The 70,984-nt window shown below is 48.5% G+C and overlaps 1 protein-coding gene across 6 annotated transcripts; it reads right to left on the reverse strand.

Moving 5' to 3' along the window:
- Positions 1–10,456: 10,456 nt before the first annotated feature.
- On the reverse strand, positions 10,457–28,266 carry AMOTL2 (angiomotin like 2). Of its 6 annotated transcripts, none has more exons than XM_077752316.1 (10): positions 28,128–28,266; positions 24,922–25,701; positions 21,853–22,159; positions 20,745–20,889; positions 20,281–20,373; positions 16,129–16,424; positions 15,062–15,369; positions 14,086–14,303; positions 13,340–13,519; positions 10,457–12,282 (listed from the first exon to the last, which is right to left on the reverse strand). In XM_077752316.1, exons 2-10 carry the CDS (start codon positions 25,653–25,655, stop codon positions 12,224–12,226), a joined length of 2,340 nt encoding a protein of 779 aa, XP_077608442.1. In that variant the 5' UTR covers positions 25,656–25,701; positions 28,128–28,266; the 3' UTR covers positions 10,457–12,223. The 6 variants fall into 6 exon arrangements, with proteins under 6 accessions (XP_077608442.1, XP_077608445.1, XP_077608440.1 ...); XM_077752319.1 differs by having other exon boundaries at positions 13,340–13,516; positions 24,922–25,716; XM_077752314.1 differs by having other exon boundaries at positions 24,922–25,716.
- Positions 28,267–70,984: the final 42,718 nt, after the last annotated feature.

Consider the following 70,984-nt stretch of genomic DNA (forward strand, 5'->3'; position numbering starts at 1 on the left):
ACACCTACAAATCAATGTAATTCTCCATTTTAATAAATTTAATGACCAAAACCACATGATCATTCTGATGTTCACAGAAAAAGCATTTGATAAAGTCCAGTACTCTTTCATGATGTGAAAACAACCAACAAACCAGGGGTAGAAGAGAACTTCCTCAGCTTGATTAGGGGTATCTCCAAAAATCCCACAGCTAACCTCACACTTAATGGTGAAAACCTCAGTGCTTTCCCTGTAAGATCAGGACCAAGGCAAGGATATCTGCTCTTACCACTTCCACTCAACATATGTACTTGAGTTGCAGTCAGAGCAGTTAGGCAAGAAAATGAAACACAAGGCATCCAGATTGGAAAGGAGGAGTGAAACTCTATTTGTAGATGGCAAAGTCTCATATACAGGAAATCCTAAGGAACCCGCTAAAAAATCATTAGGACTAACGAACAAGTTCAACAAAGTGGCAAGACATGACATCAACCTATAACAATCAATTTTGTTTCTGTACAGTAACAATAAACAGCCCTAAAATAAAATCGAGAAAACAATTACATTTACAATAGTATCAAACGAATAAGATGCCTACAAATACATTTAACCAAAGAAGTGCAAGGTGTACACCTCAAAAGCTATATTCCAAGGGGAACAGTTGAGAAGATGGGGACATGGGCTTGGCCAGGCCACACTGCAAGCAGGGTGCAGGCAGACCCAGGAAGGCCTCCCTGTGATTTGTGCCAGTTTGCAGAGCCCCAGAGCTCTGTGCCGTTCTGCCCCGCTCTACCTGCCTGCAGTGCCCTTTTGTCCCATTTAGGAAGGGGATCCAGGTGGCCTTGGCCAGAACAGCCCTGTAATTAATGTATGTATTTCTGGTGGTGCAGGTGATGGGAACTCAGTCGTACAAAGTCCAACATGGCCTTTTACTGGAAAGAGAGACAAGGGGATGAAACACTTTCCAGAGGCCCTGCTTCTTTAGGCCTTGAGTACAGGCTGCACGTTGGAGGGTAAGTTACCTGTGGCCTCCTTTTTCTGGCAAGTAAAAAAATTTTTTTTCTTTTGTAGTCAACTTTGTATTTTAGAACAGTTTTAGATTTGTGCAATTATTATAAGCAAAATACAAAAAATTCCTATGTACTTGCACTCAGTTTTGTCTGTTTTTTGACATCTCAATTATCAGGGTACGTTTGTTACAATTGATTAACCAATATTGTCATATCATCATGAACTAAAGTCCATGCTTTATTCATAGAGCCTCAGTTTTTCCCTGGAGTCCTTTTTCTGTTCCAGGTTCCTGTATAAGATACTGTAGTACATTTAGTTATCATGTCTCCTGAGGTTCTTTTTGCTTGTGACTGTTTAAAGTGGAAATCTTGGCTTCACCATGGAATGTATAAAGAGTCTGAGCTCTGGAGTCAGACCTGGACTCAAATCTAAGTTCTGCCCTTACTGGCTGGGGATCCAGTCATTTATTTATTTATTTATTTTTAACCTTTTTATTTATTTCTAGGAGAAAGAGAGACAGCGTGAGCAGGGGAGGGTCAGAGAGAGAGGGAGATACAGACTCTGAAATAGGCTGCAGGCTCTGAGCTGGCAGTCAGCACAGAGCCTGACGCGGGGCTCAAACCCACGAACCACGAGATCATGACCTAAGCGAAAGTCGGACGCTTAACCGACTAAGCCACCCAGGTGCCCCTCCAGTCGTTTATTTAAGCCCTCTGAGCCTTAGTGTCCTCATCTGTGAAATGGAGGCAGTGATATCCAATGTGCAGGTCTGTATCCTGCAAGATAATCCATGGGAACACCCACACAGTGCCTTGCACACAGTAGCAGTCAATATAACAACATCAGGGACATGTCCACCTGCCTCTTCCGTTCATCCCATACTGCAGCCATTGTCCGCTTCCCCTCAGTAGATGCTGCCCCCAGCAAGAGCACTTGCCCTGGGCATCTGTTCCCCGGTGCTGCATACACCTAACTGAAGGGCTGCAATGGAAGGCAGCACCCATTTAACACCTGCTGCCTCACAAGGGCTGGGTTTTCCCCAAGCCTTTTCCAGTTGACCTTAGGTCTGACATGTAGGCCAGCACTTCTCGTCATGGTGACCTACTTGTCGGGAATGCACAGGGCTGTCTGCTCTCGGCCTTGAGTCAGCAGCTAGGAGCTCTGCCATTCTCCTGCCCAAACCTGACCCCACCCCAGCCTTGCCCTCCTAGCGGTGAGGGGACAGGCCTGCTGCTGGTTCCTTCATGGCTGCGTTGGCAGGACCACCTGGATGTGTAAGTGAACTTTGTCCCGTCTGTCTGCTACTCACTGTGGATGCTGTGTGCTTGTTCCAAGTAGAAACTCACCTGGAGGGGGTGTCTTCATGTGTGGGGAGCACGTGCAAATTTCTGGGGTTATGTGTTTGCTGGTTGTGGGTGTGGGCCCACAGGAATATGTGAGTGTATGTGTGTGTGTGCACATGTGTGTGTAAGTGTTCGTGGCAACTTTAGTGTATCTGAAGGTTTATGATGGATGTTTGTAGGAGGGCGTCATGTGGCCAAGCCCGTGAGTATATTTTGAATCTGGGTGTGTGTTTGATACGATAATGTGTATATATGACTGGGTATACATTTGAGGGTGTGAAAGTGTGTTCACCAAGAGAAAGGAATCTCTACAGGTCCGGTGTGCCACATGCCTTGGGATGAGATGCAGAAACAAATCAGATGGATGGAACTTTCCCTACAGTCATGGCCCTGTTCTTATTATGTGGACACAAGCACAGGGCTCAAACCCCTCCTGGGCTAGACGCACCTCTTCTGTTCGAAGGTGGAGGTAGATGCATGGCAAAAGCATGGCAAAAAATGCCTTTTTTAAATGCCCCGTGTCTGGTATTCTGGGTGACCCTCATATCAGGCATTGAGAACTGACTCATGAAGGAAGAAGGTTCTGAAAGGAGGGAGGAGACCAGGCTCAGGGAAACTGTGTGCCCATTCAGATCACTGTGGCTCCACGGACGCCCTGCGTGGGCCTGAGAGGCCCTGTGGATCTCTGTGGGTTTGTGGATCACTCAAGGCGCACCCTGGGCACGGGAGCAGCCTCGGGGAGCTTCAGTCTCTGCAGAATTCAGGGAGGTTGTCCTTGGGGCCTCCCCTGCCCAGAGATCCCCATTTAATCCCCCCACCCCTTACAGTGCTCCTTCACTTCCTGCCCCTTGCCTTTCAACAAGGCTTCAACTCGTCAAAAATCCACACTTCGAAGACTCGACTTTTTATTAACCCTTGGAATGCGACTTCTTCAGACTCACATGAGGCATTCTCCCTTATCTTCAGATCTTTTGCTCAAACGTCACCTTCTCTCTCTTTTTTTTTTAATTTTTTAAATGTTTTATTTATTTCTGAGAGAGAGAGAGAGGCAGCGTGAGCAGGGGAGGGTCAGAGAGAGAGGGAGACCCAGTCTCCGAAACAGGCTCCAGGCTCTGAGCTAGCTGTCAGCACAGAGCCCGACGCGGGGCTCAAACCCATGAACCATGAGATCATGACCTGAGCTGAAGTCGGACGCTTAACCAAGTGAGCCACCAAGGCGCCCCGAACATCAGCTTCTCAATAACCTCCCCTTAAAATTGCAACTCTCCTCCTAGCCCTTCCACCTTGCTTTAAACTCCTCATCTCCCTTGCCCCCTCTGCTATGCCCCAAAGCTCTTTTTTTTATTTTTAAAAAAATTTTTTTAATTTTATTTTTGAGACAGAGAGAGACAAAGCATGAGTGGGGGAGGGGCAGAGAGAGAGGAGACACAGAGTCCAAAGCAGGCTCCAGGCTCTGAGCTGTTAGCACAGAGCCCGATGTGGGGCTCGAACCCACAGACTGTGAGATCATGACCTGAGCTGGAGTCAGAAGCTTAACTGACTGAGCCACACAGGTGCCCCTATGCCCCAAAGCTCTTGTCACCTCACACAGCGGGCACCAGCAGGGCAGGGGGACATGAGCGCAGACATTAGCAGCAAGCATTCAGAACTTCTGTAGTGTGGCATCTAGAGATACTATAGAATCTAGCAATTTGTACTGCCCAGAAATCCAAATGTAGATTAGAAAAAAAAACTGTCCTTTGTGTCACAATGGGTTTAAGAACCACTGTTCTCACATAGTCTGTAAAACGTATTCGGTTTCCTGGTTGCCTTCCCCCCATCCCCCACCACCGCTTGAATGCAGGTTCCAAAGAGCAGGGATTGTCTGCTTTATGATCACCTTAGCACCTTGAACAATGTCCGTTGCACAGTGGATGCTTAATGGACATTTGTTAAATTGGTGAATGTGGAAGAGATAGCCTGAGAAGATGAACATCATCCGCTGGACATGGGGTGGGAAGGTAGCGAATGCTCCCTGTTCCCCATCCTAACCGGGCTGTGAGTACAGTGCTCTTGGTTTGAACCCTGGGACTCAAGTGCCATGGAGCATGCCTGGGAACGGTGTCCTGGTAAAAAGTGTTCCATTCTGCCTCTACCTCTGCCCCTGGCCTCTTCCCAGAGGGAGCCCAGAGCCGGCAGAGCCGGGCAGGAGCAGCTCTCTTGGAAGTGAAGGGAGGGAGTTTGGTTCCACCAGCCATTCCCACGGCCGGGGCTGCCTGGGGCCCACGTGGTTGGCAGCACCAGGGCCTGCCTCATGAGCCAGCCATCCTGCAGGGCCGGTTTTGGGCTCACACACCCACAGCTGCCTGCTCAGCCCCTCCTTTCCATCTTGGCCCAAGCCCTCAGGCTCAGCTTCTCCTTCCCTGACCCCAAGACTCCACCCACAGAGGCCTTTTCCCTACCTCCAATGAATGGTGGAGATTTGGCTGAGGAGGGGAGTGGGCTCTCCAGCCAAAACATATTAAGGGGCTACTTTCCAGGCAATGTTCAGGGTCACTTGTGATCCTGGCACAGGGACAAGGGGTAACCTCTATATAATCAAAAAGGTCAGTTACATCTACTCACCTGCTCCCTTTCAGGCAAGCAGAGCCACAGACTAATGTCTGCTCAAGTCTTCCCCTCCCCGCCCCCTGGTCCTGGGGAACATAAAGGAATTCGGGAGGGGAGGCTGCCAGGAGGAAGTGATACTCAAGCTGGATTTTAATGGATGAGTTTTAAATTAAACAGACCAAGAGAGGGGACAAGAGCTGAGAAAGGCTCTCCAGAGAAAAGGGGTGTAATGGGCAAAGGCCTGGAGGTAAGACAGACAACATTGCACCCAGAGCCATTTTTCCATCGTTTGCATGGCTGAGTGCACACAGGCTGGTGATGGAATCAGTGCCAGAAAAGTAGACGGTTCTTGTCCAGAATGTTCTTCTAGCCAGTGCTTATAGAACACCCCTGTGCATGGCTCACATGGAGTGAAAAGATAAAACACACGGCAGGAGCATAAAGATGTTTGGACACACAATTTGCTTTAATCAACTCCATACCACCGTTTCCACCACAGTGCTGAGAACATGGTGGGCACTCAGTAAACATCTGTGACAGCAAAGAACAGATGAATGAGTGAATGGATGAATGAAGCCATGGCACCTATTTACAGAGAGAGTAGTTGGAGTAAAAAGGAGTCACTCTTAGAGCACCTGGGTGGCTCAGTTGGTTAAGAGTCGAACTTCAGGTCAGGTCATGATCTTGCAGTTTGTGAGTTCAAGCCCCAGGTCAGGCTCTGTGCCGATAGCCCAGAGCCTGGAGCCTGCATCCAATTCTGTGTCTCCGTCTCTACCCACTCCCTGCTCACACTCTATCTCACTCTCTCTAAAAAATAATGAATATTTTAAAAAGCTAAAAAAAAAAAAAAAAAAAAAAANCAAACTTAGACACAAGCCTCTGGGAAGGAGGGCTGTTTTTCCTTCATGTTCAATGAAAGAAAGTTGCTGTAATTTTCAAGGCAAACTTCAGCTGTGCCTTGTGCAGTTAGTCATTCTCTGGTTGAGATTTTGGCATTTTTGCCACTGATGCAACATGCTGAGATGATTTCCACAGCACATTTTGTTGAGCAAGTAAGGGCTGCCGAGTTGAGACTGGGCAGGGCCTCCTGGAGCTAGAGAGGAAGCCGAATTAATGCAAGAAGAGGCAAACCTGTGCAGGGTGGTGTCCACATGGTTGCCCAACCACCTGGAATGCGGCCCCAGATAGGAACCTTTGGATCTGCAAGAGGCATTTCTCTGAGGACAGTTTGTGACATTTGGCAGGTCAGCATCGAAAGCTGACAGGCCCTCAGAATAGAGAATGTGTAGAAAATGTCAGCGCCGCCATTGAGTGGCATGGCTCCACAGGCACCCAGAATGCTGACTGACAGGTATCTCCACCCTGCCAAACTCTGGCTGGGGGCTGGAGATGGTTTGGCTGGCGAGAGCAGGGGTCGGACACAGCCAGCCACAGCTCTGGCCCCTGGCAGGCTGATTGGCCCTATTTTCCAGCCTCTGTGGTGATATCTCCCTGCTGGACTCCAGGCCCCCCTGTGGGGGCACTGCTGCCCCTGGGAAGGGGGTTAGGTTACGAAGGTACTTAGAAGCACCACTGCATCTGTCCTGGGTGGGGAAAAACTGCAGCTTCATTGATCTGCAGCCCCGAGCTTCACCAGTGAGAACAAGGTTGAGCCTGTCACGGGTGCCTTGCAGAGAATCTTTCCTCTGGGGAGACACGATGCCCATGCTGGATGCAGATGTACTGTGAAGTTCATGGAGCTTAAGTCTCGAGATGCTCACTTGAAAAAGCTCCTCCCACGACCCTAGACCTAATTTTGCATTTGCTATTTTGCATGCATTGTCTTAAAAAGGGCTCCCAGATCATATAAGGTCCCGGTCTCATAAAACCAAACCTATCCTTGCCTATGCTACTTGACTCTGGAAAATATTGAGTAAACAGTGAGTGTCTGAGGGGTCAGGGCTCAAGGACTCACAGGCCTCCTTCCCAAATTTCTATCCAGGACCTCCAGCCTGGCAGCCCGGTAAGATGGTGGAGGGCTCTAGCACAGAGCAGACAGCGTCCTCTCTGCGGCCCAGAGGGGTGAACTGGAGCAGCTGAGCTGAGCCAGGTGGGAGCAGATTGTCAGCTCTAGAAAGGTCAAAGTGTCATCCTGAGAAACAGGAGACGACAAGTGTGAGTGTGCCAGATCAAATAGCACTTCTAATTCTGTCCATATGGCCCGTGGTGGAGCATTTGCTGATGACCCATGTTTGACTGCTGGCTTAAAATGAATGCTGTGACATAAAATACCACAGAATTGTACACTTTAAAAGGGTGGATTTTAGGGGCGCCTGGGTGGCTCAGTCAGTTGAATGTCTGACTCTTTAAAAAATTTTTTTAATGTTTATTTACTTGGGGTGCCTGGGTGGCTCAGTCAGTTAAGCATCTGACTTCATTCAGCTCAGGTCACAATCTCAGGGTTTGTGAGTTCAATACCTGCATCAGACAAGCACGTTGAGCCCTGCTTTGGACTCTTTGTTTGGGATTCTCTCTTTCTTTCCCTCTCTCTCTGCTCCTTGCTCACTTGCACCCTCTCTCTGTCTCTCAAAAAACATTTATTTATTTTTTAGGGAGAGAGAGAGAGAGAGAGAGAGAGAAAGAGAGAGAGAGAAGAGAATCCCAAGCAGGCTCCACGCTGTCACTGCAGAGCCTGACTTGGTGCTCAAACCCACGAACTGTGAGAGCATGACCTGAGTCAAAATCAAGAGTTGGACACTTAACCGACTAAGCCACCCAGGTGCCCCCAGAGTCTGACTCTTGACTTCAACTCAGGTCATGATCTTAACAGTTCATGGGGCTGACCCCTGTGTTGGTTCTGTGCTGACAGCTTGGAGTCTGCTTAGGATTTTCTCTCCCTCTCCCTCTGCCCCTCCCCCAATCAAGGACATGTGTGCTATCTCAAAATAAACTTAAACAAATAAAAGGGTGGATTTTATGATATGTGAATTGTATCCCAAAATAAGATAGATAGATGATAGATAGATAGATAGATAGATAGATAGATAGATAGATAGATAAGGATCCGGAGAGCCTGTTTACCCCTTGTTGCTGTGGTGCTTTTCTCAGACATTGGATCCAGGCATGGTGGGTGCGTCAAGGTACTACTTGGTGCCAGGGTTTTGGGCTGTCTCCTGAGATGTCAGTCACACACAGCAAGGGCTGTTCAGGGACTGTGGCTATGTCTTGACTGCATCCTTGCCACAAAACAAAATGGTGGCACTGCAAACAAGTTTCCTGTCCAGCTGGAGTCCTTGGGGGTAGTGGAGTGGCTTCCGCCATTTCTGGGTGACTGGGCCCCAATTTACAGCACCTATCTTGGCACATTTTTCCAAGCCCTCTGAGCCTGATACATGCCCGGGCCAGGGGAAGAGTTAATGATTAACCAGGAGGTAAGAGATGGCTGAGACAGGTGGCCTTCTAGCCCTCAAGAGCAGGCAGTGTGGGGCCCCGCTGAGCCACACCCTCAGCCCTGTTAGTGGAGGCACTGACAGGACAGGCAGAGCACAGGAACTTCTTCTGTCCCTCATATTGTCCCTCTTGGTTTCCAAAGAGCCCAGGAAAGCTCAGTCCCTGTGGGACTGAAGCCCCCTCATCGCAGGTGTCTGGGCACATGGGCAAATACTCCTATTCCCAGGGGCCTGCCCAATCCCAGCATAGCCTGCAGCTCTACCAGTTCCAGAACTTTATTAGGCTGAATTTCAAAGTGCACTGAGAAGCTTACTCAACCTTTTTCCTGAGAGGAAATGGCTCCCTAGACCCACTGGTGACCCTGTGGCTAGAGGGCCCGAATTGCCCTGCAAATGTACCAGCCAGAAGATATTGGTGCCCTTCACATCTTCTTCTGTAACACATGCACAGGCACACATGTGCACAAGCACATACACAAATACACATGCATGCACATGTGCTAGGCATCAGGGATGGTTTCTTCAACCCCCCTGGTTTGTGCCAGGAAAATATTAAAATGACTGTTACCAGACTACCTCCCTCAAAAAGCACAGATACTTTGGGAGTCCCTGGCCAAAGTTGCTGGGGATGGCATGGCACTCTTGTCGGGTTATCGTCCCCAGGTCTGACCTGCCCTCCCAGAGCTATTTTGGGGGCAGGTGGAGGTGTATAGTAATGTCTTCATCAAGGGTATTCTTTGGAATGCTCTTATCAAAGGCATCACCATTTTGTTTGGACACCACATCTTAGCAAATGTAGCTGTGGGCTGATGTGGTTGAGGGAAGAGTTGTGGAAGTAGGAGCTCTGGGGTCTGCATCCTCAGAGAGCAACCTATCCACACAGCAAACATAAGCCAGGGCCTGGTAGGAGGAAGACAGGCATCCATGCTGCCCAGGTGATGGGAGGCAGGCTGGAGAGGGCTGAGGTGGAGGTGTGGCCACAGGGTGGGGACTGTTGCATGGGCATTGTGTTGGGTGGGGTATCCTGCATGGAGCGCTCCCCCTCTGCTGGGGCCCATCAGAGCTGGGGATGCAAGTTGCTGGAAAAAGACCTTGGATATTCCCAGTCCTTCCACTTGTTTGACTCCCTTTCTTAGAGGCAGGCAGGCTGGCTCAGGAAGACATGTTCTCTAATATACTACTGGGTTACTCATCAACATGGCTACAGAGTCCCTACACCTGCCCTGAAAATACTTCACCCACAGCTGTGGTAGCTAACTGTTTCCTTCAAGTGCCCACAGCCTGTATGGCTGCCTGCTGCCTCGTGGTCAGCCCCACTGCTTGCCCACATCCTGACTGGGGCCTGATGTGCTGACTGGCCCGTGGAGACAGACACTTTGTTTCTGATACATCTGGGACTGGAGATGGTTTTCTGTTTTATGGATTGCAGTGATAAGGCTTCTTGGGCACAGGGAAAGAGTGGTGATACCACCACAGTAGGGGAGGGAGGCAGGGCCCTAGAATGTGCCACACACACAAATACCCTCTGATTGTGCCCAGGCGGAGGGCAGCATGGTGCCTCGTCTCTTGGACTTCTTGTGCTGGATGGAGCTGGCGGAAGGATACAGCCACCTTTGGACACCTAATCCTCATGTGGCTCAACAAAACAAGCTAAGACAAAGCTACCCACGGGGAGGATGCCCACCTACCAGACTCTCCTAGCCTGAAACTTTCTCTGTACAAGTGGAAAGGAAACCAACCATGTCTTTATTCCAACTTTCTCCTTAAAGCAGCCTCACAGAATTCCCAGGACTTCTCATGGATCCTTGAACAGATATTATGGATTATCCTGGCTTTGCAAAGGATGCACCTGCCTCGGCCACCTGGTATCTCAGTCTGAAAATGCAAACTACCCTTCATTCCTGTGTTCGAGAAACAGCAGCAAGCCTGAGCTGCCATTTGCGTATATGGTCAAATATTTAAGAACCAAGACACTGAAGAATATGGGGAGGAGGGTGTGGGGGTTCCATTCATTGCCAAGAGTGCATGGTGGCCCACTAAATCTTCACCCCTTTCCTTTCCCTCTTCCCATCCCACTGTAGCCTCTCACCTGGGCACAGACACCACTTTTAATTATTATTATTTTTTTATTAAAATACTGTTATACCCAGTGGAATGCAGCAGCAATCCCGGTATAGGGTGGCATAACAAAACAGCCATGTTTACATTTTAAATATTTACGATAACTTAAACATACAGACACACATCATGGTCTTTGGCAGAAAATGTTCACAGCACAAAAAATACTTTAAAAGAAATACCAAATATTAATCCAAAATATATTAAGTTGTTTTTTTTCTTTCGCAATATTTTTTTGCCTTTTTTTTTTCTTTTTTCCTTTTTGCTTTGTAAACAATGCACATGAACCAAATGTAATTTTCAGCTTTAAAGGGTAGGGGGATGTAAAAAAATATGCAATTGTCCAGCAAATGCAAATGTTTAAAAAGGAAACTTGAGGAATCACGGGAATAAAAGAACACATACCGAACCTAAAAACAGTAAAGGAAAAAAACAAAGATTCAAGGAAACTAAAAACAGTCAAGACAAACTACTAAAACCCACTGAGGGGTCCTGGGGCTGAGCTGGGGGATTCTGTAAGACCAGAGGTCAAAGTCACTGCTGCCAGCAGGCTGTCATGTGGATGCTTCACTCTAATTCCAAAGCACTAGCCCTACTTTTCAGGGCGCTGCTCGCTGGTAGCTTGAGGAGCCAGCCTCACGGGTGCCATTTTGTGATGGGGACTCCATTCAGAAGACCATCTGAGTCACATCTTGTAGCACACAGACTCGTTTGCACCAGCATACTCCCACTTCCACTCCCTCCAGGAGGGAACAAAGACTGATGAGAACAAGGCAGCTTCTCCAGTTCCCTTCAAGAGAATTGGAGCTGGGAAGCCCCCCATGGCAGATGTCTGTGTGTGTGTGTGGTGGCTCATCTCATCTGGCTCAGGGCTCATAACCAAACTGATAAGACGTCCTAGGGACAGGAGCGGTGGAGCCGTTTCAGGAGGCTGGTGATAGGAGTCCATGGGCATTTAAAACAGGGCTCAAGGTGGAAAAAAAGACAGCCAATGTCATGTGGATCAACCAGTATCAAAATCCGTGGGCCAAGAACTTGAGAATGGGAGAGAGCTGGGAGGCCGGTTGGCAGTTACAAGAACCATGGCAGCAGGGACAGGGGAACAGAGAGGGGACAAATCTGAAGTGGCACGCTTCAGTCTTCTGTTCCACAAGAAAGGGGATTATATACAAACTGCACAGCTTATCCCAGTCCACTTAAATGGCCCCTACCCACTCCAACTGAGGGGGCAAGGCTGTGGCTTCTGCAGGACTAACACCCTCAACAGTCCCCAAAAGATGCCAAGTCTCGGTGATCTCAAGGAGGCAGCGAGGAGCTGATGAGCCGAGGAGGTTGGCAGGGGCCACACCTAGCTGCAGGGGGACAGCACAGCTGACTTCTTACTGGTGTCCAGGGCAACCATCCTTGGAAATCAGCCCTTCAGACCAAGAGATGTCTTCCCTCCTGCCTCAGTGCCAAGGTCCAAAGAGGGCTCAGCTCCCTTCTGGGCTTCCAGTTGCTACCCCAACAGTAAGCCTGGGAATCCTCATTCTGCGTGGGCCCAGGAGGGAAGTGGGGCTGAGAGAAGCAGGGTCTTCTGGGTGCAGGTGCTCCCCTCACCCCTGCAGCTTCCTTCCTAAGCCCCCGGCACCAGACAGTCAATGGGAATGAGTGCCTGGTTGGGGAAAGTGGGGCAGCAGCAGTTGGAGGGGCTGCTGGAATGGCCGAGAGGGCAGGAGACAGGGATTGGTTTGGAGTCCCCAAGCACGACCTCCTTCAGATCAGTATCTCCACCATGTCTGACAAGTCCTGGACTCTGGAGGTAGCAACAGAGTCTGAAGAGAGATAAGAGCACAGGCAAATGCCAGCAAACGTTACAAGATTGTTCTTTTAAATCCTGAACCATTTTTACATTATTTACTTACTTACTTATTTATTTTAATTTAATTTAATTTATTTTATTTTATTTTATTTTATTTTGAGAGAGAGAGGGAGAGTGAGCAAGCCAAGGAGGGACAAAGAGAGAGGGAGACAGAGAATCACAAGCAGGCTCCACCTGTTAGCACAGAGCCTAGTATGGGGCTCAAACTCACGAACTGTGAGATCATGACCTGAGCCAAAACCAAGAGTCAAATGCTTAACCAACTGAGCCACCCAGGTGCCCCTAAATCCTGACCCATTTTTTAGATAGGATCTTTCTTCACCAACTCCCCCTGCCTCCCCCCCCCAATGCCAACTGCCCAGGTGACTTGGCCAAACAAGCACAAGGCTCTGCCCCCTTTCCACTCCCCGCTCAGCTCTCCATCCAAACCATCAGTGTCCAATGTGGAAGAATACATTTGTTTCTAACTTTAAACTGCCTGGAGGCTCAGAGGGAGAGGGGCCCAGGGAAGGAGGCTGCAGCATTCTTTCTGTGCCTGTGGTTTTCTGAGATGGCAAGGCAAAGGCAAGCATGCAGGGGCTAATGTGAAAGGGAAGCAAAAAATTGAAAAGGCATCCTCTCAAATGTCTCTCTCTTGGACTCTTTTTAAACAAACTCTTCTACCCTGAGATTGCTGTCAGGTAACTCGCCAAGCTCCATGACCTTAGATATTTAGATTGGTAATGAAATATGTAAGAAAGACTACAGAAGAGGAGACAAAGTGGCCCCCATACAGGCACTTTCTTTCTGAACTCAGGATCTGTCTGTGATCAGGGTTTTTTTGGTTCCTCTATTCACTCATCCAACCAGCCCTCACATTCACCCTGCTGGCCTATGTCTGTGCACTGCTCCCCCTGGAAAGCAGGCCATGAGCCGGAGGGATCTGGGAAATAAGGGCCTGGTGCTCCGGTTCACACCCCAGCATGCCCTCAGCCCTGCCGGGCACAGAAGCCCCAGAAAGAGGGACTTACCCAGTGAGGCTGTCCTCTGGCCACCGCTGTACCCCAGGAGGCTGTCGGGCTCCAGTCCCAAGCAAGCGGCAGTGCTGTCGGGGGGCGCATCGGTCTGGGTGCTCCCATCTCTGCTCCCGTGTTTGGCATGGGCAGGGAGGGGAGCTGCGGCCACTGGCTCCTCCTCAGGGACCCTGTCTGCTGGAGAGGAAGGAAGCTGACAGTTACTGCCTCGCCCACGAGTTGTAGCCCCATGAAGAACACCTCAAGTTAACTGTACCAACTGGTGGCACGAGGTGGTATGGGTTGCTCTTGATTTGCAAGAACTTAGATTAAGGTTAAATGCTACCGTTTCCAAATGGGGATAACTATCAGCTTGGAATGGCTTCCAAATGTTTTAAGTGGCAGACCCCTTCTTTGCAGATGTAATCTTAGAACCAGCAGGGACTCCTGAATTTCTGTGGCACCCGCTCAGACGGAGTGGAAGAGCTTGCCTGGAAGGTACATCTACACAGGAAGCTCTATTTTTGCTTAGACGGCAAGTGGCCAGGATCCAGGGTGGTGGAATTTATGGGGAGGGGGACTACAGCATGCCTCCTCACACCAGCAGGATCGCTGAGGCTATATGGTCCCTGGAGCCAGATGGTAAGCTGGCTCCCCTGGCCAAGGGGTCAGGAAACCCCGGTTCCTCTGAGCCTCAGTTCTGGGAGCAAAGGCCCCAAAACAACCTACTCCTCTACCTGTGCTTCCCTCCTGCTTCATCTCACCTGCAGCCAGCCGGGCAGGGGCATCCACCTGCCGCTCACTAGAAGAGGGACCTTGCCAGCCCTGGTTCCCTGCCGCTGCAGCCACGAAGACAGATGGCACGGACTTGGCGGGCCTCAGGGAGCCCTGGGTGGCCTTTCCAGGGTCTTTCCTGGAGCGCTGCTGAAGGACCTTGATCACTGCATCCTTCTCCAGGATCTGGGCATGGAGCACCTTCAGCCTGAGGGATGAGAGGCCACACTCACATGGTCAGACCTATAGACCCAGTGGCCTCCACCCTTCCCACCTCGGAAAAGGACAAAAAGCTCTCCTCCACTGAGGAACCAGGCTGTATTCTCTTGTCCTTGTAACAGGAGTAGGGGGCTTTAGAAATGGTTCTGAAATCTGAAGACTGAAAACCTCCAGCACGAGACACTGAGCCCTTCCTACACCAGCAAAGGCAGGTCAAGGGGTGGGTTGCATTCCTCTGATGATAGCAATGGCACAACCCCTCTCCCATGGGGCAGTACCCCAGAGCTGCTGCCCATCAAATGTGCTCAGTTGATGTGCTGGTGCTTTCAAGTCAGACATAGGTTGAATAGAAATCTTATAGGACCTCTGAGATCGTTTTTGGAGGGAAAATACTAGTCATCCCCAAGGCAGGGACCTAGTCCACATTCCTTCTGGGGTGGTATATGGTGTGGACTCACTTGGAAAAGTCTTATTCTCTGGCTTACTGGGGGTGGGGGGAGTAGGTAGAGGCCAGGGCCTTGGACAGCATCCAATACCTCCACAGCCAAGGTCTCCTGGGCAGACCAAGGAGTCTCTGGGAAAAAACGTGTGTGATGCCAGGTGTGCCAAACACACAGGAATCAGCCCAGAAGCACGAGGGACTTCTAAGCCTTGTAGGGAGAGGGGTGTTTATCAGGGATTAAGGGCATGGCAGGGGTTGGACGGGGCCACCCCCACCCCCACCTCAGGTGGCCTGCAGTGCCCAACCTGCTTTCCATCTCCTGATGCCGGTGGCCACCGGTGAGCAGGCCCTCATTGAAGCTGCTGCTGGGCGAAGGCTGGGGGGAGTGCCGGATGAGAGTGGTGTCGCGCTGGGCGGCAGCCGTGGCGGCAGCATCCATGGCAAACTGCCTCATGGCACGCTCCTCCAAATACTTCTGCTCCCACTTGGTCATATCAGCCTCCAGTGCCAGGATCTGCTCCTCTTTCTCCCGCAGTTGTTCTGACAGCCGCAGGGCACTGAGCTCCGGGGACCCACTACTGCCACTGCCACCAGTGGGGGTGCCTGCCTGTCTCTGCGGAGAAGGGAGCACTGTGGTCAAGGGTGGAGGCTGGGATGTGGCAGCCACTGGTCCTCACCCCACACCATGACTCTCACCTATGCACGGGTTCGCTCTGCCCTTCCTGACACACCCACCCTGGCACCCTGCTGCCACCAAAGATGAAGTAGGTGCTACAGTTCACACCCCTGTGGCCAAGGGTATAGGAAAGATCAGGAGTGCTCTTGCATAGGGGACCATGGAAAGTATCCTCCAAACTGGGAAAGGGGTACTCTTGATAATTACACTGTGACAACTGATGTAAACTAGGACCCACCTGGGCAGTCTGGGACATTTGGTCACCCACCTCTGTGGGAGGGGTAAGGTTGGGAGTGGAGACAGAACTCTACCTGGTTTGTAAACACCAGGGTTAGTAACACAGCCCAAAGTGAGCATAAAGACTCAGGATGTGGGTTACCATCGGCCTTCTTCATCTTGGGGAGACACGGAAGAGCTGGCTAGTCTTCTGCATCAAGGCTCCTAAGCTACTTTCTCTAGAGAACAAAGGTGCCAACCCCAGCCGCTGTGGAGCACGGAAGCCCAGGTCTTGAGTCCTTCAGGTCGCCAGCCAGCCAAGAGGCAAAGCCTCTGCTAAGGTGGCTGGGAGGAATGGGGCAAGGCTGGAACCCAGATCACCCATTTTCCAAGGGGGGGCCTCCACCTGGACGTTGGCAGGGGCTCCTGAGACTTCAGAACTGGCCTCCCTCTGCTGCCACCGCAGGTCTCTGAGCTCACCTGCTGTGCACGCAGGGCCTTAAGTTCCTGCTCTAGGCGTGTCCGCAGACGTAGCTCCAGCAGCTCCCGCTTCTCACAGGCGGCTTGCAGCTGCCCGAGGGCCTGCTGCAGCCGCTCCACCTTCTCCACGTAGGCCTGCTTCTTGCGCAGCTCCTCCTCGGCTCGTGCAGCCCGGCCCTGCGCATTGCTCAGAGCCTGCTCCAGCAGCTCCGCCCGCCGCCGCTGGTCCTCGATGGCGCCGCGCAGCAGGGCCGTCTCCCGCTCCAGCTTCTCCTGCTCCTGCTGCTGCTCATAGCCTGCAGGGAGATGCGGGGCTCAGTCCGTGATGGCAACCACCCTAGCTCGTCCCACTGGACACCTACCAGATGCTGGGCCTCTCCACAACCCTCGGAGTTAGGTGCTAGTATTTCCATTACCATTTTATGGAGGAGGAGCAGGTTAAGTCACAAATAAATAGCCGCACAAATAAATTCCGCCTTTGCAGGAATAACTGGGCTATGCTGCCTCTTTGCTGGGACATGGGCAGCCCCAAACACTGTCCACTTGTGCCAGGTGTCACAATTTCCAAACCACCTTCACAGTTTCTCACAGTGATGCTAGAGACTGGCCAGATGGGAACTGTGATGCCCTTCCAGATGAGAAGGCTCAGGTGGACTATGACATAACCATCGTTCAAGCGATAGAATGAAGGAATGGGGAAGAGAAGTATCACTGGCTGCACCATGAGCCAGGCACTTATGCATCTTACTCTCGTGAAGCCTCTGATAATGGCCCCTCGAGGCAGGATGTGTGACCCCCCCCAACATACTGGGGAAGAAACAAAGGTGAATGGTGCTGTTCAAGTGGAGACCCAAGGCAGCCTGGTCCTTTAGAGACTGTGGTGGGGTGCCCCTCAGACCCACAGGCCTCCCAGAGTGAGCTCTGGGATGCATTCTGTGGACCCAGGGCTCCCCAGAATAGGGCTACGTTTCCTTCTCTGGTCTGGGGAACCACTGAGAGGTAGGCAACCAGGCTTATAAAGAAATGCAAACTTTGAGGCACAATAAAAATGACTATGATCCAAAGATTTTTGCCTGAAGTCCTAGCTAAGCTGACTTTTAAATCATCTTTGTTCCTTGCCCAGAAGAACTCGGCTCAGAGACCTACTCTGCCAAGCAAAGCCTCAGCCAGACTGCACACAGTCTTCCAGGTGGTGCTCTAGGCTTAAATCTACCTCCCATGCACTTGCCCGTTGGGAGTCCAGGCTAGCCCCCCAAAGAGTGGGTGGGCTGCCTGCCTTACTGCAGGGGAGAAGGGGGCGGGCTCCAGGGCCTGCCTGATGAACTCAAAGGCACTGTCCCCAGAGCTGCACCATCACTGTACAGTTGCAAGAAAACTGTTCTATACTGTGCCAACCTGTACAATCACTACTAGGCACTCATGGCTATTGAGCACTTAAAATGTGACTAATATGGGGAAGGAACTGAAATTTTTGTTTTTATTTAATTTTAATTAACTCTAATCTTTGGGCCACATGTGGCTAAGTTCCTATCACATAGGATAATATCACATAGGATAGGATAATTCCAGGTTCTGGAATATTAGAGTGAAGCCTAGGGGCCTGGGTAGGCAGAGGGAGAATTGATTTACTCAGGGCCCTGGGGCAAGAGAAGGGCACAAGCAACTGAGGTCAGCTCTGACTTCCTCCGGAGTTTTGAAGACTGGGCCCAGACTGGCCTCACTCTTTGGTGTGGAGGGAAAAGATGAGGAAGCTCAACAATACTGAAGTTGAGGCATCCACAGTGGGTTGACTTGGCATCTACTGAGCGTGGTGCAGAGGCTGGCAGAGAGAGTAGACTGGGGACTTGGGACTAGAGACAATGACCCCCTCTTGCATGTGCTCAGAGCGCACAGTTTACGGAGCTTGCAGGCAGCAGCCACTCATCCCAGTCTGACCATGGCCGCCCCATCTTATAACCCCAGAACCTGAGTCCAGCAAGGAGAAAATGTCCAACAGGGACAGAGCTTGGAAAGCGAGGAGGCCTCAGGACTCAAGGCCAGATCCCCAGGGAGAGACAGACCAGAGCAGCCGGAGCTGTCTGCATGAAAAGCAGGTGGCATTGGTGAAAATAATCACACTTTCCTCCTAGTTGTTGACTGACCCCAGAAAAAAAAGTGAAGTCAACTAGAGACCTTTTCCCTGGGAGTTTTGTGTTTTCTCCATAGGTATTAAGGAACAAGGAAAAGCTGCTTGGCTTTCCTCAGCCCTTGGGGAGAAGTGGAGGGACCTAGTCTGTTTCTCGAAGCTTCCTGCTGCCTTGCACAACCTGGAAGGCCCAGACAGGGGCTGGGAGGCCTCAGCCTTGGCCATGCTCAGCCACCAGGATTAAACTGTTGGGGAAGAGAGAGGAGCCAGGAGAACGGGAGGGTGCCAAGTGTACACAGGAAGGCAGAGCAAGCTGCACAGGGGGAAGGGGGATGCACCTCCCCCCCAACCCCCCACCGCAGAAAGCGACAGGCTTGGGGGCCCCATGAGTTCGGCCCTTCTCCCTTTCCCTTTGTCCCAGTCTGTCCAGCCGCACCGGGAGGGAGCGGCGGGGGGCGGGTCCAGAGCGGAACAGCCCAGAGGCTCTGGAATGCCAAGCATCCAGGTCACCCGCGGCTGCGAGATTAATGGCTCCAGCGAGGAGCCAAGAACAGCCTGGCGCTTGCTCCCCGGGGAGCGGAAACGCCTCCAGGCCGGCCTCCCCCCTCGCCCCTCCTCTACTGGCTCCCAGAAACCAGCCTTGCTACTTCCTTTATGAGGCGCCACGCCCCCGAGGCCTGCCCCCCTACAGGAGGCCCCCTACAGCCAGCGACCCCTCTGCCCAGGCTCCTAAGGGCTATTACACCAAAGGTTGCCCCCTTTTCGCCCTCCCCCAGCATCAACACCTCCATTGCCACCTCAATCTGCTCAGTACAGCCTAGCCTACCTCCTGCCCAACCCCCCAGCCGCAATCCCGTCAGTGTCTTGTTCCCCCATTCGCTGTCCAGGGCAGCCCCAGGAGGGCTCTGAGCCTTCCTCGAGAAGGGAGGTGCTGCCAGCCAGAGCTCAGTCTTCAAGTCCCCACTTCTGGACACCCCCTACTATCCCAGCCATTCACACACAGTAGGCTTATCAAAGCCATCCTTGCCAGGACACCAACCACCCCCATTCCATTTCTCTGCAAATGCCCAAACACCACAATAGCACAATAGGAACTTCTGATTGCTGGAGCTTCTTTCTGGGGCTACCCTCAGGGCTTCCTTTGTCTCTCCCACTCCACGCACCTTCACTTGAGCCATCCTCCTGCCATTCCCACAGAGCCTCTCAGGCCAGTGGAGACTTCTTAATCACTAATCTCCAGGGCCAGGGACACCCTTGTTCCTTGAATCCGTGGTTAGAAGACCCTGCTCCTTTCACAAGCTTAACCTCTCTGCCTTGACTTCCCTGCCAATGAGCCTTCAAGGCCTGCTCCCACCCTCTGCCAGATACATGATAGGTGCTTAGTATGGTTCTCCTAACCAACAAATAAATGACTGATTGCATAGGGCTAGTCAATGGTGAACTCCTCCACTTTCTTCAAGAAGCCTTCCAACACCCGTTAGAGTAGCTTCCCAAACCTCTTCTTTAGACTGCATCCCTTGGTTAAGGTTCCAGGAACCCATTTTTGGTCATCTGCAGGTACCTCCACTTGGCTACCTTGCTGTGGCCCAGTTGCCACCATGCACCCCAGCTTCTCACATTCCAACCAGGCACCCCCAACCTTTCTTCCTGGAACTCCCTGGGGAACTCACATTCCTTCTCTCTCCTCTCACTTGCCTCCAGGGCTGTCTGTACTCCCCCTCCCCCCGCTCACCACACCTTCAATTCTGAAGGATACTGTACTGACACAGCACCACAGCTCAGCAAATCACTGCACCCCAGCTGTCCCTCTTGGATCCACTGATCTCTCCAATAAATATGGAAACAGATCTTATTCTTTGGAAGCCACCCCTCCCAGCCAGTCCTGGGTGCACAGTAGGCATTCAGTAATCCTGTGCTCAAACCACTGCTTTGATAAGCGGGAGAGCCAATCCTCCCTGTCCACAGTCACTGCCATGGTCTCACCACCCACACATCTGTCCAGGCACCTGTGTGTGACCCCTACTCACTCTGAGCAAGCAGCTTGGCCACCATGTCCTGACTGCCTGCCTGGGCCTCCTGTGTCTTGGTTGCCAGGCGGCGGTTTGCGGATTCCAATCTCTCTGTTTCAAATGAAGGAAAACATGTTTTCAGGAAAGATGTTTGAGTATCAGGTGAAGCTGCCTGCCCGGGTGTCCCTTAGGGTCCTGTCTGCGGGGCTGCACCCTCCAAACTGGGGATGGGCTGATAGGGAAGCCCCAGATGTGCTGAGGGCTTAATGAGGAGGGAGCACTCTGGGCCATATAGGTGAGGGCTCCACCGAGGCTCCAAGGCATAGCACAGAAACAAGCATCCTTCTGTCAAAGTGGCCACTTCTGAGCCAATTTACACTAATTTTTGCAGAGGGCAGAAATTCTGAATTTCTCCCTGGAAGAGAGGGATCAGACCCTCCACAGACACTCTCCACCCCCTCTACCTGGGTGACCTCCCTCACCTCGGAGATCCCTGTTGAAGTCCTGTAGCCTCCTCATTTCACTGTCCATTTTGTTCCGCATGGTCTTCTCCAGGGCCTCCCGCTTGTTAGAGGCTCTCGTCAGGCTCTCATGGGCCTCAGAGAGCCGCTGGATTTCACTTTCCAGCTGCAAGAAAGAGGCAGAAAGAGCTGAAGGAGGAGAGAGATCCCTGCAGGCGAGTAGCAGTCAAGGTCCCCTCCACAGGCCCAGGCTGTTACCCTCCATCAGGAAAGATGAGAGAGAAGAGAATTAAAAGCAACAGCAAAAAATCCAGGTGGCTATAATGGGATGGTCAGAAGCTTGTGGCCTCCAGATATGAATCAGAATACTAGAACCAGCAAGCAAGGGTCCCACCCATTGTGCTAAGGTCCAGATGCTGAGTGACCGAGGGCTTAACCCAGCTTTCCTGCACCCAATGTCCAGAAAGATGCATTTTACTTCTGTCCAGTTTCTACTGAGAATCTGAGCACAGGGGCCAGGAGGGGGCACAAAAAGACTCCAGCCATGTTCCAGGGTTTGAGCTATCTTGGACACCACAGGACAGTCACAGGAGGCCTGAGGCCACCTGTCAAAGCTGAACGCACGGCTGGTAAACCTTCACTAAAGAACGGGGCGCCAGACCCCAGCCTGCGCTGCCTCTGCCTGGAGTAGTTCCTCCTCCAGCCATCACCATCCACTGCAGAGGGCCAGCCTACCCCCGCTGCCCCTCCCACTTGGCTGCTGGCAGGTTCCGCACGTGCTCTGAGCTGGCCTGTGATTCCAATAAGTAGCTCGTTTTTTCCAAGAGGAGGGGCTTTCTCTTCGGCCAGGGCTGGCCTAGAACAGACTTACTGTTGTGTGGGGGACACAAAGGGCTCTCTGTGGGAGGTGTCCGCAGGAGGGGGTGTGTGCAGGGGAAGGGTGTGCAGGGAGCTGGTGAATGGGCTCTTTCTAATCACCACTGGCCAGCAATTGCTCACACTCCGGGCCTGCTCTGCCAGCCTTGCGGCTGCTCCCCAGCTGTCTAGAGTCAGCGAGGGAGGGGATATGAAGCACGAGGGAGTGGGGGCCAGCTCCCCATTGCCCCTCTGAGGCCCCAGCAGGGCCTACCTTCTCAATGCGGCCCGCCTTCTCTGCTGAGCTCTCCAGCTCCCTCTGCAGCCTCTCGTTGTCCCTCTGCAGCCTGGCATTCTCCCTCAGCACGGCCTCCATCTGGGCCAGGTGGGCGCTGCCCGAGGGGGCTGAGGAGGCCTGGCTGCCTGCCGGCCCCTCCACCTCCGGTGGACCGAGGGAGCCTAGGGCGCCATGGCTGAGGGCCGCTGGGTGTGGTGGCAGGGGGTGCTCCTGGGCCTGCTGCAGGTACTGGTACTGCTGTTGCTGCTGGAGGAACACAGGGGGCACCTGGGCCTGCAGGATCCTGGGGAACAGAACAGACTGTGTTCAGAGACTATATAGACCACCATGACTCCCACCCCTGAGCAACCCTGAGATTCCCTCCTGGCATAATGGGGAATCTCCCCACAACATTAGGTAGTGACCAGTGGGGAAGGCCTTTTCAGCAGAGTGTCTACCTAAGACCCTCGAGGACCAAGGGAATGGGGCCTGAGGGGGTTAACATCAGGAAGCATATTTCATGCCCAGCCTCACTGTGGCCGAGGCCCTGGGGGTCAGCCTGAGTAGTCCTGGTCCTTGTAACTAGTACTTAAATAAGGCATCTTAAACAAGGCACACTTGACCGTTCTAATCCACAGAAGATTCTTTCTGGGTTTGGAGGCCGTGTCAGTCATAACTTGAGCACACAGTCTTCCAGGCCTCTGGCCACTTGGGTGGCTGGGCCCCAGCAGCTACCCCTATGTCTGTTATAAGCCTCTTACACTAGCACCTGCCAGTGTAGCACACCCACGTTTTCTCCCTCCTATTTCAGGTCCCATCACCCGTCACAGAAACATTTTTAGAATACTGTGGCTAAGGGCAGAGTAGTGAGATAGATGTCTGGGTAAGAGTCTGAGCTCCAAAGTCTGACCAAATAGGCATTCAAATCCCCAGGGTGCCAGCATGCCTCTGCTAAATCATGAGGGCGAAGATCTCCAGCCTCAAGGGGCTCGCCAGGGCAACACAAAGCCTGGCCAGTGCTGGGCCTACAGCATATGAAGCCACAATGGCGGCCCATCATCTACCTCTCCTACTGGTAACTACAGCCTCTTGTCTTTTTAAAGAGTAAATGTAACCCATGCACTAGATATTCTTGGGCGTTGGGGCCACCTCTAGACTTCTGCAATAGCCTGAGTTTAAGGACAATGTTCTACTGGATCCTAGCAATGGTGGGGTCAGAACCCCGTTACGGGAAGGAGCAAAGAGCAAGAGGCATGGGGGTAGAGGCTGGTCTCAGAGCCTTGCTGGGGCCTTGAGACTCCAGGTATAAAAGAATAGACTTCCTCAGTGACACCAGGAATTTTCCAGGCCCCAGAATCTCCATGAGAGTTGAATTCCACTTCTGGGTTCATCACATCAGCACTCATATCCTCCCTCCCCTGCTCCTCTTAGGACCCTAGGCTAAAAGAAAAGTCCCTGCGCCTAGTTCCTAAGGAATAATCCTTCCCTGATCAGCTGAAAGGAAACGATGCGCAGATCTATTTCTCTTATTGACTAAGGTAGAGCTTCTAGTGAGAGCTGAGCTGAGGGTCTCCAATGGAATGTCCAAACTCTCCCTGCACTGCTAAATGCGGCATTCTCAGGGTTGCTTCATGAACTTTCTCCCCCCTGCACTGGGCCAGGCAGACACAACTGGCATTCTTTGAGGATGACTTAGCTCTGAGGAAGAATGGAGTCTCCCTTCCCTTCACACTTACTCTCTGCCCCCACCTCCAGTTTCCCCCTCCCCCTCCCTCCCTTTTTTGTTCTCCTGCAGTCTACTTCCTTTCCACGATATTATCTTTTCCTGACAGGGCTCAATAAGGCTGCTCCAAAAGAAGAAACCCACGACTCAGCTTCCGAAACTCTCCCTGACCAAGCCCTGAGAAAGGAGATAAGGTGGGGATGCGAGAGGTGGAGGTTGGAGAAAACCCATAGGATTCTGTCTGCTACTTCCCCCACACCAACACTATGGCGTCACTCATTTCTCGAGAGCAAGGAAAGGCATCTATCCCAGGAAAAGACCAAGTGGTGGGAAAGTGAGTGACTAAATGAAGACTCAGCAAGAATGAAGAGAACCAGACTTCGACCTTGAGCCTCCAGATGAAAGGAGTCTGCAAATCAAGGGGTTTCCTGGACCACCATGGGCAGGGGAGATGCAGTGTGTGTGACATGAAGGAGTTGTGTCAGCTTCTCAGAAGGTGCAGGGCCAAGTGAGAAGACTGGGGCAGAACCTCATTTCTAGGAACCAGTATTTCTGCAAGCTGGGCTTTCTGCCTCCTCCTGGTCTCCTGCTTCCATTCTTCCCCCTTAGAACCCATTCTCTACATGCAGCCCGAGGGACCTTCTTAAAGAAGTAAGCCAAATCACATCCTCTAAAGGCTTCATGATCAAGCTCTATATCTGCCAACAGCCTTTTCCAAGGCTCCACAGGAAAGGGGCTTGCCTGGACCCCGTGTCCTCTCCCGCTACAGGCTCCAGCCACCTGAAGCACATGGGAAAACATGAAAGGAAATGAATGGTAGCTGCCCTGGTGTAGGATGGGGAGAGGTCTTTAAGGAGGCCATCTGGTCTTCCTGCCTCCAGCTAGGAATGCCCTCCATTAATCACAGAAAGCAAACGGTCCACTTGGTCTGAAAAGTCTCCAGAGGAGGAGGAGGTCCCACCTTGCCACTTAGCTTGGAAACAGTTTGGCAATGACTCCCAGCCCTTGTCTTTAGCACGTTCTTTTGAAAACCTAACCTTTAACCCCCTGCTGTAACTTGTACCCTCTGGGAACCTTAGTTACTGGACTGCTACAGCTAATTACACAATGGTATTCATCTCCGAATTAACACAAAAGATGCCACTGAGTTCTCATGTGACCTTGGCTAGGTCCTACTTTCCTCCAGGCATTAGCCCCTCCTTCTTGGAGAGGAGGCAGGTATGAACAGCTTTCCTATGGGGCTGGCCTGCCCTCACAAAAGGTGTCGTCTGGAGGCTCTCCACCTTGGGGAGAACTATACTGGAAGAAAGTTGAGAGCTTGAAAGAGCAGGGTGGGCATTTACCTGACTTCAGCATGCTGGAAGTGTGGGCTCCCGCGGGTGCGGTACCGTGGGTCGGTGACAGCAGTGGCAGTCTCATGAGCTAGCACAACGTGTGGGTACTGAGGCGGAGGTCCGCGGGGCTCTGGGCCCTCGGCAGGGGGGCCCCTGGGTGGGGGGCCTAGCTGATTGCGGGCCAGCTGCGGGAAGCTGTGGGAGGAGCTCATGTGGCTGGGAGCCCGGGCACCGTTCCTCTCCAGGGACAGCTGCAGGAGCCGTTCACTCAGGGAGCGTACATGCCCATGCCTCAGCTCCCGCAGCGCCTCATCCTGACTCCGATTGCCGCCTGAGGCCCCTCGGGGATCCCGTTCCCCCGCATGTGGCCGGGGCCCTGCCTGATGGGCTGCATAGTACTGTGAATGGGCTTTAGCTTCTTCATAGGTGGGCAGCTCCTCACCCTTGCTGGGCTGTGGGCACAGCCGGTAGAGGGTGTTCTCTGCCAGGTGGGTCTCACCACCCTGGTGCTCCTGGCCCTGGGGCTCCTGCCTTGTGGCCTGCTGTAGCACCTGAGTGTCCTCGGGTGCCAAGATTTCCACGGAGGCTTGGGGGCTCCCTGTGCTCCCAGCCCCAGCCCCACCCCGCAGGGCTTGCTGCTGGATGGCCAGCAGTGTGCGTGTCTCAGTCAGGTTGCCATAGCGCAGCTGCTCCTGGATGAGGCGGTGCAGGACTGTCCCCGAGGAGTCTTCCAGGGTCCTCATCCTTCCTTGGCTTGCACACCCCTGCCTGAACAGTGGCCAGTGGCACCTGGCCCTAGGGCACCTGGGAGAAGAGAAAGAGCAATCAGTNGACTTTCCATTACACTCTGGTTCAAAGCATAATGGTAAAGAGCAAGACTATAGAGGGTCACGCAAGCCTGGGTTCAACGCCAATGCTGCTGCCTACTGATTAAGGTAAGTTACCTAACCTCTGAGCCTTCGTTTCTCCATCAGAAAAATTAATGAACAATGCTTGCTCATGGAGTTGAAAATCACATGAGGCAATGGCTGTTGAGCTCCTGGGGCACTTTAAGTCCTTAGCAAAGGACTGCCATACCATCACAATCACAGAGACTTAGTACAGAGGCATCTCTGCGGCTTTACTATGTCTAAAGAAAAAGATAGTAACCTAGTAGGTAATCAATCACCCAGGAACCCCAGCCTCCTACAGTCGGCTTCCCATTGAAAAGGCTGAAAAGAGTCTCCAGAGCAGAGGTAGTTCAGCCATAACCACTGAGCAGGCCAGTCTAGGGGTGGACAGGGGCCCAGTTTATTGGCAGGTGCTAAAGAATGAGTCCAGCCTAGTATTACCCTTGGGCATACTGCCCCTAGCTCCCTCTAGAATGCTGCATGCCTGAGCCCTAGCCTTAGCACAGTTAACTTGCCACCCTTTACCATGCTGAGCCCTCCCTGTCATGGGATGACCTTGGCAGTCACTCTGCAAGGTGAACAGGAAGAAGGAAAAAAATGCATCTGGTTTGGTGAATAAGGGAAGAAAGAAGAGAGCTACAATACGACCATGGTTTTGTAAACAGAGGCAAAAAGGTGCCACCCATCCAGTTTTGTGGGTCAGCCACATAGTCTGTGTGCTGACAGCAACTGCATGGGTGCTCCAGGAAAAAGAAAGGGTAGCACCATGTCTTTGATTTTATGAGCCTNGGCTGGAAGCCTAAAGGTGCAGGGAGATCATATCCCCTGAGGAAGGTATTGTCTTCTGAGCTTGGGCTCTCAGTGGCTCATGTCCTGGAAGACTGCCCACCTTACCTGGCTTCCTTCCCACAGCCTCCTCCAACACAAACCTCCAAACTAGATTCAGGGAAAACCAAACAAAACCTACATCTCTTTAGGTCCTTCTGTATGGGAGGAGGGGAGCAGGAAGAATGTGGCCCCTCCTCTGCCACAGAACTAGCCGCAGTACCCTGCTGCTGTTTGGACTTGGCAGGTTGGCAGAGCAGCCATTCCCATCCACTGATTCCTCTTGGCTGCCCAGAAATGAGAAGGAGTAGAGTCTGGAAAGCATCTCTGTACCCATCCTTCTAGGCACCCATCATCCCTTCTCCCTACACCCAGGAGGCTGGAGATGCAAGACTCCAGAGTTACCAGGGGCAAAACAAACTGGAATCAATTCGCCCTAGAGTTTCATCTGCGGGGCATTTCCTAAAGTAATCAGTCTGGGCTGAGCCCTGCTGAAAACACCCGGGGAATGCAGAGCTTTCTGGACAGATTCCTGGCCTCCTCCCCACAGCAGTGTGCCTGGGAGCAGGGAACACCTCCGGGGCCTCTTATCCGAATTTGTCCCTGTCAGCCCCCTCAGATGCATATCCTTTCGGCTGAGCCGTTACTAAAATCTGCGACCACGACCCAAGCCACGCACCTTTACTGCACCAGTGCGCCTTGTTCTTTGAACCCCCACCCCCTTCCTAAGTTAAGCCCCCAACTCTGGCTCTTGCCGGGGCTCACGCTTGCCTAAGGAACCCAAGCGACTGTCCCTAAATCAGACTGCACCCCAGCCAGGGATCCCGCCCTACCCGGCTCCAAGCCGACCACGAACACCTGGAGGCCGCCGGTGCGTCCAGAGCGAGCAGGGGAAGGTAGCCGGTGGCGCACGGAGTTCTTTAAGCGTCGCGGGCCCGCCTCCCTCCCAGCCTCCCGAGCCCTCTTTGTTTTCCAAATGCTCCAACGCTGACGTCACCGGGCTGGACGGCCGGCTGCATTCTTTCTAAGTGAGAGCCAGTCAGTGGCTCCAGAGAGGATTTTCCAAGGAAGACAAAGAGGAATTCTTGGACTAGTTGGGGGCAAAGACACCTGTAATCCCCACCTAACCATATCAGCCCCAGAGCCCTACAACTTGAACCCGAAGAGGCGTCTCCTGCCCAGTTTTGCACCGCTCTCTCCAACCCACGACCCAAAACACTGGACACCGCTCTCGCCAGAGGCTGCTCCCTCCCCCAGCCCCAGGGGACCGGCGCGCCTGCTAGAGCCCCCGACCCAGGCGCACTGCGGGTGGCCCTCAGAGAGGAATTGCCCCTGGCCGCCTTCGCGGCTTCCTGGGAAGGGAGCACTGCATCCCGAGGACGCTTACAGCGCCGGGCTCCCGCTCCCAGAAAAGAGCGGGCTGAGCCGGGGCTCTGGCTTCGGCTGGACGCAGCTCTCCCGACCCGACCGCTCCCCGAAGCGCCGAGCGGCCTTCCTTACCGCTGCGGCCCCCGGGTGCTTGGCGCAGTCGGACCCGACGACCCGGCCCGGCTCGGTTCGCCTCAGCTCAGCTCGGCGGCGGAGGTGTGCACTAGGCGGTGGCGCCGACGCTCTGGCCGCTCGGGCCCCAGCGCGCAGCCCCAGGGTCGGCCCGCGCCGGAGGCGGCTGCTATGCCTGGAATGTGAGAGTTTCAGGTTCCCCCTCGGGATCAAAGCGAACCACAAATAACCTCAGTGCGCCGCCCTCCTCCGCCCTCCGCCTCCTCCGGCTCCCTCCTCCCGGCCCCCGCCTTCCTCCCAGGAGGCGGCGCTGCGGGCCCGGCGCCTGGCCCCAGAGCTCCGCTCCCGGCGTCCCAGGGCCCTCCAGGACGCTCTGCACCTCTCCCGCCTCCCCACGCCACCGCCACCGCCACCGCCACTCTTTGCCTTCGGGGCTGCCGGGGAAGAATTAATCCCCTCGGCCATTACCTCCCCCCCAAGTGCGTCGGGCCTTCCACTCACTCCTTCCCTGTCGGCGGGACGACGCCGGGAGATGGGCAATCGCGTGTCGCTGAGGGGTTCTGGGTGCTGCGGCGGGAGACGGCTGCGGTTGGCGCGCGCGCGCGCGGGCGTGCGTGCGAGCGTGTGTGTGTGTGTGTACACAAGGGAAGGAAGACCGCAAAGATGTCCTTACCGGCTTGGCTGGAATGCTACCATCACCCCTGCCCCGGTGTAGAGAAGACTGCTTCCCCTTGAGCCTCTTCCTTGACCCCCCCCACTGCTTTCACCGCCAGCGGCAACCTTTGAATTGCCCTGTTATTGTTTACAAACACCTTCGCCAGCCCTTTTAGGGCCTGTCTCCACAGGAAGTGTGAATCTGGGTTGAAAATCTTCTGGTTAATTGGATCCACCTAACCAACTGAATCACCCGCCGCCAGGCGCTCTGTCCAACTCTTCCGGAAAAAGGTAGTAATTGGCACCCCTAAATTTACGCAGAGAGCGCGGTATGCCACCACCCGCTTTTCGCCTGGTCATCCTACTAAGCCCTCCCAGTCATCCTCCCGGGGAGTTCTGTTATCATCCCTGAGTTATAAATGAGGAAACCAAGGCTCAGGGAGGTTAATTAGCTTGCCCCAGGGTCACACAGAGCGCGAGTGATGAAGCCAGGCGGCCACTGGGCTGCTCGGGTTTTTTTTCCCCAGAACCTTCCAGTTGCCACCAGAACCCAGGCTCCCTAGAGGTCTGAGACGGACTCTGGGAGCCCTCCTCTCTCCATCTGCTCTGTCTGTTCCAGTCTCCTCTTCATTTCCCCCTAGACCCCTGCCAGTCAGGGGCCCTCTGTGGTGTCCAGAGGGCACCTGCTCCTGCTATTCTTTATCTGGATGAAGTTCTTTCCTCGGCCCCTAGGATACTCACTCCCCCACTTTTCCCCCCCGCTAGGCTGGTCCATCGATGCTGGCATATACCTTTTCTTCAGACACACCCTCCCCACCTGTCCTCACCCTCTCCCCAGCTGCCTTTCTTCTCTACTCCCACAGTTCTGTGTGCCATTCCTGAGCCCTGACCACACTGGGCCTCCCAACATCTGCGTGTTGGGGGCTCAGGCCCCTATCCCCTGGGAGAGTGAAGACTGAGTCCTACCCCTAGTAGGGTCCTCTCCACCCCTCACCATGGAGTTTACAAGCCCCAAATCTGCTGGAGAGACCCGAGACAAGAAAACATTGTTAAGTTCAAAGAGCTATTTACTAGCCATGGACATTGTTAATTTTTAATTAAGTCCTCCCAGAAGATATGTGTATGTGTGTGTGATTTAGTTGGAAGCCAAATATTGCATTACAAATAATGATTGGCTCTGAGACAAATGAGAAAATAAGTCCTTTGTGCCAAGCTAAGGGATATTTGGCCATCCAAGGACCATTTCACAGAGAAGCTAAGGCCAGTATGTCACTGTCCCAACTAGATATACTTGTAAAAAGGAAGAGAGAAGAAGGGGTCCCTAGGTGGCCTTACCCTGTGGACGGAATTCTTCTTGGAGACTCTTGGTGGAGGCAGGAGAGTAGGCATGGGTATGTGCACTCTGGGGTTGCAAAATCAGGGGAAAGGTCATATGGTAGAGTCCTGTCTTTTCAGGGACGTTTGAGGGGCCACCTGACAAAATGCTTGACCAACATTCTCGAGATGGTTACAGAAAGGGGGCCCGCTCAAGGCAGCTAGAGCCAAGAAGTACATCCTGGAGTAGATTAACCTGCTATAGACCTAAATGGGCCCCTGTGACTACTCACCTCTGTGACCCAGAGCAACAGGAGCGGGGAGGGATCCCTAAACCTAGAGGGGGCCGAAATTTACACACATTTCTTCTTTCTTTTCCTCTTCCTCTTCTCCTTCTCCTCTCTCCTCCTCTCTGTAAGAAGGTTGGAGGGCAAGGCCTCCCAGGCAGGGCTGAGCCAGGGGCCTCAGGGAAGCCTGCCTGAGCTGGTTTGCTCACTGGCAGTGCAGGTGGTTGGGTGAAAGATGTACCAGGGGCTGGTGTGCACAGGTGGGCACTAGGTTGGCCAAGCTGCTGGCACATACATCTTCTCATACGGGAGAGGAGGAGAGGCTCGTCTAGTGAGCAACCCGTGCTTTCTTCCTCCCAGCTTGGTCCCTCTCCGCCCATCTCATCCCCTTCTCTCTTACCCCCTCCCCCTGCAGGTAATGATTCTTCCCAGGTGACAGCATGGCTGGCTGGGCCTGGAATCCTGCCCAGGAAAGATGCAGAGATGACCCAGTTCTCAGAGTAAACCAGTTTTGATGCTTTTGCTCTGCAGAGTTCAGCTTCTAGGGGTGTGGCTGCATCATAGGTGTGGACAGGGCTTCGCAAGGGATCCTCCTTAGCCTAGACCTGGACTTGGGGCTGGCTCCATGCCCATGATAGGACCTCAATCTGGCATTGCATCTTGCTGTACCAAATGGGAATATGGAGGGAAGAGAATGGTCACCTCATTTCCCAAATGGTTGATTGGTAGAGGAGGGGCTCCAGGGCCCAGGTGGCAACATCAAAGGAAGACTCTGCTAGTTGTGAAATTCTCCCTTCCAGACTCCCCTGGATACTTCCTTTGATAGCTTAGGGGAAACAGGACACCCACCAGAATCTGGAGCAGATAGTAAATCCACAGGAAGAACCTGGACGTTGGAATGGAAGTTCCAATGCTCCAGTTCCAAGAGCTAAGCGAAGGGCCTTCTCCTTGTTCTGCATTCCCCCTTTTCCGTGCCCTTCCCCATCCAGGTTTTCCCCCAAATCCTCTCCTACCACTCGCTTCCCTTCTGCTCCAGGTCCAGAATCTCCATCAGGCATGGGGTTGCCTCATACAGTCTGTGTCTTTGGGTGGTTAGTTCCTCCAGAGTCAGAGCGTCTTTGAAATTAAGTACCACCGTGGTGGAAGTAAGAGAGTGTTGTCCTAAGAAATGAGGGAGCCCTGGCTTTCCAGACTGCACATACCACTTGGGCCCCTAGCCTTCCTCTGCGCCACTTGACTTCTGAGGTTCATGCAGGCCTAAGGCTGGGATGATTTGTGCAGGTCATAAGGTCCCACTCTGGGGAGGGAGCTATAAACACCTCTCCCATTTCTTCCCTCTGCATTGGGGGCTGTAATCACCCAGAACCTCCATAGTACCCAGTCCTTCAAGGAAAATGTGTCTAATGGATATTGGTGAGTAAACAGATAAATTACAGGAATGTACCCTTCAGTTTATTCTTACCTGGGCAGCTGCCAGGCTGGGGCTGGATCTAAGAAGTGACCCATTCAAGGCAGTAAAGAAAGGAAGGTCAGTCTGAAATATCAATGTGCCCCCAAATCCTCACCTTTTCTGCAAAGCTACCTTGTACTGAGTGGGTACTGATTTGGTGGACGTGCTACTGCTACTTGGAAGGACCCTGTCTGTTATTGGCAAGAGGCTGCAGAGCATGTGAAGAGGCCCCTGGGTCTGCAGGGTCCTTGTAGAAGACCCCAGGATAGGCTTCGGTGCCACTGGGGCAGGGCCAATATGATGAAAGAGTGCCCCCTAATGATCTTCATCCCCAGCTGCTTGAGTTAGCTACTCCCAGGGCTCTGGAGAGGAGTCTTGGATCCCTGAGGAAGGTCAAGGTGGTGATGTTTAGGACAGGGTTTCATACGCGGGGCAGATGTTTCTTGGGTCTCAAATGGATTCATGGCTCCAGATGTGTTTCTGAGCTTTCCTCCTATTTCAGCCTCTCCTGGGCTTTCATGTGATCTTTAAAGAGATACCATCTTTGACACAAACAACCTTAAATTATTGACAATGGGAAAATACTTTGCATTTACTCACCTCTTCACAATCGATGCATTTTTTTGTATCTCATTTCTTCATTCAACAAATATTTCCTGAGCACCTGCTCTGAGCCAGACCCTTGAATGGAGGTGTCCAACCTTGCAAACTCACCAGGTCACTGAGTATAGAGTGAGAAAGAGGGTAGTACACTGGAGAGTGGAGAGTTCCATCTTTATAGAAGGAAGTACACACAGGGAGGATGTCATGGCAGGCATCTTGGAGGAGGTGCCTCTCAAGCTGAAGACCCAGGTAGATTGTGAGGTGTCTTCTCCAGGCTGGCATATGGGGAACCTGTGCTAGAAGCACAGATTCTCTGGTCCACTAAAACAGAACCGGGAAATGCTGAGCCACTGACCTCCAGCCACCCATATGACCTTCTCCAGTAATAATCCTGAGAGGGAGGGATACAAAGGGACACTTCCTGGTATAAAACATCAAATTATGTACTATATATTTTTTTAAGTTTATGCATTTATTTTGAGAGAGAGAGACGTGAGAGGGGCAACAAGAGAGAATCTCAAGCAGACGGCGCTGTCGGTGCAGAGCCTGATGCAGGCTCAAACTCACAAACCATGAGATCATGACCTGAGTGGAAACCAAGTCAGACACTTAACCATCTGAGCCACTCAGGGGTCCCCAAATTGTGTACTTTAAATAAAAATAGTCTGTTATTGCAACTATACCTCAATAAACAGGAAAAAATTAAAAAGTCAGATAGTACTATAATGTAAAAATCAGTGCCCTGTTCCACTTTTTCCTCATGAAGTTCCATTCCCAAGTGACAACCACTTTGAAGTCTTACATGTTCAATCATTTAAACCTATATTTTTAAAAATGGACTTCTTTATTTCATGGCGTTTCTGTTTTAGGTATTATCTACCTATTTCCTACTGCAAAAGGTTAGGATAGAGCCTTCTTACATAACACACACACACATTCTTCCCTCATTCTCTTGATATGTCTACATGCCATGTTTTGGTTAAACTACTATTCAGTGTTTATATTATTATGACTATGTATGTAGTATTAATAGCTGAATCCTATACTATGCCATGTTTCTTATTTAACTTTTGTGTTTACTGCAGTTAAATATCTACCTCATTTTTCATTTTCTAGGTGTGCTGTATATTTAACATTAACTTGTGCCCAGACAAACAGACAGAATCCAAAAATTCCATTCCATGCATGTAGTAGGCCCACTGGTGCTCTCTCAGGTCTAGTTTGATCTAGTGGCATCCCTTCCGGGGAGTTGGGATGGGTTGCCGTCTGGTCACACCAAACAGCTTTCATCTTGAGACCTCTCTTTGGCTCCATCGAGGGCCCTTCCCCCATTTTGCTTCCCTGTTTCCCGGATTCCTTGTCTTTGTCTTCTGGTAGCTTCCTAAGAATGGATCTGTGGGAGGAGAAAAATCTTTCAGGTCTTAATATGTCTTCATTCTATTCTTCTGCAGGATTGATACTTGGCTGGGTATAAAACCCTAGGTTACAAATAATTTGATAATTTCCCTCTGTATTTGAAAGGGTTGCCTCATTGCCTTATTGCTTCCATTGTTGCCATGGAGAACAATGATGTGATTCTGATTGCTGATCTCTGGATTTAAACTGTTTTCTCTCTCTTAAAAGTTTTGAAGATTTTTCTCGGCATGTCTGATGTTCTGAAATTTCCCAGTGTTGTGCCTTGATATGATTTTGTCCTTTGTTTTGGGTGCTTTGTGGGCCCATTGATCTGGCACTTGGTGTTCCTAAGTGCTGAGAAGTTTCCCATATGCTTCTGTTGTTACTCTTCTCCAATTTAACTGTTCTGTTTTTCAAAACTCCAGTTATTTGGATGTTAGAGCTCCCAAAATGATTCTGTAAATTTTAAGCAACTTTTTCCCCCTGTTATCTTTTATTTTCTGGGAAATTTCAACCCTTCTATATTTTTGTTATCATTTTTAATTTTCAAGAGCTGGTTTTAATCCAGTGTTCCCTTTTATAACATCATCTTCTTGTTTCATGAATTAATTATCTTATTGTATCCCTCTGGGAGTGGTAATTACAATGAAAATTGTTTTCGTATTCCAATCTCCACATTATCTCTGTTTCCTTGGAGTTCATTTTTTCTGTTTGTTTGTTTTGGTCTCTGTTTTTCGTAGTTAAGGCTTCCCCAAATGACTTTGATTCTTGGCTGTCTGGTCCTATTTAAGAAGGAGGCATTTAACAGCTGATGGAAGCCCCATTTGTATGCAGAGCTGGGTTTTTGGAGGGTCTCACAGAGAAAGGATTGGGATAAGGTTCTGGCTCTGTTCATGGGGACCCCCAGATAGTAGAATATGCAGATCTTTTCCCTTGGGCCAGTCAGTGTCACAGTGAAGGACCCTCCATATCTCCTGCCTGGAGGCTGAAAGCCTGGCAGCCATTGTTTGGAGAGCAGAACAGGAAGCAGGGGTTGGAAGTAGTGGGCTATGCCAGACTCCTCCCTCCTTCAGTCTCTCCACTTTGGCAGCAGGGGTGGAAGGACAGTGGTAGAGAATGAGGACTGATCTTCTCTTGTGGCAAGAGAGGGGATCTCCTCTTCATAAAGCTGTCAGCCAGCCCACCTGGTTTCAGCCTTACCCTTTCCCCTGTCTTGCATGCCCAGTGGCTTCATTTGCTACGATTGTCTGAGGCTCTGCTGAGGTTTCTTCTTCCCCCTCCCAGACACTCAGCTGTGGGGAGAAAGCTAAAACCTCATCTGACTGCATTCCATTTTCCAGAATTGTGTTGCGATCCCTCTCCTGCTTGCTCTCCTCCCCTAACTTCTTTTGCTGAGGTAACGTTAGGCTTTTTCCTTTCATCTCTTACCTGCCCAGTAGGCAGGTTTGGGGCAGAAACAGGGTGACGGTGCTGCTCTCTCCTCCTCATTTGGTTGGACTCAGCCTCCTCTTGATTTTTCTCACTGAGGTGGCTCATTCCAGACCTTGTCAGGACTGGTGTGGGCACTTGGGGCAGGAAGCTGGAAAGCTTGGGGTTGTTCAGCTGGTTCTACGACTCCAGGGCCTGATTTCCCTGCTTGGAGCTGGGTTCCCAAACATCCGCTAAGGATAAGCCTGGGATAGGGGTGCTTCTGTCACGGTTTAGATGACACATGGGACTCTGCTACCTTGGTACCGCCGGGCTGTCACCAAGACCTAACAAGGGAAGACTTGAGGCTTTTTAAACTCGAGGGGACTTAGAGGCCCAGAGGCTGAGCTGTGGTTTCAGGAGGCATGTGGTACTCCCTGTAGATGCCACCTTGCCTGGGGGTGCCTGGGTGGCTCAGCTGGTTAAGTGTCTGACTCTTGATCTCGGCTCAGGTCATGATCTCACAGTTCGTGAGTTTGAGCCCTGCGTTGGGCTTTGAGCTGTCCGTGCGGAGCCTGCTTGGGATTTTGTCTCTCTCTCTGTCTCTGCCCCTCCCCAGCTCGCTTTCTCTCTCTTTCTCTCTCTCTCAAAATAAATAAAAGAATAAATAAACTTAAAAAAATAGTTGCCACCTTGCCTTCACCAAACCCAGTATCAAGGAGAAGGCTGGCCCAAAGTTGTCCTTGCTTCGACTTAAAAAAAATTTTTTTAATGTTTATTTTTGAGAGAGAAAGAAGACAGAATGTGCATGGGGGAGGGGCAGAGAGAGAGGGAGACACAGAATCCAAAGCAGGCTCCAGACTCCAAGCTGTCAGCACAGAGCCTGATGTAGTGCTCGAAGTCACCGAGTGTGAGATCATGGCCTGAGCCAAAGTCAGACGCTTAACCGACTGAGCCACCCAGGCGCCCCACTTGCTTCCACTCTCTCCGTTTCTTCTTGGTGCATTCATAGGAGAGGGTTGCTGGGAGAACACTGCTGTTCCCAGGTCCACCTTGACTGCCTCCTGAGGGCAGAGCGCTTGGCCTTTCACCATCATTGAACAGTTCTGTGGTTTGACTGGGCAGAACACTGGAGTCACTTGGAAGACATAATGTCTGGCTTATTTTGTGCAGAGGCTCTCAAGGTATGCTGTGTGCTGGCCTTGTGAGGTGTTCCCCAAAACCTGAGGTCAAATATTCGAACATGCTAGAGAGACTCCATAAACAGTGTTCCTCAATTAGAGGTTCATAATGGCATCAACCTATATGAAGAGACTAAAATTCCCTGCAGAAAAGGAACTGTATATTTTGTTTAAGGCACCCACATAAGTGAGGACAGGCTGAAAGAAAGTAGACTGATCTTAGGAGGTATGAAGTAAGGGCAAGTCAGAGTGTAGAGTCTAACATCCTAATGGAAAATCTGAGAGCTCCAGAGTTGGAGACAGAGACAACGCATCCCATCCCACATTTAGGCAAGTCCTTGCCTAAATTCTGTCGGAAGCCCAGTGGGTCTTGGCCACCTGGCCTGCTTTTTCAGATCATGTTTGGCAAACCCTTCCCCAAACCCATCCCAGATCCAAAGCAGCTGGTGCTGGAGGAGACATGAAACTTAGCACTGGAACAAAGGAGTGAGTCTGGAGAGGCACGAGGAGAGTTTCCTCTGAGGTCAGAGGAAACAGTGGTACATTGGCTACAGGGAGGAAAGTGTAGGAAGATGGAGGGACAGAGACCTCCCATAAATTCTCCCTAAGAGAGCTAATGTCGCCTTTTATGTTCCAGAGCCTTCTCTTTGGGTCAGGGTCCTGTAAAAGTGCTGCCAAGAAATCCACTTCATCTCCATGAGGAACAGCTGACCAAAGGGGGAAGGTCCAGGGTAGTGGTAAGGAAGGGGGAGTGAGGTGGAGGGATGATACCTCCCAGTATGGCAGAGGTAAGGGTAGAGCCCCTGGTCTCTGTAGCTGTGAAGCCCTAAGGCTGAGCCCTGGCCAACTGCCCCTTGCACCAATGCTGCCACTGCCCCCAAGAACCCATGAAACCTCTGTCAATGCCACAGTCAGAAGATAAGGGATGGATTCAGCCAGGCCCTCCAAGGTGGAAGTGGGAGGCAGGTCTTCCACACTGTCTCTTTCCTTTCCTTCTACACTATCTTCAGCCCCTGCTCTTCCTGCACATCAGCCTGATGGGCATTTCCGGGAGATGGAAGAGCGGACCTGTGAAGTGCTGATGGCAGCAGCTCAGGAAGCCTCCCTCCATGCTCACTGGCTTTACCACCTTGGGCAGAAAGACAAGCTTCCCTCTCCTTGTGTGTAAAATGAGCATCATAACAGAACCCACTTCACACAGAGCATGAATGGGACCTTACTTCTAATGGCATCCAGGACATGTACAATAATTACCCTCTCCGTCGAGCAGTCTCTAAATTCTCACCTCGCACCACTCGGCAGCGGGACCTCCCACAAGCCAGCTTTCCCCCTCGCTAAGAGGCAGTTCTGCAGCAAGCAACATCCTTAGCCAAAGCCACTCACGAGGACAAGTTATATCCTTCCCAACTTTTTCTTCTTACCTTGGCAAGAGCTGATTGAAACACATTTGCCTTGTCATTTATCCCATACTCACTCCTTTGAGCTCTCTTACCAAATATCATCTTCCAGTATGACCTCCCCTGATCATACTGAATAATCATTATTTAAATTGCAATCTACTCCATTCTCTGTTCTCTTCTTTCCACTTTTTTCCTCCATCAACTTTTTACTATTCTACATGCAATTTATCTCACTTATGTATTTGCTTATTTTTTGTCTCCCTCAATAGGACATAAACTGTGCTAGGCCGGGAGTTCTGTGTTTTGTTCCTTGCTGTCTCCCTGATGGCTAGAGCAATGTTTGGTGCCTATTAGGTGCTGTAACTATTGTTGAATGAATGGAATAAACTCATGGACACTTGGTCTTGCTGTGGAAAGACACACATGGTTTTATAATTGTTGGCTGCCTTCAAGAAATCCCCCTCCCACCTCATTTAAGTTGCTTAGAAAGTATTATAGCAATATCCTTTCGGTTGTGAGATGGGCACTTGGGGTATTTGCGTGACTGGTCTCAATCCATTAAACTCTCCTGAGGTCTAATTGGTGTAAGTAGCCTCTGCTCTTAGAGTGAGTCACACTGTGTTCATTAGAGGTTTTACATGGTACACAACCCAGTGGGCTTAATTGGTTCAAGGTTAGTATCTGACCCTGAGTGAGTTTGGCAGATGTAATGTCCTAAACCTTGTGTATCAGAGGTTGTGCTTAGGCATGAGTATTAGACCCCACACAGAGTGGCTTGAACTTACAAGTCAGGAATTTATTTTATTTTATTTTATTTTTATCTAAGTATAGTTGGAATACAATGTTACACTGATTTCAGGTATATGACATGCACAGTGATTCGACGGTTCTGTGCTCACTGTGGTAAGTGTAGTCACCATCTGTCACCACACATTATTACCATATTATTGATTATATCCCCTATGCTGTACTTTTCATCCCGTGACTTCTTTATTTTATAACTGGAGGTTTGTACCTCTTAATCTCCTTTACCTGTTTCACCTGTCCCCGCAACCCATTCCCCTTTGGCAACCACCAGTCTGTTTTATGATTCTGTTTCTGTTTTTTGCTTATTTGTTTAGATTCCACAGATAAGTGGAATCACATGGTATTTGTATTTCTCTTTCTGGTTTATTTCACTTAGCATAATACCTTCTAGGTCCATTCATGTTGTCACAAATGGCAAGATCTTATTCTTTCTTATGGCTGTTAATATTCCATTGTGCGTGCGTGTGTGTGTGTGTGTGTACTCACATATTCTTTATCCATTCATCTATGGATGGATACTTGGGTTGCTTCTATAACTTGGCTATTATTAACAATGCTGCAGTAAACATAGGGGTGCATATATCTTTTCAAATTAGTGTTTTCATTTTTTTTTAGGGAAATACCCAGTGGTGGAATTATTGGATCCCATGGCACTTTTAATTTTTTGGAGGAACCTCCCTACTGTTTTCCACAGTGACTGTGCCAGTGTACATTCCCACCAACAAACAGTGCATGAGTGTTCCTTTTCCTAGCAGCGAAATAGATACATAGATCAATTGAACAGAATAGAGACCTCAGAAATAAACTCATGCATATATGGTCAGTTAATCTAATGCAAAGGAGGCAAGAATATACAATGGGGAAAAAGACAGTTTTTTCAACACTATTTGTTGGACAGCCACATGCAAAAGAATGATACTAGACCACTATCTTACACCATACACAAAAATAAACTAAAAATGAATTAAACACCTAAATATGAGACCTGAAACTATAAAACTTCTGGAAGAAAACATAGGTAGTAATTTCTTGGACATCGGCCTTAGCAACACTTTTTCTAGGCATGTGTCCTTAGGCAAGGGAAATGAGCAAAAATAAGCTTTGAAGACTACATCCAAGTAAGGAGGTTTGCACAGCAAAGGAAACCATCGACAAAATGCAAAGACAGTATACTGAATGGGAGAAGTTAGGGATTAATTTTTCTTTCACAAAGCATGAAATCTGGAGGTGGGTCACCTAGGGCTGGTATGGTAGCCCCCAGCGTCATCTGTGTCCAGACTCCTTTTAATCCTTCTGCTCCTTCATCCTTTGGCCACAGCTTCTAGACTCAGCCCCATGGTTCCAAGATGACCACTGCAGCTCTGGCTATCAAGTCAGTCTCCCAAATATTAAGAGCGTTAAGATGAAGAGGAGCCAGGCAAGAGGGTGCATGGCCCCTAAATCAATCAACCATCCTTGAAAAAAATCCAGGTTGACAAGCTTTGATTTTAATTGGAGCATTGAGTCTATTTATATTTAATGAAATTACAAACATATTTGGGTTTAAATCTACCATGTCACTGTTTGTCTTTTATTTGTTTCACTTTTTTTATTTCCCCCTTTTCCTTTATTGCCTTATAAGTACTTGTTATTATTCCAGTCCATTTAGCTTATTAGTTGTATAATCTTTTATTATTGTTTTCATTGGTCATCCTACAGGTTACAATATGCCCCCCTGACTTATTAAAGTTTAACATAAATTACCACCTTTACCACTTCCAGGACAGTGCAAAGATTTCAGAACATGCTAACTCCATGACTCCCCTCCCACCTTTATGCTCTTGTTGTTCTGAATTTTAATTCCATGTATATTTTAAACCTCACAAGACATTATTATTATTTTCTTATATGTCATTGATATTCATTTAGTTTTGCCCATAGCTTTATCCTTTTCATTGCTCTGCATTCCTTTCCTCATCTCCATGCATCCATTTGGGATCATTTTCTTCTTGCTCTAGAAGTGTTCCCTGAATGAGGGCTTGCTGGTAACAAAAGCTCCCCATTTTTATTGGTTGGAAATGTCTTTATGCCATCCTTCCTCTGTGTCTGGAGAAGCAGAGCACTCTTGGCTGCCCAGGTAAGGCCTGTGTAGAGTCAGGCTGTCCTGGATAACATGGGCCTGGTGGAAAGTTCACACCCTATTTCTTGGGTGTGTGAGGGATCGAGTAAAGCCAGTGTTTGCAGAAGTCAGAGGCAGTCATTCAATCCTGAGTCAGGCCAGAGAATCAGATCTGGATCTGGTCAGATTTTGGAAGGAGAGCTGCTCTTGGCATCCCCTCTGATAAATCAGCGTTGTCCATCAGGCAGCTCTGGTGTCAAGGCCTCCGTGCCCAGCCTCCCACTGTGCAGGTGGTGGGGGAAGGAGAATCGCTGAGTCTTCCCAAACCTCCACTTTCCCACAAACAGACCTTTATCAGGCCTACTTTCTTCATAGGGCAGCTCAAAAACATTTTATAAACTGCTCTCCCCATAAATTCCTTAGATAAGCCTATGGCCTGTGCAGATGCAGGAGAGTAGTCTTCAGTGGCCCCCGCTCCCACCAATGCTCGGCAGCCAGAGTGGCTCTGGCTGGATTTCTGAGACCTTGAGGGTCAGGCCCAAGGTGAATTGATGGCCCCGGGGTGCCCAGAGTGAATTGGGAAGTTCAAGGCTTCTCCAGATGATATCCCTCTGGGCTGGGGTCTAAGCTGCCCAGCCCCGCACATCCTATACTCCACACCAAGCAGGAAAGCCACATCAGAGGGGAGGGCAGGACAGAGAGGCATGGCACGGTCTCCTTCCTCCCCTCAAAATCATAAAGTCCCACCTGCCAAGCTGGGTAACTGCCTCTATCAAGGACACAGGAAACAAACAAAACAGAAACACAGCTTACCTCTGTCTGGACTCTGAGCTCTCTCTCTGGAGCAGGAAGAAAGTTGGAATGCATTTCGGGTGGGCTGCCTATGTTTAGATATTTTTCTACAGGCTAAAAAGAGAAGCTGAAAGCTTCTCCTTCTCTAAATTTTATTTTGCCGAGCAAAACAAAAACTCATTCTAGACTGTTCTTCTGTCTGGAACACTTTTCCCTTGGACGCTCAGGGCTCATGCTCTCACTGCAGGTCTCTGCTCAAAGGTCACCTTCTCAGACCTCTCCAAGTGCCCCATTTAAAAGGCTACAACCCGTGTCACCTCCCACCTCACCAGTCACCTGAAAACCATTCCCCTTCACTGCTTTAGCTTTTTCTGTCACCATACTTTATTCATTATCTGTCTCCCCTCACTACAGTGTCACCTACATGAGGGGAAAGATGTTTTGTCCTCTCCTATGCCCCAGGGCCAACAAGAGTACTGGGCACATAGTTGGTGTATGAATTATTTATTGCCTCATAAAAAAAATTACTCCAAAATGCAGAAGCTTGCAACAACAGCATTTATTATCTTGCGTGACTGTGGGTCTGGAATGTGGATGCAGGTGTCTGGATCCCCGCTCGGCCTCTCTCACAAGGCTGCTATGGCTGCACTATCCTCTGAAGATTCAGTGGCGAGGACCGGCTTCAAGCTCACAGCATTGTTGACAGCATTCAGTGTCTTGCAATTTGCTGACTGACCTCAGTTCCTCACCAGGCTGTTGGCCAAGCTCTGCCCTCCATTTCCTGGCACTCAGGCTTCTCCGCAGAGTGTCTCACAACATGGCAGCTGACCTCATCATAGTGAGTAAATGAGACGAACAACAGACTGTGACCAAGATGGAAGTTACTGTCTTTTGTAAACTAATGTTGAATTTTATTTCCCATCACTTTGACTGTATTCTAGTCAGTAGAAGCAAGTTGTTAGCTCCAGTGCCTACTGAAGGGAAGGGTATTACACAAGAATACAAGTACCGGGAAATGGGAACATGGGAGCCATTTTAGAAACTGCCAACCACATTTGACTTTCAATTAGTGTTTGTTGAATGGATGGATGGGTGCATTTGGATACATGCAGAGAGGGAGAATAGAGACAGGTAGGGGCATACCTCTGTTAAGAAATAGTTTCCTCAGTGCACTGGAAAGCCAGGGGGCATGGGCATCAACAGGCTTGCCCTCTTCCAGTTGTCACATGCTTCATTTTCAGGATTGGTTAAATTCTACTCTGATTCCCACAAATGCACATGTGGATGAGACATACAGACAGGAGGACAATTCATCTTCAGAGAGGTGAAGACATTGGCAGGCTTACACACTAGCCTCAGAGGTTTGTAAGCTGCTTTCAGAGGAAAGACTGGGGAATTTGTTAATTTGGGGAAAAGCACATTTTTTCCCACTTGCACAACTCAAATAAGGCCGAACACTCCCATGCTGGAATTTTCCAAACCATTTCCATTTCTCATATGGAGAGGAGGAAATTTGGACAAAGCAAAGTCTTGTTTTTGAGGGAGAAATGAGTTATATCTGCGGCATACCTTTTGTGCACTCAGCACGATCTTGCATCTCAAGGATAGAGAAGAAGTAAGACACAGAAGGAATACCCAAGGTGGCTGCAGGGACCAGGCTAGCATTAGGGAGATCACAGTGAGGCACAGGAACAGCATTGCCTCAATGTGGTATGCTGCTGGAGATCAAGAGGAGGGGATTCATAGGGCTGACAGGCAGGGAGAGGTTCTGGAAATAAGGTTGGTTAGAGCTTCACCTCTGAGTATGAAAATTGTTTGAATAGAAGGGCATTCTAGGCAAGGAGCAGCATAGGAGAAAGTCCCAGAAGTGAGAATTGGTACAGTATGACCATAAGAAGACAAATAGAGCTGAATAAATGGAAGTATGTACATGGTGACAACAGAAAATGATGACAGGCTGAGAGGCAGGAACTTCCTTAGTTTAGGAGGTAGGATTAATGAGAGTACTCTTGGAAGGGGAATGAAAAAAGTACTAAAGTTTGTGGGGTTGTGGGCTCATCCCTGGACCCAGGGCTGAATAGCCCCTAGGAGCAATCTGTGGTAGGGCCGCCATGATGTCTTCCTCCTGTCAGAGCTGCTGAGGAACACAAGTGGGTTTTGGTGACAGCTGCCAGGGGAACAACAAAGTTCACCTGGGTTCTTTGTGGTCTGCTCTCAGGGGAAACATCCACTACATAGAGAAAAGGCAGGGTCCCACTAGAATGTCTTGTGACTCCACCCCTTCCTCTTCTAGTTCCACCCATATCCCCTTTCATTCCCCTTGTCTCCTTTCTCGGCTTAATTTCTGTTCACTGTACTTACAGGTGTCTGACACTTTATGTATTTACTTATTTATCTTGCGTATGGTCTGTTTTTCCCACCACAATGTAAGCTCCATGAGGGCCGGGATTTCCAGGTGAGTGCCTGCCACGTAGGAAAACACTCAGTGTCAATTAAATGGAAGAGGCCTTGTTACAAAGTGATAAACCGAGCTAATAAAGAGCTCTTCCTTCGGAAGCCAGGGTAGTAGATTTGCTGCTTTGCCCACAGTCAGAGCCCCTGCATCCATGTATGTGTGTACTTTTACCTGCAGAGAAGAGTTCATCCTTGCTGGGAACAGCCTGCACCTCAGTCTGGACACCAGGGAAAGCCGCAGGTGACACAGCCCCTCTCAGGGTCACACTGATGCCCTTGCTTTGACTCACTCGAACACCTCAACTTCTCCTGCCTCTGAGTTCGGGGCTCCTGCACCAGCCTTCCTCTTTCCCCTCGGGATGCCTGTTGGAGTTCCATCTTCTCCATCCCCTTCGGCCAGCCTCGATGGGTGCTGGACTGCCTCTGTGTGAGACCCTGGCTAGCAAGGGCAGGAAGGACTGGGCTTTCCTCTTCATATCCACTCCCAGCCCCAACAAGCACCAAGAAAAAGAGTTGGTGGTAGTGTTTCAGAGGCTCCATGACCCCATAAAATATGCTTCATTTTTCTCAGAAAATGAGCCATTTTTTTCCCTCTTATGTTTTCATATGGTGCCCAGAAGTCCCTGGATTTCCTGGAATTTATTTAAAGAATTCCAGCTATTCCAGCTGTAGTTTTCACACACAGAGCTCCTGCCAACAGACTTTGGCCATCTGGGGGTGGCCTGTGGCGGTGGAGTGAGTTCTGCTCTTGAGCTCTAGCCATCTGGCAAGGGCCTCTCTGCTGACCCCCAACATGCTTTTGGATATTTTTAAAAAATGGTTTTATTGAGTTCTCATTGGCATATAAGAAACTACACTGAACAATGTGTTAAGTTTTGACTTAATATATGCACCATAAGAGTGTCACCAGGATCAAGGCAATGAAGATATCCACCACCTCCAAAGTTTCCTGTGTTCCTTTATAGCCCCTCTCTTCACCCGTCCTCCTCCCTAGGTAACCACTGATCTGCTTTCTGTTCCTGTAGATGAGTTTGCCTTTTCTAAACTTTCATAGAAATGGAATTATCCAGTATGTATTCCTTTTATCTGGCTTCTTTCACTCAACATAGTTCCTTTGAGATTCATCCATGCTGTTGTGTGTGTCCATAGTTCATTTCCTTTTATTCTAGTAGTATTCCATTGTATGGATGTACCATAATTTGTTCATCTGTTCGTCTTTTGATGGGCAATTGCTTTTTCCCCCCAGCCTTTATTTATTATATATATATATATATTTTATTTTTTTTTATGTTTTATTTATTTCTAGGAGAGAGAGAGANGTTATTATATATTTTTGTTTTTCTAAGTTTATTTAGGGGCACCTGGGTGGCTCAGTCGGCTAAGTGTCTGGCTTTGGCTCAGGTCATGATCTCACCGTTCGTGGGTTCGAGCCCTGCGTTGGGCTCTGTGCTGACAGCTAGCTCAGAGGTTGGAGCCTGCCTCAGATTCTGTGTCTCTCTCTCTCTGACCCTTCCCTGCTCACTCTGTCTTTCTCTCTCTCTCAGAAATAAATAAAACATTAAAAAAATAAGTTTATTTATTTATTTTGTGGAGAGAGGGAGGGGAGGGAGGGAGAGAGAGAGAGAACAAGTGAAGGAGGAGCAGAGAGAAAGGGAGAGAGAATCCCAAGCAGGTTCCATGTTCAGCGCAGACCCCAATGCGGGACTTGATCCCACAACTTTGGGATTATGACCTGAATCGAAACTAAGAGTCAGAAGTTCAACCAACTGAGCCACCCAAGCTCCCCACTTTTGGCTATTATAAACGAAGCTGCTAGGTATAATGATCAACACAAAGTCATGAAAATTTACTCCTGTGTTTTCTAGGAGTTGTGTAGTTTTGGCTCTTATGTTAAGGATTATGATCCATTTTGAGTTAATTTTTATAATGGTGCAAGGAGTGACTCCAAGTTCTCTCCCCCACACCCCTTTCGTCTTTCTTTGTAGTCTTTATTTTTCATGTATGTATCCAATTACTCCAGCATGATTTGTTGTAAATGCTATCCTTTCTCCACTGCATTACTTTTGTGCCTTTGTCAAAGACCAGTTGTTCTTTTGAAAAAAAAAAAGTTCATTTATTTTTGAGAGAGAGAGAGAGAGAGTGAGAGAGAGAGAGGGAGGGAGGGGCAGGGAGAGAGGGAGACAGAGGTTCCAAAGTGGGCTCTGCACTGACAGCAGAGAGCCTGATCTGGGGTTCAAATTCATGAACAGTGAGATCAGGACTTCACATGAAGTTAAATACTTAACTGACTGAGCCACCCAGGCGCCCCAAAGACCAGTTGTTCTTATGTGCATGGGTTTACTTCTGGATTCTCTATTCTACACTATTGATTTATTTGTTTATCTTTGCACCAATTCTTTCTTTCTTTCTTTCTTTCTTTCTTTCTTTCTTTCTTTCTTTCTTTCTTTCTTTCTTTTCTTTCTTTCTTTCTTTCTTTCTTTCTTTCTTTCTTTCTTTCTTTTCTTTCTTTCTTTCTATCTTTCCCTTCCTTCCTCCCTCCTTCCCTCCCTCCCTCCTTCCTTCCTTCTTTCTCTTTCTTTCTTTCTTTCTTTCTTTCTTTCTTTCTTTCTTTCTTTCTTCTAGCTTATGCCAAGATGGACTTTATATTTTTTTAAGTTTTTGTTTAAATTCTAGTATGGTTAACAGTGTTATATTAGTTTCAAATGTACAATACAGTGATTCAACAATTCCATACATCACTTGCTGCTCATCACAAGTGCACTCCTTAACTCCCATCATCCATTTCACCCATCCCCCCACCACCTCCCCTCTAGCACCACCAGTTCCCTGCAGTCAAGAGTTTGTTTTTTGGTTGTCCCTCCCTTCTCCCCCCACCCTTGCTGGCTTGTTTTGTTTCTTAAATTCCACATATAAGAGAAATCATATGGTATTTGTCTTTCTCTGACTAAATTCACTTAGCATAATACTCTCTGGCTCCATCTGTGATGTTGCAAATGGCAAGTTTTCATTCTTTTTTTATGGCTGAGTAATATTTCATTGTATTTATATACCACTTCTTCCTTATCTATTCATCAGTTGATGGACACTTGAGCTGTTTCCATAATTTGGCTATTGTAGACAATACTTCTATAAACATCAGGGTGTACATCCCTTTGAACTAGTATTTTTGCATTCTTTGGGTAAATATCTAGTAGTGTGATTGCTGAATTGTAAGATAGTTCTATTTTTAACTTTTTGAGGAATCTCCCTACTGTTTCCACAGTCTCTACCAGTTTGCATTCCCACCAACAGCCTGAGAGGGTTCCCCTTTCTCTGCATCCTCGCCAACACCTGTTGTTTATTGTGTTGTTGATTTTAGACATTATGAAAGGTGCAATGTGGTATCTCATCATGGTTTTGATTTGTGTATTTCCCTAGTGATGAATGATGTTGATCATCTTTTCATGTGTCTATTGGGCTTCTTTATGTCTTCTTTGAAGAAATGTCTGTTCATGTCTTCTGCCCATTTTTAAGTTGGATTATTTGTTTTCTTGGTGTGGAGTTGTATCGGTTCTTTATGTATTTTGGATACTAACCCTTTATTGGGTAAGTCATCTGCAAATGTCTTCTCCCCTTCAATAGATTGCTTTTTAGTTTTATTGATTGTTTCCTTTACTGTGAAGAACTTTTTATTTAATACTAAGTTGTTTTTATTACTATAGCTTTATAGCAACTTCTGAAATCAGATGTTAGTCCTCCACTTTTAACCTCTTCTTCAAAGTTGTTTTGGGTGTTGTAGGTCATTTGTATTTCCATATGAATTTTAGGATCATCTTGTTAATTTATATTTTAAAAATACCTACCAAGATTTTGATTGAGATTGCTTCAAATCTATAGTTCATATATTTTACTTTACTTCTTCCTTGAGGAGCCTCAATTTCTTCTTTAATGCAGAGATGATTCCTGCATTGCAAGGCAATTGAGAGTTCTATATGGGCCGGTACTGTAAAACTTCTGGCACAGTGCCTGGATCATGATAGAAACTAAAAGATGTTAGTTCTTTTATACCTTGTCCTATGACAAAACCTTGCATCTTTTATCCCAAACCTTACTTGTAGATTTCCCTCAATCATTTTTGGAAATTTTGCCTTCACATCCTGGTCTGCAGTGAGTGTGATGCACCCCAACTCCCCTTTTGGCCTTCTGTCTTTTAAGTGGCCTCAAAGGCAGTGTCTTCAGGATCTGTTTAGTTTCAATCACCACAACAAAATCTGGGCTCAAGTTCTAGTCATTATACTGCTGGACTTCCACAGTCAACCTCCCAACTGGACTTTTCCTCTAAAGGTTTGATTTTCTCCAAAGTTATCTGAGCTCCAGTCTCTTGGTTAAAAATGTGTTCATTTGCAGGTTATAGTGAATTTAGCTAATGATGGCTTAAACAAGAGGGGTTTATTTTACTCACATACCACAAATACTAGAGTTAGGCAGTTGCTTGTGTTGGTTCAATTGGTTAACAATGGGACCAGAATACCAAAGGGCTTCCCTTTTTCTGATCTGCAACACTGAATATTATGGCTTTCACTCTTAAAACTTGTTTTCTCATGGTCACAAGATAGCTGCCAGGACTCCACACAGTATATCACTTTACGGCAGGAAAAAGGATGTTGGAGAAATAGAAGCTTAACTCCTGCTTATTTCACATTGTCCAGAATAGGCTAACATGGCCACCCCTAGCTGCAAAGGAGTCTAGGAATGCAGGGAATAGAATTTTTGTGATCTGTCACTCAGGCTTGGACACGTTCTCACCCCACACAAAGCCAGGCTTCTAGGAGCAAAGAATATCCAGAGAATGGGTAAGAAGCAGGCAATGGACAGGTGTCTTTTACACTTAGTTCTCTTACCTAAGACTGAAGATAATAATGAGGTTGTTGTGGGGTTAAATGAGGTGGTGCATATAAGGTGCTTAGCCCTGTGCCTGGCCCATGTTTAGTGCTGAATAAATGATATATATTATTTTTATTACGGTTAGTATCTTCCTTGACAAGGTCCAAAGAATTCCTTCATTGCTCAAAAAGCCCATCCGGTCCCCCGTGAAATTAACTACTTACTCTGGGCATGAAATCTTGCCACTTCTTCGCCCTCCTTTCCTGACCACAGGAAAGCAGAGCAGTGCTGCAGCAGATATTTAAGAGCATTCAGGGTGTTCTCAGCAGTGGTGCTGTCGTAGAGAACAAGGCACACACAGCCCCTGCCCTTGTGGGCAACAGGTAGTAAACAAACAAACAAGCAGGACTGATTGCAGTTTGTGATGAACAGTGAGCAGGAAATAAACAGGGTGGAGAGATGGAGGGTTGAGAGAATGCTCTTAGATAGGGTAGCCTAGGAAGACTTTTCTGAGGACCCCATTTGAACTGAGACTTGAAGAATAGAGTAGGAGCCCCCAAGGGAAGTGTATTCCATGCCAAGAAAACAAACAAAGATATAGAGGTAAGGAAGGGTTGGTGTACCTGCAGAGATTGGAAGGGGGTTAGACTGCCCAGAGCTCAAGAGGAATGTTGGAAAAGAAGGTACGAGAGGCTTCAGGTGAAGGCCAGCCTTGGCAGGCTCTGTAGCCATGGTAAGGAGTTTAAAAACATTTTTTTAAGTGTTTATTTATTTTTGAGAGAGAAACACACAGTGAGAGTGGGGGAGGAGCAGAGAGAGAGAGAGAGAGAGAGAGAGAGACAGAATCTGAAGCAGGCTCCGGGCTCTAAGCTGTTAGCACAGAGCCTGACATGGGGCTCGAACTCATAAACCTCAAGATCATCACCTGAGCTGAAGTCGGACTGAGTCACCCAGGTGCCCCCATGGTAAGGAGTTTAGATTTTTGTTTTAAGTTCAATGAGGAGCCATTGAAAAACATTTAGCCTGGGAGAGATGTAATCTGATTAAAGTGTCAGATGATCATTCTGGCTGTTCACCCATTCAACCACTATTTATTGAGTGTCAGGCAATGTATTAGGCACCAGAAATAGAAGTAGTGAACAAAATAAAGAAAAAAAAAAACCAGGCAAACCATGAGCGACTCTTGAATGATGAGAACTGATGGGTGTGGGGAGGGGAAGGGGGAGATGGGCATGGAGGAGGGCACTTGTGGGGATGAGCACTGGGTGTTATGTGGAAACCAACTTGACAATAAACTATTTGTAAAAGAAAAAAAGAAAGAAAAAAACCCTGTCCTGTAGGTAACCTACATCCTTTTCCAAGGATTTCCTGGGACCCAATAATTTTCATGCTAGAATAGGGAGAATCTTGAGCAAACTGAGATGGTCATCCTACAGGGAGCATGCATTATCTCCCACTGGAGATAGAATATAAGCAAAACAAATGGTACGATTGGCTTAGTAGTGGTAAGGAAGAGGGTCTGAAAGTTTGAGAAAAGGGTGATGTTTTAGATCAGGTGACTAGGGGAAGTTTCCCTGGGAAGGTAAAGCAAGGGCACTAGCAGTATTGAAGTTTGGGGGGAAAGTTTTCCAGGTAGAGGGAAGAGCACATGCAAAGGCTCTGAGGCCACTGTCTGTCTAATGGTGTTTGCAGAGCAGTTAAGGAGAGCTGTGCGGCTGGAACAGAAAGTGTGAAGACCAAGTGTTAGAGAGGTAGAGAAGTGAGGGCAGTTTATGTAGGGCATTTGGAGAGCATTATAAGGACTTTGTTTGCTCTGAGATGGGAACCATCAAGGGTAGATGATCAAGAGCTTATGAGTATCACTCTGGTTGCTGTGTTAATAAGAGATGGAAGGGGCGAAGCAGAGCAGGGAGCTCTGTTCCTGTGATGAAACTATGACAGTCATCCAGGTTCCCACCCGTGGGGGCTTTGGACCAGGGAGAGGCACACTGCAGAGGCAGCATCATGTTGATGGGTTGAATTTGGTGGTGGGGTAAGGGAGAAAGTGGGTTAAAGGTGATCTTTTGCATCTTATTTGGGCAGGTGGAAGAAGGGACCACTGCTGGAGTCACTTTAGGGGTGGGGTAGGAACCACGAGTGTCATGAGTGGCATGTGGAGAAGTGCATGATATCTGCAAGTAGAGGTATTGGGGGGTGGGGAAGAGGTTGTTTAGCCCTTAGGGAACAGCTGTGGACTGGAATGTAAGTTAGGGAATTCAGTAGCAAATGCATGGTATTTAGGCTATGGGGATGGGTGTTATCTAGGAAGGGAATGCAGAGAGAAGGACTTGAAAGATTACTCCCAATGCTACGCTCCATGGTAATATATACCTTTGCCACTGTTTCATGCTGGATAGAGTGAACCTTACCCCTTGACTTTGGATTGACCATGTGACTTAGCTTGGCCAAGAAGATGTTAGCAGATATTATGCTTGTGTAGTTTGGCTTGGTGCCTCATACTTCTGTCATTACTGGGAGGATATACCCTAGGGAGCCAGACCCTTCAATCTAGCCCCTAAATAAGACACATGGCAAAGAACCGCTCCAGCTACCCAACAAATTCACGACCTCAAGCGGAGCTGCAGCTGGCACACAAATGCTAAACAAGAATAAAATGCTTATTGTCATATACAGTATGTGGTTGCTTGTCTTGTGGCATGAACTGACTGACACACCTCACTTCAGCCTCTTGTTCCCATTTTTCCTTAACTCCAGCTCTCCCACACATTGTAACAGACTTCAGTCTCCCAGCAGCCAAAGCTTTCCTCTTCTTATCCAAGATCTTCAAATACAATCCCCTCAGATCTTGCTGGACCAGCTGAAGGGTGTGAGAACACTGCTTTGTTTCTAATAGTGATAACTCACCAAGCACACAATGCTTCAGCAGGCCGAGAACACACTTCACACACTCTTGTTCATCCCAGCAACCTCACGTGGTGAGTGTTCTTACCCTTGTCTTACTGAGGAGGCAGTGGAAGGTCAGAGAGGAGAACCTTGTGCCAGATCCCACAGCTGGAGGAAAGTCAGAAGTCCAGAGGCCACAGAGAAGTCCAGTGGAAAGCCTAGTTTTCTTGGGGCCAAGCAGAAACAGAAAACCAAACACTGGCATTCTGGGTAGAGGGTGGAGGGGAAATTTGTCTCTCACTAAATAGCCATTTGTTCCTTTTAAATTCTGTACCATGTGTGTATATTACCTACACTCGCACGCACACACACAAATGCATACATACACAGCCAAGAAATCACGAGTAATATTAACACACTTAAAGAATCCATCTGTGAGTTGAAGGGGCTGGGAAAGAGGATTCACAGAAGTACATTTTTTTTCAGTTTCTAGTTCTATCCAAGGGAGGAAGCCTGAGAAGCAATATCCCAGCAAGTCGTCTTCATTCCTAGTTCTGATTTCTCACCATCAGGCCTTTGTCTGGATGGAGAGTCATGAGCTAGAAGCACTGAAAGTTCTAGAGGAGAGCCCACTCTGCATGGGATCTTGCCCTGCCTTGCATGGTGATCATGCTTCCTGGGGGTCAGAAACCTCTGGGGTATCAGTGGGCCCTTTTCCTGGCAGCAGGGTCAAGAGACAGCTACTGACATGTCAGCCTGGAGAATCCCCGAATCTAACTCCCTTGGGCTCTGACACCCCTCTTTGCATGGGTACGCCTTCTAGTAATAGTAGTCCCATTCAAGTGTGAGTGCTTTTTGTTTTAAAGCCAGAGAGATAAAGTCTACATCTGTCCACAACTCCTCCAGTCTCTCAGCCTTCGGTCTCCCATCTATAAAAAGAGGTGATGTGTGGCAGGGTGGGGGGCGGGCAGGGAGTTGCCTGAGGGGCTAGGGCTGGGGAAGTACCAAGGAGTGAGGGAGGATTAGAATCTTTGGGGGACAAAAGCCATCCTCTGAAAAGGCAAGCTCACAAAGACCATAGTGAGCATAGCTTTGTTTTGTTTTGTTTGTTTTTCTTTTGGTCCGGATATATCAAAGCATTTGAAACTTCCAGTGACATTAAAGGAAGATAGATGTGAGATATTCAACAAATGCGGTGAAGAAAAGATTGCTGGAACAGCAGGCTGGCAGGTGGGACTTGAAAAGCCTGCATTTGCAGTTGCAGAAAAGAGAAACTCTTCTGTCAATCCAGTATCCCAAGAGTCCTGGACAATTGGGGTAAACTCGGAGGATCAGACGTGCAGACAAAACCAGCATCTGCATTTGAAACGGGCTCCCGGGGGCTCTTCGGGGAAGCTGGCGGCGGGATCTGCCGGCTGACGGGTTGGTCCAGTCCAGATAACATCCCAGAAGGCCCGAACAGGGGGCTGCCGCTCTGATGGCCGACCCTGAGTGTCCGGGTCCGGGAGGGGGCCCCAAAGAAACCCTGCGCCAAAAGCTGGAGGGTGGGATAGCGGGATAGCCCGGACTTGGCTCTTTTGCTCAAGGTCACTTCCAAACGGGACTGGGAATAAACTCTCCTTGTTTGCCTCTCGTCCGGCCTAAGCTTCGAGTCCTCTTGGGTGTCGTCCAGGACGCCCGGCACGACTGCTTACAATGGCGCTCAGACGACAGATGGCGGGCGAGGAGGGGAGGGGCGCGGGCAGGTGCGCGGGGGAGACGCGCCGCCGCAGCGCNTGGGCCACACGCCAGCCTGGCGAGCGGACCATCGTGCCGCGCGGGCCGTGCTCCTCCGGCCCGGTGCGCCGGAGCCCCCCGCCCGGCTGGGCCAGCGTGCGCTCGCGCACACGCACACGCACACGCACACGCACGCTCCCGCGCTCCCGCGGGGCTCGGGGCCAGCGAGTCCTTGAAAAGGTCACAGGTGTGGTGAGCCCAGTACCGAGGGTGCAGTGGCTTTCTTTGCTGGCACACAAGCCGACTTCAGAAAGCAGGGGCGTTTGCTTCGGAGTGACAAGCGCAGTATCAGAAGCCAAGGGGCCGGAGTGTCAGCCAGGGCAGAGACCTCGAGAGCCCTGGATCAGAGCTGGGAGGGCTGCAGCCTGGCCCTGGCCCTGCCACGTGTTGGTGCCAAGTGGGTGCGCCCGCTGAGTACCTTCTCAAGGGCGCACATGTTGCCTCGCTAGCCGGTAGGCCTTCGCAACTACTGTTGTTGGTAGGCTAGGTCTCCTCCCTGCGCTTACACAAAGTGAACCCGAACCGGCAAGGCAGGCGACAGGACAGCAGCCCTTTCTGCCGGTCCCCTCAGGCCCGAAGCTTTCCGGAAGTCAAGGAGGTACTTTTGTAAGCTTGGTGGAGTGTTCAGTCCTTAGGGAAGTGGAACAGTTGGGCACGTCCATTACAAATGGAGGCAGTACCCCTTTGTTGTTGAGGAGCAAATGGCAGCTGGGTGATCTGGGGCTGTGGTTGTTTGCATGTTTAAGGGGTGTGTGTGTGTGTGTGTGTGGGTGGGTGGGTGGATGGCGCTTTGAGGGGGGTATGTATGCCCTCAGGGCTTCTAAGAGGTCCTACAGTGACCTTCCCTCCCTCACTTCCCTACACTATGGGGACAAGTGACAGTAAACACTACATAACAAAGGAAACATGAGGCTCTTATTTTGAAAGAAATTCTTTCCTGGAGTAAGTGGAGTGGGTGCTCTGTGAGAGGAAGTCCCTTATAATGGCCCTAATTCCTGTCCTGCCTTTCTGTAGTAGTGCCAGGCTTCTGTGTCCTTGCTGTTCTCACTCAACTGGATTATATATAACATTATAATCCATGCCTCCTTGCTTTCTTTGATTATCTGCCTCCAGTTTGGGATCTGTCTATATATATGCTATACATATGATACATATGTATCATGTTACATGGTATACACATAAAAATATATATGTATAAGTTTGTGTGTATACATATGTTATATATGTTATATATATATATATGCATATATGGATATAGGGCTTGCCTGACCATGGAGAAGTCATTTTATTAGTTCAGTCTTGGTTGTGACCTCTCTTTTTTTTTTTCCCCTCTTTAAAGCAATACATAACACCCTGTGAGAAGAACAGTCAGAATTCTGTTATACAGAGTAATCACACACTGGAAGGGAAATTCAACATTTTTCTGGTGCAGTATTTCTCAGGCTTTGTCATTCACACACCACCCTTGTGACTTTTGTCATATCATGTGCCACCTGTAACATTATTTACTTAATACGTTTCTGTAAATCCTCTTGCTTTTTAGCTTAAATTTATTTGTAAAGGATATCTTAGAGGTGATTCTGAGGACATAACATGACTGTGGTTCCCTTTTCGTCTGATGCAAAGTGAATCTCTCTCTTTCCTTCACTAAACAGTTGTAGGGACCAGTGAAAAGAGTGAGAAATGGTTATTCTCTCCCCATCAATTCATCGGATACTTGAAACAAGGTTGGAGAAGAGGTGGAGCCTGTGGAATTTGGGCACCAATCTGTGGCGCCTCAAGGGAAGGCTGACACTGGGCCAGATGAAGACACCTATGCCTCATCGCAGCTGCTAAGAAGTTGTTGAACCAGCGGGGCAAGTTCCCTTATTCCTGAGGTTGGAGACTCCTTGAGACCCAGACCAGGGAGGCATTTTCCAGATGCTTCCACAGGGAATGGGCAGCATGCCCACATCTAAGCTGCCTTGATTAGGATAGGGTCCTTTCCCCCTTTTTCTGCCAACAGAATTGCCCATCCCTTAGGGTGCTCTAGCCCTTGGACCTGAGCCTCAGTGAGATGGCAGAGAGAGGAAGAACAAACGGAGCATACATCCAGTGACCTAGAACTGCCGAAAGAGACAGATGGCAACATGAGTTTAAAACAAATAAGCACTACAGATATTTAAATATAGTAAAAAGGACTGTGGAGCTAAAAATATGTTTTCCCAATTAAATATTTCAATTGATGAGTTGAAGGAGAAAATGATCACTACTGAGATTCAGCTATGCAGCCTGGTAAATCAAAATCAGCAAATAGCTTAAAGTTCAGACAAAAATATAGAGATGGAAATTAGAGGGAAAAACTGGTTTGGCAGGGCAGAGCTAATGACCTAACATATAAATAACAGGACTTCTAGAGGAAGAAAAGGGAATAGATGAAAGAAATAATAAATGTGATAGAAAAATATTGCCCTGAGCTGAGGAAGAACTTCAGTCTGCAAGACTGAAGATTTCTTGAATTTCAGGCTGAACAGACAGGAACACCTATTTCTGAACCTTAAGGATAAAAGAGGAAAATGTTATAAGGTCCAGGCAATTACCTCAACTTACCTATAAAGAGAAAAGAACCAGATTGGCATACTTTTCATCTAGCATCTAGAAGCTAGAAGCTAATGAAATAGAGTTTATAGGACTGTGTCTGTTCAAGTGATCTACCTGTTAAGGAAAAAGAAATATATTTGAGGCTAATCCCATCTGCTGAAAATATTCTAGAAGAGATGTTCCCCAAACATAAATGAACCAGGAGAGAATGGAATGGAAAAGTAGAATAGAACTTTCAAATTAATAAGGGGGAAAATGGAAACCAGCAAAAATAAGAGAAAGCAAAAGAAAGAAGAAAATACATACAGTCTATTCTCATTATTCTAGGATTCCATATTTTCAAATTTACCTACTTGCTAAACTTTCTTTGTAACCCCAAAATCAGTACTGCAAAATGCAGTATGTACAGGGAATACAAGACATTCAGCTGCTTTGGAAGACAGTTTGGCAGTTTCTCACAAACTAAAACTCTTACCATATGATCCCAATTGAACTCCTAAGTACTTAACCAAATGAGTTGAAAATTTATGTCCACATAAAAGCTGCACATGGATGTTTATAGCAGTTTTATTTATAATTACCAAAACTTGGAAGCAACCACAATGTCCTTCAGTAAATGAATGGATAAAATTAGCTGAAGTACATGCAGACAGTGAATATTATTCAGTTCTAAGAAGAAATGAATCATCAAGCCATGAAAAGATATGGAGGAACCTTAGAGCATATTAAGAAGTGAAAGGAGCCAATCTGAAAAGGCTATGTACTGGATGATTCCAACTATAGGACATTCTGGAGATGGCAAACTATGGAAAGGGTAAAAGATCAGTAGTTTCTAGGGGTTGGGAGGAGAGAAGGAAGGATGGATATGTGGAACTCAGAGGATTTTTAGGCAGTGAAACTACTCTGTGTGATACCATAATGGTGGATACATCTCATTATAATTTGTCCAAACCCATAAAATGTATGACACCAAGAGTGAACCCTAACGTGAAGCGTGGACTTGGGGTGACAATGATGTGTCAGTGTAGGTTCATGATTTGTAGCAAACATAGCCCCCTGGTGCGGGATGTTACAGTGGGGGAGGGAGTGACCGTGTGTGTAGGGAGACAAAAGGTATGTAAAAACTGTTTGTATATTTTCCCTTGGTGTTTTCTAATATCTGGAAAGCTGAGTCCTGACAGGTGTTCTTAAAGTACCTCCCTACCTCAATCCCTGTTTCCCCCAACTGTGTTAAAATGGGAAGCCGTTTTTCAACAAGAAAATAAAAACAAAAAAGGAAGCCCTATTTTTACCATAATAGAAAAGTAAGATACAGCTAAAATAAGTAGAAGGTAGCAGAAGAAAATGAAAATAATAAATTCAAATTGAAGTTATTAAATTCTAGCCACTATTGCCAGGAGATGGCTCGGACCTAAGGTCTGCTCAAGATGTTGTAAAGGAAGATCACAGTCATTAGAGAAGTGTTAAAGGCCCACCAGCACCAAATGGAGACCTTCTGTTCTACAGGATTAAGGAATTGAAAGGGGACTCGAAAGGACAGTGCTCTTTCAGTGCCTGCTTTGATGTCATTTGATGCTCTGCTTTTGTGTCACTGAAAATCCCTGGTGTCCGAGCTCTGGCTTTTGGAAAATGTTGATTTAGTCCAAACCTGCACTCAACCCCCGGAAAGAAGGGCGCCTCGCACAAGGTCAGACAGCCGGGGGTGGTAGTGTGTCCTTACTGCTGCACCAGGCTGGCTCTTCCTAAAGAAGCAGAATTCTCTCTAGACGTTTTAAAGAAGCAGCAAAATCAGGAGATGACGTTCAGTTCTATTCTTTGCTGGTCGTGGAAAATAACTCCTTGCTCTTTTCCTTTTAGTCACTTAGAAAAATAGTCTCATGTATATGAAAATTAAAATAGATGTTCAAGGGGCTACATGGAATATAGAAAGTGTGGAATATATCTAGGAGGAAAACAGTATTCATCAAGAAACCATTTAAGATGCATTGTCTTGTTTCTCAGGGCGGGGAAGGAATTTAAGAATAGAACTCACGGAAGCAAGAGTTCCAAATGGAAGAGAGCAGTGGTGGGTAATTATAATGTGATGGGTAATTATGGTTTTCCAGGAAGTGCCTGAATTACAGGGCCAGTGTCATTTCCATGTTGCTTCCTTCTGAGAAAAATAATGCAGGCCAAAAAAATTGACATTGGCCCATAGGCATTTGAAACCTGTACACACCTTGTCCAAGGCAAGGCAGCTTTGTTTCGGGGACTCGTGACTGTCCCCATCCTTCTTTCAGCTCATGTCACCTAGCATGAGGGGTAGCCATCAGTGACTTCTCCACCTCCCCTGACCGCTCTCTATAGTGAAGGTGGCACTGTTCACCAGGCTCCTCCCTGCCTTCTCTGTGGCTCCAAGAGAGATGAAATGGCGAGAAAGTCAACACCGATGAGGTCATGGAGAATGGGCAGCCGTGGAATAGCAGATTCTGTTTCTCCTCTCCTCCATACAAAGGCCACCTTTCATTCCCTTGGAAAAATCCACCGTGGGCCCTCGTGAAGAAATGGTCTTCCCCAGGACTCCTGTTTACTTAGCCCTCGGCTAGGAGGCCAGGACTGGCTGACACAAATGCCACCCTTTTTAAGGCATACTGACCTCAAATTGGCAGCATGGAGAAATGAGAGTTTGTGTGGGGGGCCCACAGGGAAGGTCCATGGAATTTTCCTGCACCATTTTGACTGCAACAGGAGCAGCTGTTCCACGCAGTTGTTTTGATGCAGGGACATTTTGACTCAGACTAAAACCCAACCGTTAAACTTTAGGCTTAAAAAAAAAAAAAAAAAAGCCAAGTACACACATTCCTATCCTATTCCTGAGCCTCACCTCCTTGGGTGGGGTAAGAATCAGGAACTGCATAGGGGTGATAAGATTCCTTATGCAAATTGATTAATTTAAAAAGGTGTTTTACACTTTGACATAACCTGTCAGAGTATCAAGAAGGTGGCATCAGAGTGGTCACATGCAAACATCCAGCTTCCCATCTAGCCCCACTCTTGCCCCCCAACATGGCACCCCTTTTCTCCTGTTGTCTTCTATGTTGATTCTTGTCACAGCCCCAACACAAACTCCGTAGGGACAGGCACCCCTTCTTCTGAGTCTCTGACAGTAACAGCTGCTCAGTGCATGCTTACTTGACTAGTAGACTAAAATGTGCTTATATTCAGCTGGGACTTTCCCACATCTCTGAACAGCAAAGATGATAAATGAAGAAAGATCTCTAGACCAGTGGTTTGGTTTCTTCAAACTCTTCAACCACAATTTATAAGAACAAAAAACCACATTGTATATTGCAACCCAGTGTAGTATAATATCACACACACACACACACACACACACCCCTGATACAGAAGTTTTATGAGATAAAACTCACATTATGTGCAAAGCACTTTGTTGTTTTCTATTAGAGGCTATTTTGTTCTCTATTTCATTTTTTTTAAATGCTTGAAAATTCTGCATTCAGTTGATTTGATGAACACCTGAAGAATGGTGACTCACAATATGAAAAAGCCACTCCTGACCCTAGCTGGACCGTTCCTGACAGTGCTCAGCAGGACACCAGCCTCTTGCGTCACCAATTCCCCCTTACTGGCCTCCCTGAAGGTACATGAGAAGGCACTGTACCATGGGGGAGAGCTGCCTGCAGCGACGTGGAGAGAGCCTGAGAGGGGGCAGAGGCCACTCTTGGCCACCCAGAGCCCCTCTGGCCAGGGCTCTGCTCTCCTGTCTGTGGCTCCTTCCTTGTTGCAATTCCTATATGCTCTTGCCTCAGCACTCACCCTCGCCTCCTATGTGGTCCCACCTCTCAGTCCCTGATTTTCTTTGAAACACTTCAGTGAGATGTAATTGACATGTAAAAGGCTGTAGATATTTAATATATACAACTCAATGAGCCTGGGGAAAAGTTTATGTCTGTGAATCCATCAGCACTGAGGCCATAGACATGTCCATCACCTTGCAAAGTTTCCTCTTGCCCCCTTATTATTATTATTATTTGTTGTTGTTGTTACTATTATGTGAGTGATAAGAATACTTAGCATAAGATCTGTCCACCTACAAAATTTTAAGCAATACAGTAGTGTTAGCTATAGACACTGTATAGTACAACAGATCTCCCAAAGTTACTTATCTTGCGTACCTGAAACTTTGTACTCTTTGACCATCACCTCCCCATTACCTTTGCCCCTCCAGCCCTTGGCAACCACCATTTTATTCTCTGCTTCTCTGGGGTTGACTGTTTTAGATTCTACCTAGAAGTGAGTTCATGCAGTGTTTCCCTTTCTGTGCTTGGCTTATTTCAGTTAGAATAATGACCTCAAGATCCATTGTATTAATCAGAGCTCTTCAGAGAAACAGAACCAACACGAGATATAATTTATTATGGGGCACCTGGGTGGCTCAGTCGGTTAAGTGCCTGACTTCAACTCAGATCATGATCTCACAGTTCATGAGCTTGAGTCCTGCATTGGGCTCTCTGCAGTCAGCACAGAGCTCGCTCTGGATCATCTGTCCCCTTTTCCTTCCTCTCTTGCACACACCCACTCTCTCAAAAGTAAATAAACATTAAAAAGAAAAAAAAACAAAAACAAACCTTGCCATTAAAAAAAGAAGAAGAAGACATTTATTAGGGGAACTGACTCATGCTGTTATGGAGGCTGAGACGACCCACAATCTGCCATCTGCAGGGCAGAGAACCGGGGAAGCCAGCGGCTGAGAACCAGGAAAGCACTGGCGTAAGCCTGGAGAGCCAGGAGCAGTGTGTCATGGCAGGAGAAGATGGACATCTCAGCTCAAGAAGAGAAAGCATATTGGCCTTCCTTCACCTTTTTGTTTCAACTGGGTCCTCAGTGGATTGAATGATGGGATCTCTCTTTACCCAATTGACTGAATCAGATGCTAATCTCTTCTGGAAACACCCTCACAGGCACATCCAGAAATAATGTTTCACCAGCCATCTGGGCTCCCTTAGCCCAGTCAAGTTGACACATAAAAGTAATTGTCACATCCATACATGTTGTTGGAAATGGCAGGGTTTCCTTCTTTTTCTTTCAGGCTAAATAATATTCCATTGTACGAATATGCCACATTTTCTTTATCCATTCATCTGTCAGTGGATATGTAGGTTGTTTCCATATGTCCGCTATGGTGAATCTCAGCCCCTGACTTAATGTACCCAACCCCATCATGTCCCACGTAACAAAAGTCTCGAAGAACGGGACTTTGGACCAGAATATTCCTGCACTGCATGCGGACAATGGGGAAAAATAGAATTTGGTGCCCAAGTCCTCCAGATAAGGTCCACGTGTCACAAAGGAGACACTAAGTTAGCACCTCAGAACTAGAAGGGGTTTGAGTCATTACCTACATGAAGCCTTCCTTTCACAGACATGTTTGGGGGTCAGGGCCTCCCCCAGAGCTTCACACTCCATCAGCATGTGCCCACCTAGCATGGGAGAGCTTCTCCCAGCCGTATGTGGGCTGGCCAGGCCGTTAGCATTGGGCCCTTGCCTGGCACACTCACACCACTGGTTGTGGTCTGATCTTGGGCGAAGCTGTGGCCTCTGTGACCTCAGCATACTGACCTGTAAACACGGGGATAAAAGCCCCTGTCAAAAACAGTTGTTACCATGATCATTTTGTTCACTGATTCATTGAACAGACAGTTATTAAATTAGGAACTACCATATGCCAAGCTCTGTTCTAGATCCTAGGAATACAGTAATGAATAAGACAAACAATATGTCGTCATGGAATTTATATTCTACTGGGGAACACAGTTAATAAGGAAATCAATAGGTGCACCTATAAGCTAATATCCAGAAGTGAAAAGGGGCTATTAAAAATGAGAGGGAGAGAAGATATTGATGGAGGAAAAGCAATCTAGGAAGGCCTGTGGGTCAAAGGTAAGCGATGCTGCATAATGCCCAGGCTGGGCCACCTGCCCTGGCTGGGACACAGCGCCCTGTGCTGCTGGGTTCCCTCAGGCAGCTTTTTGGGAAGAACCAGCTGTGGGTTTCTAAAAGACTTTCCCAGTCAGAAAGGCCTGGGATATGAGAATACCATCTTGGGAATGTGAGGGTCTGAACACCCTCTCTGACCTGTGGCCTGTGGTCGCCTCCCGGCCCCACTGAGCTGTCCAGCTGACTTCTTTGCAGGCTGGTGGTTAAGTGGGCAGACACGTCTGGGTGTACAGCCACGGCTGGTCCAGCCGCAGCCATGAGCAAGCGCGTGTTCCACGCCTGCCTCCTCAGACAGAGTGCCTCATCCTGGCCTTTCTCACACCCTCTCCCAGTTTTCCCAAAATTCCCTGGGGCAAATGAGACTCATTGTGAAGCTCATACTATGCTATGGAGGGGCTGGTCTGTCTTGCCTGGTGAGCCCCCTGGCAAGGTCAGTGGCAGGACATTTTCTGGCTTCTAGAACTGGAAGAGGGGCAGGACTGTCAGAGCAGGTAGAATTAGTCTGGTTCTCTCCTTCTCCTTCTGGTTCTCCTCCAGTCTACAGTTTGCCTCCTTTTAGAAAGAGGTGACAAATTAACCATCTTGGTGAAGGAGAGAAAAGACAGCGCGTCAGGCTCCCTGTGACTTAGACAGTCGTGTTGACGGTAGTCAGGGAGGGGTGGTGACCTCAGCCTGAGCATGTGCCGTGTCAGAGCCTGGGATCCCAGCTGGCATGGCCAGCAGGAGACGGCGGGAAGTCTGGCTGGAGTGTAGACTGAGTCATCTCAGCACAGCAGAGTCTGGGGTAGTCACGCCTCTGAGTGATGAGCACCTTGAGGAAAGACAACGTCACTGAAGTGTCTGGAAGGTGAATCAGGGAGCCACAGAATAGAGGGCTCCGCATTCCTGAGGACGGCTTCCTCTTCCTGCCTTCTTCTGATAGGTTTTCTCCCAAGTGACCTCAAAGGAATTTTGAACTTTGCAGTTGATGTTTCTATAGCAAAATGAGCTAGTGTGTCTCAGAGCACCAGAGGGTGGAATCTGCGGGGTTTCAGAGGCTGATAGCCATTCTCGTCTTCCTTCTTCCCCTTTTGGTTCCTCCTTTTTCCTTCTTCCTTCCTGCCTGCCTCTCTGTATTCTTCCCTTCCTTCCTGCCTGCCTGCCTTTCTTCTTTCCTTCCTTCTTCCCTTCCTCCTTCCCTTCCTCCCTTACTTCCTCCCTTACTTCCTCCCTTCCTCCTCGCCTTCCTTCCCTACTTCCTTCCTTCCCTCCTTCTTTCCTGCCTTCTTGCCATCCTTCCAGCATCTCTATATTCATCTTACAAATATTTATTAGACGACTACATGCCAAGCAGTGTGGCCTGGGGACACAGAGATGAATGAAATACAGATGGCCCTGCTCTCACACATCCTGTAGTCTAGGGTGATAGAAGGACGCCAAACAATCACAAATAATTACCTGCAATTTGAACCTAGTCCAGGGGCTCTGAATGCACCTAATAGTGGTCTTGGCAGGGCAGTACTTGGCAGTACTGAGGACAGTACTGTTAGGATGAGACAGGGAAGATGGGAAGTTCACCAGGGAAGAGCATTCCAAGCAGAGGGGATGGAAGAAGTAGAGAGCGGGATGACTTTGAGAACAGAGTAGTCACTGTAGCCTGAGTGGGGTGGGGGTGGGGGGGGGGATGAAGGACTGAAGCAGGCTTCAGGTGTGGCAGGGCCGGGGAGGCTGTGCTGAGGAGCTGGGGCTCTATCCTCAGAGCCCTTCTTTGGCAGAGGTGGGTGGAGGACTGGTCCACGTGGGCCCTGTAGGGACACGTGAGATTCTGCTCATGGAGTGTTCTGATTCCCCCATCATCAGTCATACCGTATAAGGTCAAGGAGAGGCTCAGGACCAGGTGTTCTGCTCTAGGAGGCTGGCTTCTAGGCACCTTCCTGCCCAGACCTGCTGTCGGGGACTGCGGGCAGGGGCTTCTGTTCCCCTCACTGTCTCTAAGGATGAATAGGAGCGGTGGCTACAGGGGAGGCTTTTGCTTTTTTAAATGGACAGTCCATGCTCAGAAGGAGGCTGCTGACTGTCCCCCTCCAAGCCAGAAAACCTTGGGGTCATAGTAACATAGCAGCCTGTTCATTGTGCCACGGTGCCTTACTCTAGGAACTGGGAAAGTACCAAGGAAGAATCAAGTAGTTCACAGATACTTTGATTTAGTAGAAGGAGTCCAGGCTTTGGAGCCAGAAAGATTTGGACTTGCATTCTGGATGTGCCACTATCTGTGTGGCCGTGGACAAATCACTTAGCCTCTCTGAGCCTCATGTGCTCATCTGTAACTAGGGGACAGTGGCAACAAGCTACCTTCATCCTGTCGTGTCAAGGACTATTGATAGTGTTTGTAAGATGTTCAGCACAGTAGAGGGCAAAAGTAGCCCTTTAGCATTTGGTAGATGTAGGAAAAGTTTCAACCATCTTAGAGAGGTGGCTTTTCACTTGTGCTCTGAAAAAAAGAGAAGCCTCAGCTGCCATCAGTGCCCTCTAATAGTCATTTGTGAGTCAAACTATCACTGCTGGGACATCCTGCCTTTTGTCTCTCTGCATGGCAGCTGGAGCCCACCTCCCTCGGTCTGCCCAAAATCAAGCCTGGCAGTATCAGGGCACCACACCTGGAGAGAAGTACCCAGGCCCCTGGCCACCTACAGGACCTCTCCTCTGGTTCCTACTGAAGAGCTCACAGATAACACAGACCACTCTGGTCCTGCTGAAGGAACAGGTAAGCTGCCTGGGCTAAATCACGCCACACACAAGCACAGGTGTCCCTTTCCCCATCACTGTTCCTGGGCCAGACACCAAGACCTATCACTTCCGTCTCTACTCCTTCTCAGGACCAGGGCAGGAGAGAGCAACCCTGCGGCGAGCAAGGGGCTAGGATGAGGATACAGGGTTTCTGGGGCTACACACACACACACACACACACACACACACACGAATGTGGATATGTATGTAACACATAATTATGTCACACACACACAGATGCAGAGACACCCAGACGCTTAAGCACACGATAACATTGTTTAATTTTCCATTGGTTCTCTTATCTGTGAACAAGGATGATGATTAAAGGATAATGTCAGGATTATACATAAGGTATGTGGAACACTGCATGGCCCAGAGTGAGCACTCAGTTTTTGCTTGCTATGATTTATTACAGCTAGAAATGCTCACAGGATGCAGACAGATGTGGGAACACAAACGTACCCAGGGCCAGCAGGATCAGATCACAAGCATGCACATACCCCAAATCTGCCCCTAAACAGAATGCGGAAGTGCCTACCTATCCAAGGAAAGCCCACTGGTGGCTAGTCTGGTAGGGCTTACACGGCCTGGCCTTGGCCAAGTAAGTCCTGGTCTATTTCATACACAAAGCAGCAAAGGAAATGAATTTGTTCTGCATATTCAAGTGAGCAGGGTTTTGAGATGGAGCGTGGAGGGAGGCCAGGGAGAGAGGGACGGTGTGAGGAGAGGCAGAAAGCTGGGCCTGAGAGGTCAAAGCCTCTTTTAAAGAGGGCAGTCGTGTCTTTTAAGCTGTCTGACGGCTCTTCCTGCAGTGTAGACCTCACCCACCTCTGATTCGTCAGTGGAAGATGTTTTGTTAACAGCATCTGACATGACAGGTGTTTGGGGATGATCAAGGAAAGAGGACTGTGTCCCATATCTGAGCTAACGCACCACTGGCCACAATCAGAGGCAAGAGACAAAAGAGGTGGAATTCTGTGGGAGCAGGAAATTAGAGTCAGCAGACCAGGAGAAAGAGAAGAGACCCAGGGCCAAAGGAAGATATCATCATAAGATGGGTGTCAGAGCCATTACAATGGCTGAGTGTGCAGGACCCTCCAGGTGGCCAATTTCTGAATTGTAAGCAACAGAAATATGAGTACTTATGTCCAACTTTCTTTAAAACAATATCCCCACCTGCTAAGGGTGGCTAGAGGGAGGGGTGCAGGAATTATGTGGGTTTAGTAAGAGAAAGCTCGGTGACAGGTGGGTGTGGGGCAGAGGAAAAGCTGCATTGTGGTCACCTTGGAAGCAGTGTGGGTTATATCTCGAGGTATGAACTTTCTCTGCAATTTATCAAGAGATTTCCTGTGATCCCACACTGATTATATTTAAGAGGGGTCTGTGAGTGGCCCTCAGTCGATTAGCCCCTATCATCTTTCTTTTGAGGAAGAAGCTACCCTTTAAACTCTGTAATTGACACACATGGACTCAGGATGTCAGAGGAGTTTAAGGAGGAGATCAATAGCTTTTGAAGAAAAGGTGGCCATCTGGATAGTGCAGGTGCAAGGTAGCCGAGGCTGTAAGGTAGCAGATGGTTTGATCCTCTGAAGACAAATTAGGGAACCCAGAAGATGACAGATGGACAGATGTTGGGCCATTGTGAAAAGGGTTTGCCCAGGTGAAACAGATTTTTTTTCTATTTAAATGTGGACTGAGCATAAGGATTTCATCACTGTTTATTAACTGCCTTTCAAACTTTGCCACAAACACAGTGGGGATCTCTTTGTGGCAGATTAGTTTGAAAAATATCTCCAGCAATAAAAGGAAGAGAAAGGAGAGCCCAGGCAGATCTATAATACCTTACCTGAAATTCCAAACTGTAAAGCAACTCTGAAAACTTTTAAGTTATTTTTTTTAAGATTTTATTTTTAAGTAATCTCTACCCCCAACATGGGGCTCAAATTCACAACCTTGAGATCAAGAGTTGCAGGCTATACCGACTGAGCCAGCCAAGAGAACCTGAAAACTTTAAGTTTAAAAAAAAAAACTGATTTGGGGGCACCCGGGTGGCTCAGTAGGTTAAGCATCCAACTTCGGCTCAGGTCATGATCTGGTGGTTCACAGGTTCAGGCCCCCAGTTGGGCTCTGTGCTGACAGCTTAGAGCCAGGAGCCAGCTTCAGATTCTGTGTCTTCCTCTCTCTCTGCTCCTCCCCCACTCATACTCTGCCTCTTTCCCTCCAAAAATAAATAAAGCATTAAAAAGAATTAAAAACTCATTTGGCAGCACAACCTGATCTGAGTTGATCTGAAGCTTTTTGTCATCCTTATCCCATGTAGTGGAAACGTTTGGCATAGAAATATTGTTGCATTTGACTATTGAATACTGCTTCCAGACTCCATTGGGGTTTTACATAACGCAGATAATATGCACTAGATAATATGCACCTATCTAAAGTCCAAAGAGTTTTGGATTCTGAAATACATCGGGCCCCTAGGGTTTATGGATGGGTCCCACACACCTCCAGAGACAATTGGGAATGAGTGCTCTTGGAAGGCTGCCTGGTGGTTGGTCTCTGCTTGTTTTGTCTAGGCGTAAGTAAGAGACCAGAGATGCTCCAAGGGAAAGCTACAGCTCTTGGTATGGGTATGCCTGGGGGCAGGGAGCATGGTGGTACACCTTGGGGGGAGGGATCTGGGGTACACCTGGGGGTGAGGGGATAGGGGTACATCTGGAGGGAGGGGCAGGGATATACCTGGGGGGAGTGATCAGGCCTACATCTGGGGAGGGAGAGTGGGGGTGCACCTGAGGGGGAGGGAGCAGTACATCCGGGGAGACAGGGATCAGGGAGTTACAAGTCCAGGCTGGTTCCACTGGACTTAGGATGTAAAACAAAGAAGGAGAGAAGCCCTTAGGAAAGCCATTCTTTTGAATTAAATGATACGGTGAAAGAGAGCTAATAATTAAAGCATTTTTGATGGCAAGTTTTTTAAAGGACCCATTCAAGTAGGCCCACCTGCAAAGCCACTCCCCCTCTTTTCAAAACACATTTCAGAAACCTGCGATATGACTTTGCTGTCACTTGACTCACTTTTCCTGTCTCCGCCAGGTGAGTCCCAGTCCCATAGCCCCTGCAGTGTTCCTTGCAGGGGTCCAGAGCTGGAGGATCTACATAAATAGATGCAGAGTCCCCATTCTCACGGTGGCAGAGGTGCTCCTGAGCTTCCCCAGACAGCCGCAGCAGCAGCACAGCCTCAGAAGTGTTGCCCAGGACACAGCGCCAGGTAAGAAAGGGGTGGTTGCAAAGGAACGGCAAAGTTAGACACCCCTTCCCCCTCTGCGTTGGCTCAGAGCCTCTGAGCAGCTAATGGGCAAGGCTACATAAGTAAATAAATAAACACACACCAACAGAGTTTTTATAATAAAAGAGGAAACATTTCTGGGGCAATTTTTAAAGACACTTTAATTCAAAAAGAAATATCTTGTGTGGGGCTTATGCAGAGAAGCCTAAGTGACTTGCAGCTTTAAAAAAATGATTTTTAAGTTTATTTATTTATTTTGAGAGAGAGAAAGCAAGCACCTGTACTCTAGAGCATGCACATGGGGAAGGGGCAGAGAGAGAATCCCATGCTGACAGTGTGGAGCCCTCCTAGGGGCTTGATTCCATGAATTGAACTATGAGATTGTGACCTGAGTCAAAACCTAGAGTCTGATGCTTAACTGACTGAACCACCCAAATGCCCCGACTTGCATCTTTAATTATGGTTTTGTCATGGGCACAGAGGTGGATTTTTAATGAGTTTTTTGTTGATGTCACCAATAATAGAAGATCTCAAATGAGGCTCCAGATCAGTGATTCCGTGGGGGGCACCGTGAACATTCATTTACAAGTACTTCCTATAACAATGAATGCCAAGAGCAGGCGGCCATGCTAGGGTCTCCCACATAGGTTGTTAGGTAGGAGAGGCTGACTCTGGGTGAAGTCCTGGAGTCCTCTTCACAGATATGAATAACTTCCCAAAGGAGAAGGAATCGAGGAACGGGGAGCAGTGGGTGGAGTCCCCACCTTCTGTCTGATCCATTGAAGAAAGAATGGCACCTAATGATGGAATGGGCTGTGCTGGGGAGTAGTGAGCTCCTCATCACTGAAGGTGCTGAAGCAGAGCCTGGCTACTCCATGACAGGCATGCTGCAGAGGGGGTTCATGCCTCAGGTGAGGGATCAAAATAGACAAATTATTCCCATCAGGAAAGACAGGAGAGAGTTTCCAAATCCTAGGGTGGAGGGGGCAGCAAATTACTGTTGTCTTTTGGAGCCACTGATCTGCCCCAAGTCTCTGGGGCTGGTTTCGTGAGTGTACACCCCGTGTTCTCACATGGGGGCTCGTGCTCAGTGGGCGCTTTATTGCTCTGCTGCTACTGCCTTGGAATTCTTTGAATGAGGGGTCCCCTGTTTTCATTTTGCAGTGAGCCCTGAAAATTCTGTAGCCTGTCCCGCTAGTACTTCTTTTGACCATCCTGACCCCAGGCAGCTTTGGATCTGCTTTGTTGCTGTAGGTTAAGTATGTCTTTTTAGAGTTTCATATAAAAGGGACTCATAAGTATGCCCTTCTTCGAGTCTGTTCTTTTAGTGAGAACAGTGCCCTTGAGATTCAGTGTGTGTATGTGTGTGTGTGATTTGCAGTAGTTTGTCCCTTTTTTATTGTTGAGTAGTATTGTGGTGTGTGTATATACCACATAAGTTTATCCATTGATTTGTTGATGGACATTTAGGTTATTTGTAGTATTTGTCTCTTATGAACAGAGATGTTATAAACTTGCATGTGGAAGTCTTTGTGTGGACATAGCTTTTCATTTCTCTTAGGTCATACCTGGGGATGAGATTTCTGAGTCATAGGATAAGTATATAAGTATATGACTTTGAGAAACTCTCAAATTGTTTTCCAGAGTGTTTGTATCACTGAACATACCTACCAGCAATGTATGAGCTCCAGATGCTCCATATTTGTGTTAGCACCTTGTATTGTCCATCTTCTTCATTTAAGCCACTTTAATTGGTAGGTTGTAGGTCTTATTATGGTTTTACTCTGCATTTCCCTGGTATAATGATGTTGAACATTATTTCATATGCTTTTAACATTTATACATCTTCTTTTGTGGTTTCTGTCCAAACTTTTGCCCGCATTTGGTTTTTTTTTTATTACTGAGTTTTAAAATATATTTTGGATATAGGCATTTTGTCAGATGTGGGTATATGTGTGTGTGTTTATGTGTGTATTAATCAGATATATTTTCTCTTATTCTGTGGATTGCCTTCTTATTTTCTTATTAGTGTCCTTTATTTTTTATTATTTTAAAGTATTTATTTATTTAGAGACAGAGGGAGAATCCCAGGCAGACTCTGCAGAAAGCCTGATGTAGAACTCGAACCCACGAACCATGAAATCATGACCTGAGCTGAAACCATGAGTCGGATATAACCGACTGAGCCTCCCAGATGCCCCCTTAATAGTGTCTTTTAAAAATAGAAGTATTTTTAACTTTGATGAAGTCTAATTTAATATCTTCATCTTTTATGGTTTGTGCTTTTGGTATCCTGTCTAAGAAATTTTGCCTACCCCAAGATTATAAAAATTTGCTCTTCAGTTTTTAGAAGTTTTACACTTATTCTTTATCTTCAGGTCTACGATACATTTGGAGTCAATTTTTGTGTATTGTATGAGATAAGAGTAAAGTTTCTTTTGCTCTTCCACCTTCTCTCTCTCTCTCTTTCTCATCGCCTCTCTATTCTTTTTATATCCAGTTGTTCCAGCACCATTTTTCCAAAAACATCCCTTCCGCCATTGAATCACCTTTTCACTTAGGTCAAAAAACAGTGGCCACATATGTGTGGATCCATTTCTGAATTCTCTGTTTTGTCCCATGATTTATGTGCTCAATCTTAATGCTACTACCACTTTGTCTTGATGATTTTAGCATTTAGTAAGTCTTGAAATGAGGTGGGGTAAATACTCCACATTTGTTCTTCATAAAAATTGTCATAACTATTTTAGGTCCTTTACAGTCCCATACAAATTATAGAATCTCACACTGACTCTATAGATATCTGGAGAGAATGGATTTCTTAACAATACTGAGTCTTCCAATTCATATACTCCCCCTCCATTTAT

Source organism: Crocuta crocuta, unplaced genomic scaffold (assembly GCF_008692635.1).
Source record: "Crocuta crocuta isolate KB4526 unplaced genomic scaffold, BGI_CrCroc_1.0 scaffold580, whole genome shotgun sequence".
Taxonomy (NCBI): domain Eukaryota; kingdom Metazoa; phylum Chordata; class Mammalia; order Carnivora; family Hyaenidae; genus Crocuta; species Crocuta crocuta.

Bases quoted from the DNA above. Each gene is read 5' to 3' on its own strand.
- AMOTL2 (XM_077752316.1), bottom strand. From the start codon at position 25,655: ATGAGGACCCTGGAAGACTCCTCGGGGACAGTCCTGCACCGCCTCATC. The intron at 22,160-24,921 runs GTAAATGCCCAC...TCTGTTCCCCAG, and splicing joins TTCCAGCATGCTGAAGTCAG to GATCCTGCAGGCCCAGGTGC. The intron at 20,890-21,852 runs GTAGGCCCTGCT...TCTTTCTTGCAG, and splicing joins AGGCGGGCCGCATTGAGAAG to CTGGAAAGTGAAATCCAGCG.